Genomic DNA, 72,089 nt, shown 5'->3' with positions numbered 1-72,089 from the left:
AAAAAGCAAAATCTGAAGTATAAAATAACCACCTTTCAAAAGTTCTTCCTTCAAGGTTTCAAGACTGGAATGCTCTATGTAATCTTTTGTAAATAGAGGCAGAAAAAGCTCTATCACATAGTAAGTTGTAGTAAGCTATAACGTATAGTGTTATATAACACTATAAGCAGCGTGGCTCAGTGGGAAAAGCAGCGTGGCTCAGTGGAAAGAGCCCAGGCTTTGGAGTCAGAGGTCATGGGTTCGAATCCCGGCTCCGCCAATTGTCAGCTGTGTGACTTTGGGCAAGTCACTTCACTTCTCTGGGCCTCAGTTCCCTCATCTGTAAAATGAGGATGAAGACTGTGAGCCCCTCATGGGACAACCAGATTACCTTGTATCTACCCCAGTGCTTAGAACAGTGCTTTGCACATAGTAAGCACTTAACAAATACCAACATTATTATTATTATTATTATATAAGTTATAGTAAGCCATAGCTATAGTAAGTTTGACAAGCATTCCCCTGCTTGCTTCCTCTCATTCCTCAACTCTATTAACCTTCTACTCTACTCCACCTCACCCACTCACCAACTTGGATGTACATTCGACCTCATCATCTCTAGTCACTGTACAACCTTTACCCTCAACAACTCTGAAATCCCTCTATCCAACCACAATTTCCTCATCTGCCTTCTCCCCCACACTCCCCTTCCCCACAGATCTCTCCATGTCCCCACAGAGACTTCTGTAATTTTGACCCACACTTATTTTTTAAAGTCATCATGCCCACTACTGGGTTTCTTTACCCAAAGACCTTCCCAAAGGACCGTCTCCTTACCCCAAAGACTCACAAACTGACACCCTCAGAAACACACTCTCTACTGACCTCAACTAGCTGATTCCCCTGTCTCTTCACAGATCTCAAACCACAGCCCCGGATCCCACACCCAGTATGCTTCATTTGCTCCTGTGCACAGGCTGCAGAGCTCTCCTGGCAGAAATTTCTCACCTGTCCTGTCGTCAGTCCCTGGCCCACATCCTCCCCCTGGCCTGGAATGCCCTCCCTCCACACATCTGCCAAGCTAGCTCTCTTACTCCCTTCAAAGCCCCACTGAGAGCTCACCTCCTCCAAGAGGCCTTCTCAGACTGAGCCCCCATTTTCCTCTCCTCCTCCCTATACCTCTGCCCTACCTCCTTCCCCTCCCCACAGCACCTGTATATATGTTTGTACAGATTTATTACTCTATTTTACTTGTACATATTTACTATTCTATTTATTTTGTTAATGATGTGGATCTAGCTTTATTTCTATTTATTCTGATGACTTGACACCTGTCTACATGTTTTCTTTTGTTGTCTGTCTCCCCCTTCTAGACTCTGAGCCCATTGCTGGGTAGGGACCATCTCTATATGTTGCCAGCTTGTACTTCCCAAGCACTTAGTACAGTGCTCTGCACACAGTAAGCGCTCAATAAATACGATTGAATGAATGAATGAAAATCCAGGTATAGGCTGACCTCATCCATCTCAGATGTCATCTTCATCTGCTTCAACTCGGCCTTCTTCTCCACCCAGTGACATTATTTCTTCATCCTTACTGACTCCTATGCCCATTGCCTTCCCAATTGTTTCAAATGTTTAATTTCCTCTTCAACCCCCCTGTCCTCTCATCCCTTCCAAATCTTTCTGCTAATGGCCTGACCACATACTTATTGATAAAATTGAAACCATTAGGGGTGATCTCCCTAAAGTCTTCCCTGTTTATCTCCAGTCCCTACTTCCTCCTGCCCCTTCTTTGATTCTCCGATCTTTGTCAACCATATCTCAAGAGATCTTCTATCGCTTCTCAAAGTCACCTTTCATCTGCACCACTGACTCCTTCTCTTTGCACCTTATCAAAACCCTTGTTCCCTACCTTCTTCCCTCCCTGACTGACATCTTCAACTGTTCACTCTCCAGTGGCTTTCAAATGTGCTCATGTATTCCCTATCCTAAAAACAAACCCCTTCCTTGACCCCATGGCTTCCTCCAATTATCATTCAATCACATTTATTGAGTGCTTACTGTATGCAAAACACTGTACTAAGCACTTGGGAGAGTACGCTGTAACAATAAACAGACATTCCCTGCCCATATACAGCTTACAGTTATCATCCCATCTCCCTCCTACCATTCCTCTCCAAACTTCTACAGCCCCTACTTCCACTTCCTCTTCTCCAATTTTCTTCTTGAGCCCCCTAGCAATCTGGTTTCTGCACCATTTGCTCCACAGAAACTGCCCTTTCAAAGGTCACCAGTGGTCATCTTCTTGCCAAACTAAATGGCCTCTACTTCAGTCAATATTCCTTGACACTGTGGACCATCCATTTCTTCTGGAAACAGCTAATCTTGGCTTCACTGACATTGTCTTCTCCTGGTTCTCCTCCTATCTCTGGCCTCCTGTTCTTATCATCTCTCATCTCCCTCCCACACCATAACTGTGGGAGCCCCTCAAAGCTCAGTTCCGGGTTTTCATCTATTCTCCATTTACACCACTCCCTTGGAGAACTCATTCACTCCCATGGCTTCAACAACCATCTCCATGAAGAAAATTCCTAAATCTACATCTCTGGCCCTGATCTCTCTCCTTCTCTGTAGTCTCATATTTCCTCCTGAATTCAGGGCATCTCTACCTGAATGTCCTGCTGATATCCGCAGCTTAACATGTCCAAAACAGAAATCCTCATCTTTCCATCTATACCCTGTTTTCCCCCAACTTTCCCATCACTGTAGACAGCCCCACCATCCTTCCTGTCTCACAAGTCTAAAACTTTGGCATTATACAGCCCTTAGATCAGTGCTCGATACATTGTAAGTCCTTAACAAATACCATGATAATAATAATAATCCTTGACTCATCTCTCTCATTCAACCCACATATACCATGGTTTAGGAGAAAGACTCCGGGCTTGGGAGTCAGAGGTCGTGGGTTCTAATCCCAGCTCTGCCACTTGTCAGCTGTGTGACTTTGGGCAAGTCACTTAACTTCTCTGTGCCTCAGTTCCCTCATCTGTAAAATGGGGATTAAGATTGTGAGCCTCATGTGGGACAACCTGATAACCTTGCATCTACCCCAGTGCTTAGAACAGGGCTTGGCACATAGTAAACACTTAACAAACACCATCATTATTGTTATTAAGCTCTTAGTATAGTGATCTGAACACAGTAAGCACTCAATAAATACGATTGAATAAATGAATATACAATGTCACCAAATCTGGTTGGCTCTACCTTCACAACAGTGTTTCAATCTACCCATTACTCTCCATCCAAACCACTACCACATTAATCCAAGCAATTTCCTATCCCGCCTTGACTACTGCATCAGCCTCCTTGCTAACCTCTGTGCCTCCTGTCTGGACTAACTCCAGTCCATACTTCACCCTGCTGCAGCCTGGATCATTTTTCTACAAAATCATTCAGTCTACGTTTCCCCACTCCTCGAGATCCTCCAGTGGTTGCCCATCCACCTTGACATCAAAAGGAACCTCCTACCACAGAGAAGCAGCATAGCTTAGTGGAAAGAGCATGGGTTTGGGAGTCAGAGGATGTGGGTTCTAATCCTGGCTCAGCCACTTGTCTGCTGTGGGAACTTGAGCAAGTCACTTCACTTCTCTGGGCCTCAGTTACCTCATCTGTACAATGAGATTAAGACTGAGGCTCATGTGGGACTGTAAATTATCTTATATCTACACCAGAGCTTAGAACAGTGCTCGACACATAGTAAGCACTTAACAAATACCATAAAAAAGAAGATGACCCCAATACGCTGCTCGCACTCCTAGAAAAGGAATGGTGGAGATGCCCTAGGTGGGGTACTTCCCAAGCACTTAGTACTGTGTTCTGCACACAGTGAGTGCTCAGTAAATACAATTGAATGAATATGGATTGGGTAATTGCCCACTGTACCAAATTAAGAAAATTAAGGGAAGAATTTTGTAAATGGAGGAATGTGAGTAAGGTTAAGAAAGGAGAAGGGAAAGCTGTACTTTTGGGATTATTGGTGACCACACTGCAGGCCGTTGCCAATAAAGAGGGAGAGGTGTAGGTGAAAACAGATGCAGTAGTGAAGGCAAAGGATGAACTGGTGTTTTAAATGCACAAGGCTACAGTGGTGCCAATTTTAAGACCCACCCGGCTACCCTTCTGGAGCAAACGTTAGCACCCTGGGAAGTTAAGGAATTGGAGAAATGGAGGAAGCTCCCGATGAACGAACAGGAGATCAAACAAGTTATGTATAGTGAGTTGTGAGGGGAGAAAGACTAAGATGAGGACTCCTTTGGTCCACCTCCAGACCTGGAACCATCATCCTCCAGGCCTGATGAGCAGGTAACCCTGAGTCGTTTGGGCAAAAGATGGCCAAGCTCGTTGCAAACCTACCTTTGTATTTACCCCACCCGGACTCTATCCCAGAGCCTGAGTAATGAAAAGTCATAAAATGGGATCACGTCTGAGGTACTTCTGGGATTGAAGCATATATTTAAATTGACACTAGTCCAGTCTAAGTCAGAGGCACCAAACCAGCATCTCATGAGAGACCAGTGTTTGTTTGAGACAGACAGTTCTTCCTGTAACCTGATACTAAAGTCTCCGGAAGAAGAGGCTCCTTTAGCCTCTGCTAAATGAAGGGAAGTTCCTGAAACTGACCGGAGAACATCTGGGTTCTGTTTTAAGGTGTTGAGAAGACTGTAGGAATGTGTAGAGATCAAGGCCCAACTCGTGTTTGTGTGTAGAATGGGTTATGTTTAAATGAACTGGTCAGTGGTATGACAGTGTGAATTGTGGAGAGAAATTCCTACCATAATTTGGGTAGAGACACAAGTTGAGCTTCATCTTATTAGTTTGACATTTCTAATATGTTTCCCTTCTATCAGCAAATCTTGAAGTCCCCCAGTTAGTTGCAGGGAATCTGCAGTTGAGGAAATGGGGGTAAGTAACCTAACCAATCTTTTTCCAGGGCCTTAGGGGAGTCAGAAAACAAACAAACAAACTCTTAAGTGTTGGGATAACCTGGAGATTCAGGATCCAGCAGGTGGGAATCCAGAGGAGTGAGGCTCCTGCCCATGATGGGAAGAAAGGACCCTAAGAGACTATGATTCCAAGGGACTCGGAGAGGGAGACTGGAGCCTGGTGCAACCCAAGAGAATAGAGAAAGGACCAAAGGAATATGAATCCTGGGACACCTACAGAGAAGTAGGGAACAGATCCTATAGGGAGGTGTACCCAAATAGAGAAGCAGCCCGGCGTAGTGGATAGAGCATGGGCTTTGGAGTCAGGAGGTCATAGGTTCTAAGCTCAGCTCCTCCACTTGTCTGCTGTGTGACCTTGGGCAAGTCGCTTCACTTCTCTCTACCTCAGTTACCTCATCTGTAAAATGGGGATTAAGACTGTGAGTTCTACATGGGACAGGGACTGTGTCCAACTCAATTTGCTTGTATCTGCCCCAGAGCTTAGTACAGTGCCTGACATGTAGGGAGTGCTTAACAAATACTATTATTATGTCTTTGACCTATAAAATCCATCCTTTTCATTCCATCCCAAATGCTACCACATTAATCCAAGCACTTGTCCTATCCCGCCTCAGTTACCTGCTTCCTGTCTCTCCCCATTCCAGTCCATACTTCACTCTGCTGCCTGCATCATTTTCAACGAAATCATTCAGTCCATGTTTCCCCACTCATTAGAACCTCCACCTCCACATCAAACAGTAACTCCTTACCATCGTCTTTAAACCGGTCAATCACCTTGCCCCCTCCTACGTCACCTTGCTACTCTCCTACTACAGCCCAGATGCACGGTTTGCTCCTCTAATTCCAACCTCCTCACCGTACCTCTTCTATCTCGTCTATCTCGTCGTCTACCTCTCGCCCATGTCCCGTCTCTGGCCTGGAACATCCTCCCTTTCCATATCTGACAGACAATTACCTTCCTCAAGTTCAAAGCCTAATTGAAGGCATAGCTCCTTCAAGAGGCCTTCCCTGACTAAGCCCTCATTTCCTCTTTTTCCTCTCCCTTCTGCGTCATCCCCCCTCCACCCTCCAGCTGCACAGCAATTATGTCCATATCTGTAACATATTCATTTATATTAATGTTTGTCTTCCCCCTCTAGACTGTAAGCTCACTGTGGGGAGCGAATGTGTCTGTTATATTGTGCTGTGCTTTCCAAAGAGCCCAGGGAGAGTACACAGTACAGGGCTCTGCACAAAGTAAGTGCTCAATAAATACGATTGCTTGATTTAAAAGAATAAAGAGAAAATGTGTTTGAGGGAAGGTGCCTTCTTCAAGCAGATGGTTAAGTTGTTTTATTGTGAAGTGTGGATATTATCTTTGGGAAAGCTAGTTCTCGATGGTAAAGTGTGAGCATGCAAAGGAGGTAATTGGGAGAGGAGAATTTGCAGTGTCTCTTACAGGATAGGAATGCCTGTAGGGAGGTGATTTAATTACATATCAGAAACTCTATTGCATTGGCTGTAGGTTTTGCTAAATTGGTAAAAGAGGTATGTAAGCAAGTGGAATACAGACTGTCATCTTTATATCCTGCCAGTATAAACACGATGGTTTGAACAAGGAAACTTGCCTAGATAGGTTCCCTTTGGAGCTAACTGAATGTGTGAAAAAAAAGAAAAAAAAATAAGGAAAAGATGTGTGTTCTTTTCTTATGCAACTTTGGATAAATTGAGTAAGGAAATTTGGTGCAAAGAATTGTTCTGAGTAAGAAGTAATAGTAATATCAGAAGGGGAGAATTTGGAATGATAATTGAATCTGGATTTTTCACAAACAAAAATTAAAAAGAAAACCTAAGGAATCTGTGTTAAATATTGGGAGGTCTACCAGGTTTCACATGTTTCTTGAGAAAGGACTCAGGAGTGGGACATCTCTCTGATAGGGGATTTTAGGTCCACATAAACCCCCAGCTCTCAAACTGGCTATTAAGGGTTAACCAGACTAGGATTAGGTGGAGAAATTTTAGATGAGCCAGTAGTTTTAAGGAGTCTGGGATAAGGGGGCAGCTGCATACAAGGAAGAGATGTAATTGCTCAGTGTTACAAACTAAATGTATTAAAAACAGGGTCATCTGTTCATCTTTGCTTGTTACATTGATTTTTATGTTTAAATTGTCTCTAGGATAAAATGTCCATTATGTTAAGGGTTAAAACAAACGGAAACAAATGGAAGCCCTGCAAGCTATCTGTACTAAAGCCTGGAGAATGGGGTAGGAGCAGATAAATATTTGTCATGCTGTGTAGAATATGATCATATGTAAAAGAAAAGGTCTTTGTCTTTGCAATTGCATTTCCTTTTATGGCAAAGGGGAAAGTTTTAGGCCTCAGATCCCAGAGATTTGGAAAGTAACAGAGGATAATAATTGGGAATATGTGCTATTGCTAAATATTACTGGGAAAGAGCTGTGATTTCAAACTTTACCAATTGTGTCTGAATATATGATGCTGCTGGATACTTCTCTACCTAATTGTTCTAAGGGGAAGAGTGCATCTTCCCAGGTTTTAATCCAAGAGGGCACTCTGGCTTCCAGGCAGGTCCGTAGAAGGGATCATCACTCCACTCCCTTCCGGAGAGCGTGTTTCCATTCTGAGCTATGATATGAAGGGAAAGAGACCTGCTCCCATCAGACCAGTTGTCCAAGACCTTGGGCATCATCAGCATCATGTAGATAAAGATGGAGACTTCAAGATCATGCAGAGTAGCAGCGTGGCTCATTGGAAAGAGCACGGGTTTTGGAGTCAGAGGTCATGGGTTCAAATCCCGGCTCTGCCAATTATCAGCTGTGTGACTTTGGGCAAGTCACTTAACTTCTCTGTGCCTCAGTGACCTCATCTGTAAAATGGGGATTAAGACTGTGAGCCTCCTGTGGGACAACCTGATCACCTTGTAACCTCCCCAGTGCTTAGAACAGTGCTTTGCACATAGTGAGCACTTAATAAATGCCATTATTATTATTTTTTCTTTGATTGTTTTCTACAACCATGGGATGATCTTTATTGACCATTCATTCATTCAGTCATACTTATTGAGTGCTTAATGTGTGCAGAGCACTGTACTAAGCACTTGGGAGAGTATGTTACAGCAACTGTGACAATCCCTGCCCACAGTGAGTTTACAGTCTAGAGGGGGGAAGGTAGACATCAATACAAATAAATAAAATTACAGATATACACATAAATGCTGTGGTGTTGGGAGGCGGGGGAAGAGCTAATGGGAGCAAATCAGGGTGACCCAGAAAGGAGGGGGAGATGAGGAAAAGTGGGGCTTAACCTGGGAAGGCTCCTTGGAGGAGGTGTGCCTTCAATATGACTTTGAAGGAGGGGGAGAGCCTATTGGATAATAGAAGCAATATGTGGATCTGGTGGAACCCTACATGTCATTTCTGGGGGGATGCAGGGGCCCTGCTCGGCAGTCTAGTAATCTTGATTACCCATCCATTACTCTTCCTGGTGGTTTTTACAGTAAGTGCCTAATAAATACGATTGAATGAATGAAAGAACATGGGGGAGTGATGGGGAGGACAAGGAGATTCCAACGGTAGTGAAACAGTCAAAAACCAAGGAAGTAAAAGTGAACCGAACAAAAGAATCAAAATAGTTTAGTAAGTCCTCTGAGAAAATAACAAAAATAAGGAGGTTCAGCTAGAAAATAATAATAATAACAATGGTATTTGTTAAGCGCTCACCATGTGCCATGCACCGTTCTAAGTGCTGGGGTAGATATAAGGTAATCAGGTTGTCCCATGTGGGGTTTGCAGTCTTAATCCCCATTTTACAGATGAGGCAACTGAGGCACAGGGCACTGAAGTGACTTACCCAAGGTCACAAAGCAGACAAGTGCCAGAGCTGGGACTAGAACCCACATCATCTGACTCCCAAGCTTGAGCTGTTTCCACTAAGCCACGTTGCTTGTCATAGCAGGGCAAGAACAACCAGTGGTTGAGTCCTGTATCCCACTGCCAGTCTATTGCTAGCGCAGGGGACTGTGTTACTCGATTCCTTCTTGTTTTGTTGTTGGACACATCACAATGTACGGTTGCTAATGTGTGGTATACTCTTCTTCAACTCCCCGCCAAACCTGATTACTTAACACCCGGTCCTTCTGTAGATCTCGCATCCCCAAAGGAGACCACTTTAATAATAATAGTGATGGCATTTGTTGAATACTTACTTTGTGCCAAGCACTGTTCTAAGCACTAGGGAGGATACCCCCCTTCTAGACTGTGAGCCCACTGTTGGGTAGGAACTGTCTCTATATGTTGCCAACTTGTACTTCCCAAGCGCTTAGTACAGTGCTCTGCACACAGTAAGTGCTCAATAAATACGATTGATTGATTGACTGATACAAGGTGATTAGGTTGTCCCACGTGGGGCTCACAGTCTTCATCCCCATTTTACAGATGAGGTAACTGAGGCTCAGAGAAGTTAAGTGACTTGCCCAAGGCCACACAGCAGATATGTGGCAGAGCCAGGATTAGAAACCATGACCTCTGACTCCCAATAATAATAATAATAATGATGGTATTTGTTAAGTGCTTACTTAGCAGTAAGCCTCCCCAGTGCTTAGAACAGTGCTTTGCACATATTAAGCACTTAACAAATACCATCAATATTATTATTATTATTACTATGTGCAAAGCACTGTTCTAAGCACTGGGGAAGATTCAAGGTGATCAGGTTGTCTCACGTGGGGCTCACAGCCCATCCCCATTTTACAGATGAGCGAACTGAGGCACAGAGAAGTAAAGTGACTTGCCCAAGGCCACACAGCCGACAATTAGCAGAGCTGGGATTTGAACCCATGACCTCAGACTCCCAAGCCCGTGCCCTTTCCACTGAGCCACGCTGGAACCCATGACCTCAGACTCCCAAGCCCGTGCTCTTTCCACCGAGCCACGCTGCTTTTCACCACTTTAACCACTTATAGGCGAGGAGAGTTGGCGTTGCAACCGCCTTGGAAGCACGCTTGCATACTCTAGACTATAAGCTCATCGTAGGCAGGGAATGTGTCTGTTTAGTTTTGCATTGTACTCTCCCAAGTGCTTAGTAGGGTGTCCGACCCACAGTAAGCGCTCAATAAATCGACCGAATGAATGAATGAAAATCTAAGCTACACTTGTCAGAATGATGCGCCACCGAGCAGTAACCGAGTTGTTAGAGTCCAAAGGGTGGTCAAATACCAAGCAGTGGAAAGTGACAGACCTAAGGTCTGGACTCCGTTTTGTTTGGCCAAGATGTCATTAGCTCAAAGCTAACCTATCCCTAGGTTAGCAGACATTCATTCATTCAATCAATCGTATTTATTGAGCACTTACTGTGTGCAGAGCACTGTACTAAGCACTTGGGAAGTACAAGTTGGCAACATATAGAGACGGTCCCTACCCAACAGTGGGCTCACAGTCTAGAAGGGGGAGACAGAGAACAAAACCAAACATATTAACAAAATAAAAAAAATAGAATTAATATGTACAAATAAAATAGAGTAGTAAATAATAATAATAATAATAATAATAATAATGGCATTTGTTAAGCACTTACTATGTGCAAAGCACTGTTCTAAGCCCTGGGGGCTATAACATGATCAGGTTGTCCCACGTGGAGCTCACAGTCAATTCCCCTTTACAGATGAGGTAACTGAGGCTCAGAGAAGTTAAGTGACTTACCCAAGGTCACACAGCAGACATGTACAAAAAATGTAGTATTTTCTCCGCAACATTGCCAAGATCCGCCCTTTCCTCTCCATCCAAACTGCTACCCTGCTCATTCAAGCTCTCATCCTATCCCGTCTGGACTACTGCACCAGCCTTCTCTCTGATCTCCCATCCTCGTGTCTCTCTCCACTTCAATCCATACTTCATGCTGCTGCCCGGATTACCTTTGTCCAGAAACGCTCTGGGCATATTACTCCCCTCCTCAAAAATCTCCAGTGGCTACCAATCAATCTGCGCATCAGGCAGAAACTCCTCACCCTGGGCTTCAAGGCTGTCCATCCATCACCTCGCCCCCTCCTACCTCCCCTCCCTCCTCTCCTTCTACTGCCCAGCCCGCAACCTCCGCTCCTCCACCGCTGATCTCCTCACCGTACCTCGTTCTCGCCTGTCCCGCCGTCGACCCCTGGCCCACGTCATCCCCCGGGCCTGGAATGCCCCCAGTCCCTCTGCCCCTCCGCCAAGCTAGCTCTCTTCCTCCCTTCAAGGCCCTGCTGAGAGCTCACCTCCTCCAGGAGGCCTTCCCAGACTGAGCCCCTTCCTTCCTCTCCCCCTCGTCCCCCTCTCCATCCCCCCATCTTACCTTCTTCCCTTCCCCACAGCACCTGTATATATGTATATATGGTTGTACATATTTATTACTCTATTTATTTATTTTACGTGTACATTTCTATCCTATTTATTTTATTTTGTTGGTATGTTTGGTTCTGTTCTCTGTCTCCCCCTTTTAGACTGTGAGCCCACTGTTGGGTAGGGACTGTCTCTATGTGTTGCCAATTTGTACTTCCCAAGTGCTTAGTACAGTACTCTGCACATAGTAAGCGCTCAATAAATACGATTGATTGATTGATTGATTGATTGTACAAACATATATACATATATACAGATGCTGTGGGGAGGGGAAGGAGGTGAGGTGGGGGGGATGGGGGGCGGGAGGAGGGGGAAAAGAAGGAGGGGGCTTAGTCTGGGAAGGCCTCCTGGAGGAGGTGAGCTCTCAGTAGGGCCTTGAAAGACATTGTTCATGTCCTTGACTGCAGAGGCTGACCCTGAGGGACTGCAGACCCTGAAAGGGCCAGTTAAGGAAGTGATATTCACCCACATCCCCGAGCCAATGAGGAGAACCAGGCAGGGCCAAGCAACTACCCTCAGTGGAAGATTACCAGGTTCAGCCAGGTAGCCCTTAATATATCAGCAATGAGGAACAGTCTTTTGTAACGGGGTGAGACCTTTTTCTGCTGGCCTAACACTCACCCCTACCCAGAGGGTGAGGTGCCCACTCTACTATGGAACCGCTAAGAAAAGGGAAGCAGTGTGGCTCCGTGGAAAGAGCCCGGGCTTGGGAGTCAAAGGTCGTGGGTTCTAATCCCGGCTCCGCCACTTGTCAGCTGTGTGATTTTGGGTAAGTCACTTAACTTCTTGAGCCTCAGTTGCCTCATCTGTAAAATGGGGATTAAGACTGTGAGCCCCACATGGGACAACCTGATCACCTTGTATCCCCCCAGGTGCTTAGAACAGTGCTCGCACATAGTAAGGGCTTAACAAATGTCACCATCATCATTATTATTAAAAGGGGGCATCTGGTTGGTCATCATTTGTATAATAATAATAATAATCGTTATGGTATTTTGTTAATTGCTTACTATATGCCAGGTACTGTACTGAGCACTGGGGTAGATACAAGCAAATCGGATTGGACACAGTCCCTGTCCCCCTTGGGGCTCACAGTCTCAATCCCCATTTTGCACACTAAGTAACTGAGGCCCAGAGAAGTGAAGTGATTTGCCCAAGGTCACACAGAAGACAAGTGGCCAGGATTAGAACCCATGACCTCATGCAGCCACTACGTTATGCAGCTTCTGTATTCATTCATTCATATTTATTGAGCGCTTACTCTGTGCAGAGCACTGAACTAAGCGCTTGGGAAGTACAAATCGGCAACCTATAGAGACGGTCCCTACCCAGCAATGGGCTCCCAGTTTAGAAGGGGGAGACAGACAACAAAACAAAACAAGCAGATAGCTGGTAATACCATCAGAATAAATGGAATTATAACTATATACATATCATTAATAAAATGAATATAGTAAATATGTACAAATAAAATAGAGTAATAAATATGTACAAATATATACAAGTACTGTGGGGAGGGGAGGGGAAGGAGGTAGGGAAGAGGGCGATGGGGAGGGGAGGAGGAGGAGGAGAGGAAAAAGGGGGTCTCAGTCTGGGAAGGCCTCCTGGAGGAGGTGAGCTCTCAGTAGGGCTTTGAAGAGAGGAAGAGAGCTAGTTTGGCAGATGTGTGGAGGGAGGGCATTCCAGGCCAGGAGAAGGATGTGGGCCGGGGGTCGACAGCAGGACAGGCGAGAACGAGGCCCAGTGAGGAAGTTAGCGGTGGTAGAGGAGCGGAGGGTGCGGGCTGGGCTGGAGAAGGAGAGAAGGGAGGGGAGGTAGGAGGGGGCGAGGGGATGGACAGCCTTGAAGCTGAGAGTGAGGAGTTTTTGCCTGATGCGTAGGTTGGCAGGCAACCATTGGAGATTTTTGAGGAGGGGAGTGACATGCCCAGGGCGTTTCTATACAAAGATAATCCAGGCAGCAGAATGAAGTATAGACGGAAGCGGGGAGAGATAGGAGGATGGGAGATCAGAATGTAGATCTGCTTAGAACCGGCTGTCCATGCTCCCTGCTGCTGCTGGGTAAGGTTTTAAGTAACCTTGGCTGGGTAGACCTGATATATTTATACATGATATTTTAAGTGCTAGCAATTAGTTACACTAGGTGAGCCTGGCTGTTAGGTTAAGTAATGAATTCTTCGTATTATAATGAATTCTCCTTCGGTGGGTAAACTGGGGAAAGTTTTGATGCATCCTGCACTGTTACCATTATTTGTCCTCATCCTCATCAACAGTTGCAATGGCTTTCTATATTACCTTTTCTGCCGCTTAGGCACAGTGTCTGCATTAAGCCATGGCTGCTGCCTGGGGGGGATGTGATTGGCCCCATTCCCATCACGGGTGGAGTGTTAAGGGATTCACGGAAGAATTTTGTTATGGCCTAATAATAATAATTATGGTATTTGTTAAGCACGTACTATGTGTCAGGCACTGTATTAAGCACTGGGGTTGATACAAGCAAACTGGTGCTAATCTTCTCTGGTGCTGACCTTCTCACTGTACCTCATTCTTCATCATCAATCGTATTTATCAATCGTATTTATTGATTCTTGCCTGTCCTGCCGTCGACCCCTGGCCCACGTCCTCCCCCTGGCCTGGAATGCCCTCCCTCCTCACAGCTGCCAAACTAGCACACTTCCTCCTTTTAAAGCCCTATTGAAAGCTCACCTCCTCCAAGAGGCCTTCCCAGACTAAGCCCTCCTTTCCCTCTGCTACTCCTCCCCTCCCCATCACCCTGATTCCCTCCCTCTGCTCTACCCCCGTCCCCGCCCCACAGCACTTGTGTTTATATGTACATATTTATTATTCCATTTATTTTATTAATGATGTGTATATAGCTATAATTCTATTTATTTATATTGCTTCTTTTGGTGCCTGTTTACCTGTTTTGTTGTCTGTCTCCCCCCTTCTAGACTGTGAGCCCATTGTTGGGTAGGGATTGCCTCTATTTGTTGCCTAATTGTACTTCCCAAGCGCTTAGTACAGTGCTCTGCCCACAGTAAGCCCTCAATAAAAATGATTGAATGGATGAATGAATGAATGACAGGGACTGTGTCCAACCTGTTTAACTTGTAGCTACCTCAGTGCTTGGAGCATAGCAAGCGTTTAGCAACTGCCTTAATTATTATTATTATTGTTATTATTATTAAACAAGCCAAGCACTTACCTGTTGTCAGCTTGGTTGCCACCCTTAAAACATCTCCTCTCAGGAGCTTTCCCTCCACTCACTCCTTGTCCTTCCATCCCACCGTCAGTGAAACTTTCAGCTGACTTTCTTGGTTTCTAGGAAAATCATTTCAATTTAGCTCAGGAATACAAAATTCCCCGTTTTCAAAGAACCCACCTAAGTACTTACCTGTTGTCAGCTTGGTTGTCACCCTTAAAACATCTCCTCTCAGGAGCTTTCCCTCCACTCACTCCTTGTCCTTCCATCCCACCGTCAGTGAAACTTGCAGCTGACTCTCTTGGTTTCTAGGAAAATCATTTCAATTTAGCTCAGGAATGCAAAATTCCCCATTTTCAAAGAACCCACTTTCTGGCCTCTCTAACTGATCCTCATGGGAACAGGACACAAGAGAGGATGTTGTGAGTCTAAGGCCATGGGAGACAACCCTCATTTACAAAAACAAAGATGAGGCATTCACAGGAAACGACTGTGCAAACATTAAGCCAGCTGGATTCATTTGTGTTCTTTCCCCTCTGTATTATCCTACCCAATCCACTGGAAATTTCAACGGAGGGAACCGGGGAACAGGAGAATGCAGGCAACGCTGTTCATTCATTCATTCATTTAGATTTATGGAGTGCTTACTGTGTGCAAAGCACTGTACTAATTGCTTGGAAAGTACAATTTGGCAGCATATAGAGACAATCCCTACCCAACAATGCTGTTATCTTCCAGTGTTACATTCTGGGATAGAGAGGAGGGTGTCAACTTTATCATTGTCTTGATAAATTGCCGTCTGGAGAATGGAAATCTATGCTTAAATCATCATCATCAATCGTATTTATTGAGCGCTTACTATGTGCAGAGCACTGTACTAAGCGCTTGGGAAGTACAAATTGGCAACACATAGAGACAGTCCCTACCCAACAGTGGGCTCACAGTCTAAAAGGGGGAGACAGAGAACAAAACCAAGCATACTAACAAAATAAAATAAGTAGGATAGATAAGTACAAGTAAAATAAATAAATAAACAAATAGAGTAATAAATATGTACAAACATATATACATATATACAGGTGCTGTGGGGAAGGGAAGGAGGTAAGATGGGGGGGATGGAGAGGGGGGCGAGGGGGAGAGGAAGGAAGGGGCTCAGTCTGGGAAGGCCTCCTGGAGGAGGTGAGCTTTCAGCAGGGCCTTGAAGGGAGGAAGAGAGCTAGCTTGGCGGAGGGGCAGAGGGAGGGCATTCCAGGCCCGGGGGATGATGTGGGCCGGGGGTCGATGGCGGGACAGGCGAGAACGAGGTACGGTGAGGAGATTAGTGACAGAGGAGCGGAGGGTACGGAGTGGGCTGTAGAAGGAGAGAAGGGAGGTGAGGTAGGAGGGGGCGAGGTGATGGACAGCCTTGAAGCCCAGGTGACCGTCTATTGTATTTTCCTGTGAACTAGTAGGTGCCCCAGCAGCTGGGGGTTGGGGTGGGAGGGACAGAGGGATACCACTGCTGCTGCCCTGGAGAACTTCCAAAGTCATCAAGGCCCCCTTATATCCCTCCACTCAGGCACCATGATGCCCCAGCAGACTCCAAACTCCTTTTCTGTTTGCAATAGAGTTCCAATGTACAGTATTACTAACAGAATCAAAATGAATGATGGTACAATTAAACTGTTACTGACCTTTAGGCCTGACATCTATAAGAGAAGCAGCATGACATAATGGAAAGAGCACGGGCTTGGGAGTTAGAGGATGTGTGTTCTAATCCCAGCTCGGCCATGTCTGCTGTGTGACCTTGGACAGTCCACTAAACTTCTCTGTGCCTCAGCTACCTTATCTTCAGGCAGAAACTCCTCACCCTCAGCTTCAAGGCTGTCCATCCCCTCGCCCCCTCCTACCTCACCTCCCTTCTCTCCTTCTCCAGCCCAGCCCCCACCCTCCATTCCTCTGCCGCTCACCTCCTCACCTTGCCTTGTTCTCGCCTGTCCCACCGTCGACCCCTGGCCCAAGTCCTCCCCCTGGCCTGGAATGCCGTCCCTCTGCCCATCTGCCAAGCTAGCTCTCTTCCTCCCTTCAAGACCCTACTGAGAGCTTACCTCCTCCAGGAGGCCTTCCCGGACTGAGACCCCTCCTTCCTCTCCTCCTCCTCCCCCTCCCCATCCCCCCCACCTTACCTCCTTCCCCTCCCCACAGCACCTGTATATATGTATATATGTTTGTACGTATTTATTACTCTATTTATTTTACTTGTCCATATTTATTCTATTTATTTTATTTTGTTAATATGTTTGGTTTTGTTCTCTGTCTCCCCCTTCTAGACTGTGAGCCCACCATTGGGTAGAGACTGTCTCTATATGTTGCCAGCTTGTACTTCCCAAGCGCTTAGTACAATGCTCTGCACATAAGCGCTGTAAGCGCTCAATAAATACGATTGAATGAATGAATGAATGAATCTGTAAAAAGGGGATTAAGACTGTGAGCCCCATGTGGGACAACCTGTTTACCTTGTATCTACCCCAGCACTTGGAATAGTGCTTCGCACATAGTAAACACTTAACAAATACCATAATTATTATTCTTATTCTTATTAAGCACTCCAAACCTCAAACACCCCTCTGTTCAGAACTTGGATGAAATAGTGAATCAATCAGTCGGTATTTGAAATAAATTATTGTATTTTTAAAGTGTTTACTATGTGCAAAGCCCTGTTCTTAGTGCTGGGGTAGATGTGAGATATTCAGGTTTTGCATGGGGTTCATGGTCCAAATAGGAGGCAGGGCAGGTATTGGATTCCCCATTTTGCAGTTGAAGGAACTGAGTCACAGGGAAGTTAAGTGATGTGCCCAAGGTCACACGGCAGGTATGTGGCAAAGCCAGGATCAGGCTCTCTGCTTCCCAAGCCCATGTTCTTTCCACTAGGTCATGCTGCTTCTTTATTGAGACTTACTGTGTACAAAGCACTGAACTACGTGCTTGGGAAATACAATACAACAGAGTAGAAATATGTTCATTCATTCATTCACTCGATCGCATTTATTGAGCACCTACTGTGTGCAGAGCACTGAATTAAGCACTTGGGAAAGTGCAATACAACAATAAACAGTGACATTGTCTACCTATAACGAGCTTGAAGTCTAGAGGAGGGGAGACAGACATGGATACAAATAAATTAAATAACAGATATGTACATAAGTGCTATGGGGCTGGGAAGGGGGGAAGAGCAAGGGGAGGGAGTCAGGGTGATGCAGAAGGGTGTGGGAGATGAGGAAAAGTGGGGCTTAGTCTAGGAAGGCCTCATGGAGGAGATGTTTCCTCAGTAAGGCTTTGAAGTGGGGGAGAGTAATTATCTGTCAGATTTGAGGAGGGAGGGCATTCCAGGCCAGAGGTAGGAGGTGGACCAGGGGTCAGTGGTGAGACAGGTGAAATTGAGTCACAGTGAGAAGTATGGATTGGAGAGAGGAGAGACAGGAGGCAGAGAAGTAAGCAAAGCTACCGATGTGGAAATCAAGCTTGGGAAATGATGAATGCTTCATTCAGCTTGGTAGCAGTTTGGATGGAGAGGAAAGGGCAATTTTAGAGCCGTTGGGAGTAGAACGAAGAGAATCTCGTGACAGGGTGGGTTGAATAAGAGAGATGAATCAAAGTTAATGTCAAGTTTACAGGTTTGTGAGATCAGGAGGGTAGTGGTATTGTCTACAATGTTAGGAAAATCAGGAGGAGGATAGGGTTTGGATGGGAAGATGAGGAGTTGTGCTAAAGGCAAGAAGAAATGCAAGACTACAGAGAGGGAGAAAAATCAGGTTGGAGAGGTAGACTTGAGAATCATCCTCATAGAGGTGGTAGTTGAAGCCATGGGAGCAAATGAGTTTCCTGAGAGTGTGTAAATGTAGAATAAAAGAGGATCTAGAACTGACCCTTGAGGGAGTATTTAAGGCAGGCGAAAGGTTGAAGAGGATTAGGATGGAGTGTCTAACCAACTCTATTATATTGTACTCTCCCAAGCATCTAGTATAGTGCTCTGCCCACAATGAGCCCTCAATTGTACTTCCCAAGTGCTTAGTACAGTGCTCTGCATGCAGTAAGCACTCAATAAAAAAGATTGAATGAATGAATGAATTGACTGATGGACCACTTGATTTGACAAGGTGGACATCACTGGTGATGTAAATGGGGGAGTAAAGGGGATGAAAAGCACATTTCAGTGGGTCAAGGAGAGATTTGGAGGAGAGAGTGGAGACAGCAAATGTAGACAAGTTGCCCCCAGGCTTTAGGAGAAGAATGGTAGAAGGGAGATGGGGTGGAGGATGCAGTGGAGTCAAGGAATTGATTTTTTTTAGGGTAGGTTATACACAGACTTTCTTGAAAGCAGATGGGGAGAACCGTTCTAGAGTGAGCAGTTGAAGACAGTGGTCAGGGAGAGAGGAAGGGAGGGACAATTGCTTTGATGAGGTGAGAAGAGATGTGGTCAGAAGTACAAGGAGGAGGGACTAGAATTTGAGTGAAGGAGGGAGATCTCTTGAAGTGCTGCTGGGAAGGATGGAAGAGTAGAGGAAAAGGCAGGAGGAGGAAGGGGAGATTTTAAGGAGACCACACCTAATGGTTTCAATTTTAATGATAAAGTATGTGGCCAGGTCATTAGGGACAAGAGAAAGGGATAGAGGAGGGTGTTTCAGGAGGAAGTAAAACATCTGAAACACTGGTAGGGCAAGGGCATAGGAATCAATAAGGATGAAAAGTTATTGTTGCTGGGAGGAGGAGAGGATAGAGTCAAGGCAGGTGAGGATGAAGGAAGATGGATGAGGTCAGCCTGCTGTCTGGATTTCCATCAGCAGCATTTATTAAGTTTATTCATTCATTCAATCATATATATTAAGCACTTACTGTGTGCAAAGCCCCGTACTAAGTGCTTGGGAGAGTACAATACAAAAATAAATAGACACATTCCATGCTCACAACGAGCTTACAGACTATGGGGTGGGGGACAGACATTTATATAAATAAAAAAATTACAGATATGTACATTCATTCGATCGTATTTATTGAGTGTTTACTGTGTGCAGAACACTGTACGTAAGTTCTCTGGGGCTAGGAGGGGGGAAGAACAAAGGGAGCCAGTCAGGGTGATGCAGAAGGGAGTGGGAGAAGAGGAAAGGGGGGACCTCCTAGAGGAGATGTGCCTTCAATATAAGGCTTTGAAATGGGAGAGAGTAATTGTCTGTCGGATTTGAGGCGGGAGGGTGTTTCAGGCCAGAGGCAGGATGTGGGCAAGGAAGGGGTCAGCGGTGAGATAGGTGAAATCAAGGCACAGTGAGAAGATTAGAATTAGAGGAGCAAAGTGTGCAGGCTGGGTTGTAATAGGAGAGTAGCGAGGTGAGGTGGGAAGGAAAAGGTGATGGAGTGCTTTAAAGGCAATGGTGACGTGTTTTTCTTTGATGTGGTAGTGGATGGGTAATCACTGTTGAGGGTTGGTGGTATGAGATTGGCGTAGGGACAGGGTAGCAAGGGAATTGAGTTTAGCTGAGAAGATGTTATTTAATGTGTGGATTCTTGTGCTGAGAGGAGGCAGGTTGGTTATGGGGAAGGGGAGTACGGGGGAGAAGGCTGGTCAGGAGGTTGTGGTTGGAAAATGGGGTTTCAGAGTTGCAGAGGTTAGAGACTAGTCACTTAACTCCTCTGTGTCTCAGTTACCTCATCTGTAAAATGGGGATTAAAACTGCAAGCCCTCTGTGGGACAACCTGATTACCTTGTATCTACTCCAGCACTTGACAGTGCTTGATACATAGTAAGTGCTTAAAAAATACCAGAATTATTATTATATCAGCTGCATAGAGCACGGGCCTGGGAATCAGAAGTTCATGGGTTCTAATTCCTGCTCCTCCGCTTGTTTGTTGTGTGACCTTGGGGAAGTCACTTAACTTCTCTGTGCCTCAGTTACCTCATCTGTGAAATGGGGATTGAGACTGTATGAGCCCCACATGGGATAGGGGAAAGTGTCCAACCTGACTTGCTTGTACCCAGCCCAACGCTTAGGGTGGTAGCTGGCACACAGTAAGCGCTCAACAAACAGCATAATCATCAAACCCCAAGGCTTGCAAGGGGTGGGGGGACATGAGAGATGGTTGTCCCTTCCCCTTGACTTGGTTCCAGGCTTCCAGTGTGTGGGTAAGTGCTTAGTACAGTGCTCTGCATACAGTAAGCACTCAATAAATGCGATTGAATGAATGGGGAGATGGCTGGGGGAGTCAGAGCCCCTACTCTGAAGTCCCTTGTCCTTGATAATAATTATATTAATAATAATAATAATAATAATGACATTTATTAAGTGCTTACTATGTGCAAAACACTGTTCTAAGTGCTGGGGAGATTACAAGGAGATCAGGTTGTCCCACGGGGGGCTCACAGTCTCATCCCCATTTTACAGATAGGTAACTGAAACACAGAGAAGTGAAGTGACTTGCCCAAAGTCACACAGCCGACAATTGGTGGAGCCGGAATTTGAACCCATGACCTCTGACTCCAAAGCCCATGCTCTTTCCACTGAGCCACGCTGCTTCTTAGGCACTTACTATGTGCCAGGCACTGTCCTAAGCATTGGGAGTAGATTCGAGAGAAACGGGTTGGATACATTCCCTGTTCCGCTTGGGACTTCCAGTCTCAATCCCCATTTTACGGATGAGGGAACTGAGGCCCAAAGAAGTGAAGTGACTTGCCTAATGTCGCACAGCAGACAAGTAGCGGAGCCAGGATTGGAGCCCAGGTCCTTTGGAGTCCCAGGCCCGTGGTCTGCCCAATAAGCCACTCTTGCCAACGGTGCCAACATCGCTGTCTTTCAGAGCCCCGTCCCCACCTCCACCATCTTTGTTTCAATTGGTTTAACCATAGATGTTGCTAACTGACCTCGGTTCATATTTTGAATGGCAGAAGTGGACTTTCACTGACTGAAGAGTGGCATCTCTTTTCATGTCTATCTCTGGTAGGCTGACATCTCAGGTCATACCTGCCCATTCCGAGGATACTTGCTTTCTTGATTTTTGTAATTGTTGCATATTTGTATATAACGGATGTACTGTAGCTTTGTCTCAGCCAGCGTCTCAGAAAGCTCAAGGACAGCTGTGAATTAAACACATCATGTAGTTGGCTCAAATAAGATGAAGGGGAAAAAAACATCAAGACTCGTGTCTAATTCCAATCGAAGAAAGCCAGGCTCCAGCAATGAAATTAAATGTTTGACGGTTTAGTTTTGCCCCTGATGGGTAGTAATTTTCGTTGTCACATGGAATTGGTAGTTTTGGCTTAAGCAAGAGCTTGGTCTCTATGACCCTGGAGATTATATGACTTAACTTCAGAAACAGAATATGTTTCCAGGACCGATTGCGTTGTATTTGTGCAATATTGATAGGGAACTTAGAAACATTTCCCCATTTAGTATGAAGACAGCAGAAAATGGAGAATCCAAATTCCAAAAACAAAATTCTCTTCTTCGGGGCTTAATCTACCGAATATCTGGGATCTCAGGAAATCTACTCCCAAGTCTAGTAGGTTTCTCTGTTGCCTAAAAGGTGGTGTAACAGTTTCTCTTCAGCAGAACTCTGTCAATAAGAAGCCAGGTGTTTATTCTATTGTGGCTGTGCATTGTTCATGATGATCAAGAGATTCTCCAATGCCTCTGCCCTCTAGGTAACAACTTCTGGAGCAGCAACGTAATGCCGGTCATCTTCCACCCCAGTGGAAACGATGTCATTTTCTTGGGATTATAGACTCCCATTGATTTCCAATTTTCACCAGACATGTTCGGATCCCCTGGGCCCTGGCTCTTGTAGATTCTTATCAGTCTTGAAGTGAAGAAACAATGTGGTAATATAATTGGCAGCATGTAGTAATAAGAAGCTCCTGTTCTACTTTCAATTTAGTCCTTTATTGCAATATCTTGACAGTAGATTTCTTCTTGGTGCCAGTGGCCTAAAACGGGGGTCTCAGTGTTCAGCTTTGCAAAGAAATGTGTAAGTGGGTGTGTTTCCACGTGTATAGTCCATGGTCCCCAACTCTTAGATATTCCTGCCCGAAGTCTGTCTTTCCACTGAGTTTCCCATTACTGCAGGCTTCCTGTCTCACAAGCTCTTAATAATAATAATGGTGGTATTTGTTAAGCGCTTACTATATGCAAAGCACTGTTCTAAGCGCTGGTGGGGGGCTACAAGGTGATCAGGTTGTCCCACTTGGGGCTCACAGTCTTAATCCCCATTTTACAGATGAGGTAACTGAGGCACAGAGAAGTTAAGTGGCTTGCCCAAGGTCACACAGCTGACAAGTGGGAGACCCGGGATCCTTAATCTTAGCATTATCTTTGACCCTTCTCTCTCATTCCATCTATACATTCTATCTTCACATTATCACTAGACTCCACCCCTTCCTCTCTGTCTAAGCTGCTACCACACTGATATAAGCACTTACCCTAAGCGCTTAGTACAGTGCTCTGCACACAGTAAGCACTCAATAAATATGATTGATTGATTGATTGATCCCTCCTGCATCAGCCTCCTTGCTGATCTCCCTACCTCCTGACTCTCCTCATTCCAGTCCTACTTCACTCTGCTGCCCGGGCCATTTCCCTAAGAAAACACTCAGTCCATCTCTCCTCACTCTTCAGGAACCTCCGATGGTTACCCATCCATCTCCGCGTCAAACGGAAACGCCTCACCACTGGCACTGAGGCACTTAATCAGCTCTCCCCCTCCTACCTTACCTCGTTGATCTCCTACAACATCCCCACCTGCACACATCACTCCTCTATCACCATCCTATTCTCTGTACCTCAATTCCATGTCTTACCCTGACCCCTTTACTCCTGACCTCCCTCTAGCTGGAAACGTCCCACCACCTTCTTACCTGACACAACCCTCTCCCTGTTCAAAGCCTTACTAAAATCATGTTTCCTCCAAGGCACTTCCCTGACCAATCTTCTATTTCCCCAACTATTCACCCTCCCTTCTAAATCATTTATGCTCTTAGGTCTGCTCCCCTTAAGGAGCAGAATGTTTGCTGTTCATGTTTGCTACCCAAGGCTCCTATCTTGCAATGCCTCTAGCGCAGTCTTCTTTGGAAGAGGACTAGAGTTTCCTTAGAAATGAGGGCATGATTTCAGCCAGCTGGTGCACAAATAAGTGCTTCTTTATTTGAAGAGTGTGACATCTGCATACTCCCTAATTGCTCCCTTCATTTTCCTCAGTAGCACCTTCAAGGGACATTTCCAGAATAAAAACCCACCGATCCCCCCCCCCACTCCTCCTCCAAACCCCAAGAGCACTGAAGTGCCTCCATGTTCACTTTGTGATCTTTGGAAAAAGGAAAGAAAACCTCTGAGTGTGCTGGGAAACAAGAGAGAGATGATTGATTTGGTTCTGCATGTTCCTTTATTTTACCTTCTGATCACTCCACCGAGAGCCGGATTTCACCAGAGTCCCCAAGGTAATGGCACCTGATGACTAATCCACTGAGCCAGCAAGCCCCATCTGCTACTCGCTTTGACATTTTAATATTACCACGTTTGAACCTTTGTCCAATTCTGCTTTATGTTTTGCAGCTTTGTCTAACATCAGAGCAGAAACCATTCCTGAGAGTTAAGACAAGCAAGTACTATGCAGAGATCAGTGATAGTGAGCAGTTAACACATTTACTCACTTCCATTAGAAATAGACCTCTTCAGCTTGGTCAGTGGAGCGTCCAAATGCCTTTTAACTGCAATCCCATCGGGAATACATCTCGTGAAAGAGTAGCATTCACCACAAAGCCAGTATTCCGTTCCCAATTCCTCCATCCTGAAATTCCCTGAACCAGAAAACCCAAATGGCTTTCTTGCTATGAACAGCCATAGAGATTTTTGGATGCACTAAATTTTAGCACCTGATTTCAGCTGACATGGCTGTTGGTGGTAGCAATTTTAATGCCCAACAGAGACTTTATCTGGGTGATTTCTTTGAATAACGACAGATTAGGATAGAGTATTTGTGACCATAAATTGTACATGTTGTAGCAGATTGGTAACATAGTCATTTGTTGCCCTCCGGGATGTCGTCACATTCAACATATGTCCCAGTCAAAACCTTATTAATTATTATTGATTGATTTATAAAGCACCTTTCACTTGTACCAAAGTTCAGTGGAAGATTACAGTAGCAACTAAAATTAGAGAAGCAGTGTGCCTAGTAGAAAGAGCATGGGCCTGGGAATCAGAGGACCTGGGTTCTAATCCTAGCTCTGCCACTTGCCTGTTGTGTGTCCTTGACAAGTCACTTAACTTCTTTGTGCCTCAGTTCCCTCATCTGCAAAATGGAGATTCAATATCTCTCTCCTACTTAGACTGTGAGCCCCACGTTGGACCTGATAATTTTGTATCTATGCCAGTGCTCAGTGTAATAATAATAATAATGGTATTTGTTAAGTGCTTACTATGTGCCAAGCACTGTTCTAAGCTGTGAGGTAGACACAAGGTAATGAGATTGTCCCACATAGGACTCACAGTCTTAATCCCCATTTTACAGATGAAGGGAACTGAGGCACAGGGAAGTTAAGTGACTTGCCCAAAGTCACACAGCTAATAAGTGGCACATAGTAAAACCTTAACAGATACCACAGTTATTATTATTAGAAAACAAGGGGGTGAAGCATTCATTAGATGAATAAGAAACAGGACAATAATTAAAAAAAATACTTTAAGCGAAACTTAGCAGGATGGAAAACTGAGAGAAAATCCGGCATCCAGTCATTTATTCTTTCTGGCGCTCTCTCAAAAGGAGATCTCCCACCTGCTTTCAAACTACTTTCATGAACACCTCTGACTCCATCAATTCTGACTGTCTATAGACCCTTGTGTCCAATCTTCTTCCCTCCCTGACCTCCATTTTCAACCCCTCATTCTCTGATGTCTCCTTCCCCTCTGCCTTTCATTCATTCAATCGTATTTATTGAGTGCTTTCTGTGTGCAGAGCATTGCACTGCAGAGCCTTCCATGACCATATCTTCCCTATCCTAAAAATATTTCTCTGGATCCCACCACATCACTCAGCTATCCCCCCGACCCCCTCCTCCTATTAAATGGGTTTATTTTTATCCTCCTTGCCTTTATTTCCTCTCTTTCAGCTTCCTTCTTGAACCTTTACAATCTGGTTTCTCTCCTCTTCACTCCACTGAGACCTCTCTCTCTCTCTCTCTCTCTCTCTCTCTCTCTCTCTCTCTCCCTCCCCAAAGCTCTCTCATTTGAACTCCTTTTTGCCAAGTCTACTGGACTCTTCATTGTCCTAATCCTTCTGCAGCCTACCCCTAACTGTGGGTGTGCCTCAAAGCTGTCCTGGGTTTTTATCTGATAATAATAATAATAATAATAATAATAATGATAATAATAATAATAATAATAATATATTTGTTAATCACTATGTGCCAGGCACTGTGCTAAGCGCTGGGGTAGGTACAAGACAGTAATATTGGAGACAGTTCCTATGCCACATAGGACTCACAGTCTCAATCTCCATTTTACAGATGAAGGAATTGAGGCAAAGAGAAGTTAAATATCTTGCCTAAGGTCACTCAGTGGACAAGTGGCGAGGCTGGGATAAGAACCCAGGTCCACCTGACTCCTAAGCCCAAGCTCTATCCACTAGGCCACGCAGCTTCTCTCATCTGATCCGTCATCTGATCTCTCATCTGATCTCATCTCATCCCCGAGCTGTATCGGGACTACAACCACGAGGTCCTGAAGATCACCATCTGCAAATCTTGCCAGAAACCCGTGGACAAGTACATCGAGTACAATCCTGTCATCATCTTGATCAATGCCATATTATGCAAAGCCCTGGCCTACAGGAACATTCTTTTCAATACACAAATAAATATCCATGGGAAGCTGTGCATATTCTGTTTGCTCAGCGAAGCGTACGTCCGGTGGCTGCAACTGCAGGACTCCAGCCAGAGCCCTGACCCCGATGACTTCATCAGATATGCCAAGGAGTGGGATTTCTATAGGATGTTTGCCATAGCATCTCTAGCCCAGCCCGCATCCTCTGCTCCTCTGCCGCTCATCTCCTCACTGTGCCTCGTTCTCGCCCATCCCGTCATCGACTCCTGGCCCACATCCTCCCCCTGGTCTGGAATGCCCTCCCTCTGCATATCCATCAAGCTAGCTCTCTTCCTCCCTTCAAAACCCTACTGAGAGCTCACCACTTCCAGGAGGCTTTCCCAGACTGAGCCCCCTCCTTCCTCTCCCCTCCCTCCCCTCCCCATCCCCCCGCCTTACCTCCTTCCCCTCCCCACAGCACTTGTATATATGTATATATGTTTGTATGTATTCATTACTCTATTTATATATTTTATTCGTACATATTTATTCTATTTATTTTATTTTGTTAATATGTTTTGGTTTGTTGTCTGTCTCCCCCTTCTAGACTGTGAGCCCACTGTTGAGTAGGGACCATCTCTATATGTTGCCAACTTGTACTTCCCAAGCGCTTAGTCCAGTGCTTTGCATACAGTAAGCGCTCAATAAATATGATTGAATGAATGAAAGAATGAACTCATTCACTCTCATGGCCTCAACTTCTACCACTATGTGAATGATCCCCAAATCTACATTGCTAGCCCTGACCTCATTCCTTCTCTGCATCCTTGCATTTCCTCTTCCTGCTAGAACATCTCTGCATGAATGTCCTGTTGCCACCTCAAACTCAAAATGTTCCCAACTGAACTCCTCTTCTTCCTACCAAAATCCTCTCGTCCACCTATTTTCCTCATCTCAGTTGACAGCATGTCATCCTCCCTGCCTCTCCAGCCTGTTAGCTTTAGCATTTTTCCTTAACTCCTTCTTCCCTTTCAATCTCCAGCTACACCCTGTCACCAAATCCTGTTGGTTCTTCTTCCACGGTATTTCCATAATCTGCAGGCTTCTGGGCTATTTCTCTGCCTCCAGTTTCTACCCTCTTCAGGATAAACCTCATTTCTCCCCATTGTTTCCCCAGTCTTTGGCAATACCTATACACTTAGGTCTGTAATAATAATAATAATAATAATGATGATGGCATTTATTAAGAGTTTACTATGTGCAAAGTCAGGTTGTCCCACGGGGAATGGCTCACAGTCTTAATCCCCATTTTACAGATGAGGTCACTGAGGCCCAGAGAAGTTACGTGACTTGCCCAAAATCACACAGCTGACAATTGGCAGAGCCGGGATTTGAACCCATAACCTCTGACTCCAAAGCCCGTGCTCTTTCCACTGAGCCACGCTGCTTATTCTGTGCCCCTTAAGCACTTTGGTACTCACCCCACCCACACTTAAGATACCCCTGCTTAAAATATCATAACTAATTCAAGGTATTTATTAAAACTTTCCTAATTGGGATCCATAGGCTTTTATATTTTTCACATCCAATGTGCAAAGTCTTCGGCCCTGTTCCATCTTTTTCCCTCATTTCCACTGAATGTCACTACCTTCATCCCCCCCAAAAGCTTTTCGTCATTGTAGAAGGTAAGGATAAAAATCCCGAGACAAAATAATTTATACTAATTTAAGAATTAAATACTACTAATACTACTACTAATACTACTAATTCTTAATACTAAGAATTTATACTAATTTATACTAATTACTTTTATGCTCCCCTGTTTCCTTAATCTGTAATTTATTTAAAATCTCTCTCTCCTTCTCTAGATTGTAAGTGCTTTGTGGTCAAGGATTGTGCCTACTAACTCTATTGCATTTTCCCAAGTGTTTAGTAGGGTGCTCTGCACAGAGTAAACACTTAATAAATAAGGAAGCAGCACAGTCTAGTGGGTAGAGCAAGAGCTTGGGAGTCAGAAGGACCTGGGTTCTAATCCTAGCTCCAGCACTTTTCAGTCAGTCAATCATTTTTACTGAGTGCTTACTGTGTACAGAGCACTGTACTAAGCAACTTGGGAGAGTATAATGTAATATGATAGACATATCCCTGCCCATACAATGGGCAATCTGCTGGGCTACCTTGAGCAAGTCACTTCACTTTTCTGTGCCTCAGTTACCCACCTCATCTGTAAAATGAGATTAAGACTGTGAGCCCCATGTGGGACTTTGACTGTGTCCAACCCAATTATCTTGTGGCTATCACAGTGCTTAGTACGGTTCCTGGCACATAGTAAGCACTTAACAAATGCCATAAAAATATCATTGATTGATTGATAGCACTTTATGTACGAGCCTTTACATTCCATTACTTCTTCCATTTACAATAATTTTAGCATCTGTTTCCTCCACTAGTTTGCCAGCTCTGGGAGGGAAGAGATTACCTCTATGACTTTTATTGTGCTCTCCTAAGCACTTAGTACATTGCCCTGCATCCATTAGCTGTCCAATAAATAATGATAATAATAATAATGATGATGATGGTATTTGTTAAGCACTTACTATGTGCCGAGCACTGTTCTAAGCACTGGGGTAGATACAAGGTTAATAGGATGTCCCACGTGGGGCTCACAGTCTTAATCCCCATTTTACAGATGAGGGAACTGAGGCCCAGAGAAGTTAAGTGACTTGCCCAAAGTCACACAGCTGACAGCGGTGGAGCCGGGACTCAAACCCATGACCTCTGACTCCCAAGCCCGGGCTCTTTCCACTAAGCCACACTGCTTTTACAATAGTACTGATTGATGGAAATAAACTAAATTTTTATACTGTGAGCTCCTTGAGGTTCTGAGACTCTATCTAATTCTCACTTAAGTATCCTTTCCCAATGCTTAGCACACCCCATGTGGGACAGGGACAGTGTCCAACCTCACTTTCTTGTATCCACTCCAGTGCTTAGTACAGCACTGGGTCATGGGTTCAAATCCCAGCTCCGCCGCTTGTCAGCTGTGTGACTTTGGGCAAGTCACTTAACTTCTCTGTGCCTCAGTTACCTCATCTGTAAAATGGGGATTAAGATTGTGAACCCCACATGGGACAGCCTAATCACCTTGTATCCTCCCCAGTGCTTAGAACAGTGCTTTGCACATAGTAAGCGCTTAACAAATACCAAAATTATTATTATTATTATTACAGTGCCTGACATATAGAACATGTTTAACAAATACCCCAATTATTATTTTATTAGTGCTTTGCACACAGTAAGTGTTTAATACTTGCTATAACTAGTTAATTTCAGTCTTCTCTTGAACATCAATATATAATTTCTAACTTTTGATAGCACATGAATACTGAAATATGATGGTAAATTTCACTAAAAATATTGGTCAGTGACTTGAAATTTGACATCAGTGCACAAGCAAGAGTTAGAAATTATAATATTCAAAAAGAATATTTGTAGGTATTGGTCCTGGGAATCGGAGGATCCTGGTTCTGATCCCAGCTCCACCACTTGTGTACGGTGTGACTTGGGGTAAGTCACTTAACTTCTCCATGCCTCAATTTCCTTTTCTGTAAAATGAGGATTAAATCCTCACCTCCTCCTACCTAGGTGGTAAGCCCCATGCAGGGCAGGGATTGTTTCCAAGAAGATAAACCAGGGGAAAGACCCAGGGCTTTGGAGTCAGAGGTCATGGGTTTGAATCCCAGCCCCACCACTTGTCAGCTGTGTGACTTTGGGCAAGTCACTTAACTTCTCTGTGCCTCAGTTACCTCATCTGTAAAATGGGGATGATAACTGTGAGCCCCCCGTGGGACAATCTGATCACCTTGTAACCTTCCCAGCACTTAGAACAGTGCTTTGCACATAGTAAGCGCTTAATAAATGCCATTATTATTACCCTAGCACTTACTAAAAATTATGTTTACTATCGTTATTATTTGTCCCTAAAGTTGGATTGGGGACAATTTCTAATGAGACCAGTCCACGGTAATGCTAGAGACAGAGTCTTCCTCATCAAGCACCAAACATGAAAATGAACAATGTCATCATTTGCATGTAAAACCCTGCAATCTTGGAATTCACAGTTGATGGAAAAACATTCTATTGTCAGGATAGCTCCATTTTTCTCATCAGAGGAGGTCAGAAGGAAAGTGTTCAATTTCCCTGCTAAAAACTCATTAAAAACTTTAAGTAGTGTTGGCTTCAAACGGTCAGTTGAAAGCCAATTGAATGCTTAGACTAATCAGAATCAGAGCACTCAAATAGTTTGGCTACAAATGATACCAACACAATAGGTCAGTTTTGAGTAATGAGATGATCTAGTGAAGGCCTTTTCTCTTCCCTTTTTTCAAAAGAGAGGCCATAAAAGAATGCTTAAAGTCAGTTGGACATAGCCCAGAAATCAGTGGAGAATTAATATTATTAGCTATTGGAGCAGAAGTGAAAGCATTAGACAGCTATGAAAACAACTCAAAGGAACAAGGTCAAAGAGACAAGTAGTCAGTCTGACCTCAGTGATAAGAGAACAGACACCATCCTCAGAGACCAGCTAGAAAGAAGAAAATGAAAAAGATAGAGGAAGCAGAGATAGAGAAAGGCATAAATGTAACCCTAGAATCAACACAAGATAAATTATCTGGAGTTCCATCAGTTTAGCTCAAAAACTGATGCAAATTTTCCAGGCAAGGATGACGGTAAAACTCTCCCAACTCCAGAAAGGATGAAGTTTAAAAAGAATTTGAAAAGAACGTTGAGGAGTATGGTTAAAATCCCTGTCAATACCCTTCTCTTCAGGCACAAAAGACAGCTAGGTGCATATGTGGATGCTAGATTTTCATTTTGATTGCATGGGCAACTGGAGTGATGATGATGATGTTGACGGTATTTGCTATGCACTTTCTATGTGCAGGCGTGAGATATTATTGCCGATGTCCACTGGATAATTGAAAGGACAAGGGAATATCAAAAGGAAGTCGACAAGTGCTTTATTGATTATAGTAAGGCCTTTGACTGCATGGATCACGAGAAACTCCGAAGCGCATTAAGGAAAATGGGCATACCGGATCATTTAATTGCATTAATACGGAACCTGTGTAACAAACAGGAGACAACGATAAAAACAGAATATGGAGAAACAGATTGGTTTCCCATTTATAAGGGTGTAAGACAAGGATGCATCTTTTCGCCTTATCTGTTCATCCTTTATAGCAAATACCTAATGAGAGAAGCCGGATTGGATGAAGACGAACGGGGAGTAAAGACTGGAGGAAGGGATACAAACAACCTTCATTAGGCTGATGGTACTACCCTACTAGCAGAAAGTGAAGAAGATTTGAAGGGCTTATAATTAAAAGTTAAGAAGCAGAGCAAAAAGATGGGCCTATATTTGAATGTCAAAAAAGCAAAGATCATGAGAACTGGAAGTTTCAACAACTTTGTAATGGACAGAGAGATTCATTCATTCATTCAATCATATTTATTGAGCACTTACTGTGTGCAGAGCACTGTACTAAGCACTTGGGAAGTAAAATGGTTGATAATTTTTCTCTTCTGGGATCGATATGTTGCCAACTTGTACTTCCCAAGCACTTAGTACAGTGCTCTGCACACAGTAAGCGCTCAATAAATATGATTGATTGATTGATTGATTGATAATCAATAATAAAGGAACTAGTAGCCAAGATTAATGTTGGAAAACAACATTACGTACGAAGATTAATGTTAGGAATATTTGCTGTGAAGGTCCTGGAAAAAGTCATGAGATGTGCTGATGTAACAACTGTCACAAAAATACAAACTGTCAATTCTATGGTGTTTCCAGTGACAGCGTATGGACCCGAAAGCTGGACAGTGAAAAAACAGGATAGAAAGAACATCGATTCTTTTGAAATGTGGTGTTGGAGAAGGCTTTCGCAAATACCACGGAATGCCCGAGAAACAAACAAATAGATTTTGGAGCAAATGAAACCAAAGTGGTCTTTGGAAGGCCAAATGACTAGACTTAAAGTAGCATATTATGAACAAATAATCAGGAGGACTAAGTCTCTGGAGAAGACACTAATGCTAGGAAAAGTCCAGGGAAAATGTGAAAGAGGCAGACCAGCAGCTAGATGGATAAAGATCATAACAACGATAACGGAAGAACCATTAGAAAGGCTGCGGATTATGGCAGAGGACAGGATGTTCTGGAGAACGTGTATCCATGGAGTCGTTATGAATCAGAAACGACACAATGGCAAATAATAATAATAATAATAATAATAATAATAATAATAATGTGCCAAGCACTGTTCTAAGTGCTGGGGTAGATACAAGGTAATCAGTCCCACGTGGGGCTCACAGTCTTAATCCCCATTTTACAGATGAGATAACTGAGACACAGAGAAGTTAAGTGATTCCCTAAAGTCACACAGCTGACAAGTGGTGGAGCCTGGATTAGAACCCATGACCTCCGACTCCCAAGCCTGTGCCCTATCCAATTCTATGGTGGGATTTCTGTGGTGTAAAATTCCCACCAGATGGGAGTGAACAATGCAACACTGAGAAATCCAGCTAGTGATCCTGCCAGAGATCCCAGAAACCTGCAGTCAGGGAGCACTGCCACTGACAATGAATCGGAGACCCAGGGACTGCAGCTGGAGATGGGTAATAATAATAATAACAATGGCATTTACTAAGCACTTACTATGTGGAAAGCACTGTTCTAGGCACTGGTGAGGTTACAAAGTGATCAGGTCATCCCACGGGGGGCTCACGTCTTCATTCCCATTTTATAGATGTAGGAACTGAGGCCCCAGAGAAGTTAAGTGATTTGCCCAAAGTCACACAACTGACAATTGGTGGAGCCGGGATTTGAAACCATGACCTCTGACTCCAAAGCCCATGCTCTTTCCACTGAGCCACTGGTAAAGAGAGAAAGATACACTACTCCTCCTACTAATTATTATGGTGCTTATCAAGCTCTTATTCTGTGCCACACACAGGGCTAAATCCTGGGTATGAGATAATCAGATTAGAACAGTCCCTGCCTGAGATGGGGCTCCCAGCTCAATAGAGAGGGAGAGAGCAGTTATTTAATCCCCATTTTATGGATGAAGAAACTGAGACCCAAAGAGGTTAGGAGATGTGCTCAAGGTCAGGCAACAGGAAAATAGCAAAACTGGGAGAGGAGCAGCATGGCTTAGAGGATAGAACATAACCTTAGTCTTCATTTTTCAGATGAGGTAACTGATGCGTTGACTGTGACCCCATTGTGAGCAGGGATTGTCTCTATTTATTGCCGAATTTTACTTTCCAAGCTCTTAGTACGGTGCTCTGCATGCAGTAAGAGCTCAATGACTATGACTGAATGAATGACGAAGTGAAGTGACTTGCCCGGGGTCATATGTCAGAGAAGTGGCGGAGCCGGGATTAGAACCCATGACCTTCTGATTCTCGGGTCCATGCTCTATCTACTACACCATGCTGCCTTCCAAGCTAAGCTTTTGGGAGAGTACAATATGGCACTGTAACAGACACATTCCCTGCCATTAGACCAAAATAGAAACACACACACACACACTCTCTCTCTCTCACAGAAACAAACAACCCCCCCCCCCCAAAAAAAAGAAAACATACACACACACAAACACATTTACACAGGGAATTGGAAAACTTGAGAAGGGGGAGAGATAAAGGAAAGAATGATAGAGGAAGGAGGGAGATAATAATGATAATAACAATAATGATGACATTTGTTAAGTGCTTACTATGTGCAAAGCACTGTTCTAAGGGCTGCAGGGATACAAGGTGATCAGGTTGTCCCATGTGGGGCTCACAGTCTTAATCCCCATTTTTACAGATGAGGTAACGGAGGCTCAGAGAAGTTAAGTGACTTGCCCAAGGTCACACAGCAGACTTGTGGTAGAGCTGGGATTCGAACCCATGACCTCTGACTCCAAAGCCCGAGCTCTTTCCCCTGAGCCACGCTGCTTCTCTGATACCTGCTGCTTCTCTGAGATACCTAGGCTTTGCCCAGGTCGAGGAAGGTGGTGGTACATTCAGCTAAGTCTGTGCTTTGAGCTACTCTCTCTGTGGGGGCCAGCCCCAGTTAGGGCCAAAGGGGGTGAAATTCATGAGATTGATTTATGTATATATGTATATATGTTTGTACATATTTTTTACTCTATTTATTTATTTATTTATTTTATTTGTACATATCTATTCTATTTATTTTATTTTGTTAGTATGTTTGGTTTTGTTCTCTGTCTCCCCCTTTTAGACTGTGAGCCCACTGTTGGGTAGGGAGTGTCTCTATATGTTGCCAATTTGTACTTCCCAAGCGCTTAGTACAGTGCTCTGCACATAGTAAGCGCTCAATAAATATGATTGATGATGATGATGATGATGATGATTTCAGGCCCCATCTGCTTCTGTAGGGGCAATATCAGGTGAGGGTCCACAGGGGAGACGGGCCCCAGATCTGCAAAGGAGCTGCCATCCCAGCTCCGCCACTTGTCTGCTGTGTGGTCTTGGGAGAATCACTTAACTTCCCGGTGCCTCGGTTACCTCACCTGTAAAATGGGGATTAAGACTGTGAACCCCATGTGTGAGCCCGTTGTTGGGTAGGGACCATCTCTCTATGTTGCCGACTTGGACTTCCCCAGCGCTTAGTACAGTGCTCTGCACACAGTAAGTGCTCAGTAAATATGATTGAATGAATGAATGTGGGACAGAGACTGTGTCCAATCTGGTTTGCTTGTATCAACCCCAGCACTAATATGGTACCTGGCACATAATAAGTGCTTAACAAATGCCATAGTTATTATTATTATGGGGGGCAGGGGGAACCACAAACCCAAATCCAAGCCTGGGCAGCCCATGGTTTGTGCTGGGGAACTGGAGAAAAACAGGGTCACTGCCCCCCATCAATCTCCCAGATTTGGCACGTATGTGTGTGTGTGTGTGTGTGTGTGTGTGTGTGTGTGTGTGTGTGTGCGTGCATGCATGTTTGTCTGTGTGCGTGTATGTGTGTTTGTGTGTATGCAAGCATGGGCATGTGTGTGCACATGCTTCCATGAGGGAAATATAATAATAATAATAATAATAATAATAATAATAACATTTGTTAAGCGCTTTCTATGTGCCAAGCACTGTTCTTGGCTATGGGGGTGGGGGGATACAAGGTCATCAGGTTGTCCCACATGGGGCTCGCAGTCTTCATCCCCATCTTCCAGATGAGGTAACTGAGGCACAGAGAAGTTAAGTGCCTTGCCCAAAGTCACACAGCTGATAAGTGATGGAAGTGGGATTAGAACCCATGACCTCTGACTCCCAAACCCGTACTCTTTCCACTATGCCACGCTGCTTCTCAAATATAAGTGTGTCTAACTATATATATGTACACACACACACACATATATGTATATATGTGTGTGTATGTATATAGTTAGATATATATATCTAACTATATGAATAAATATAACATGACTTCTTGGCAGAGACCTCTACTGTAAACACTAACGCGTTGTTGAAAATCATCCAAGTCCCATGTGACCCCGAGCCTCCTCCAACAAGGCAACAAGCGGTCTGAGCCCATGAATTTCCAAGGAAAACCAATTCCCTAGTTTGGATTGTGCAAAAAGGAGCAGGGCCGAAAGGCACTGAGCATGTGAGGTTGGAAGAGCCTCAGTCCAACCGTGAAGACTTGGGGCCCCAGAACCTAAGAGAAGAACTGGCTCTGGGGCCCGGGCAGGCTTCGGGGATGCTCCCCTTGCATGTTGTTGGACTTGATAGTTATGAGGCAGCTTGGCTTAATAATAATAATAATAATAATAATAATAATAATAATAATGGCATTTGTTAAGCGCTTACTATGAGCAAAGCACTGTTCTAAGTGCTGGGGGGGATACAGTGTGATCAAGTTGTCCCATGTGGGGCTCACAGTCTTAATCCCCATTTTTACAGATGAGGTAACTGAGGCTCAGAGAAGTTAAGTGACTTGCCCGAGGTCACACAGCAGTCTTGTGGTGGAGCCAGGATTCAAACCCATGACCTCTGACTCCAAAGCCTGTGCTCTTTCCACTGAGCCACGCTGCTTAGTACAGGCCTAGGCCTAAGAGTAAGAAAGACCTAGGTTCTAATCCTGGCTCTGCCACATAATAATAATAATAATAATAATAATAATAATAGTATTTGTTAAGCATTTACTATGTGCCAAGCACTGTTCTAAGTGCTGGAGTAGATACAGAGAAGCAGCGTGGCTCAGTGGAAAGCACATGGGCTTGGGAGTTAGAACTCATGTGTTCTAATCCTGGCTCCGCCACATGTCTGCTGTGTGACCTTGGGCAAAACCACTTAACTTCTCTGAGCTTCAGTTACCTCATCTGTAAAATGGGGATTAAGACTGTGAGCCCAACTTGGGACAATCTGATCACCTTGTATCCCCCCAGCCCTTAGAACAGTGCTTCGCACATAGTAAGCGTTTAACAAATGCCATAATTATTATTATTATTATTATTATTACAAGGTAATCAGGTTGTCCCATGTGGGGCTCACATTCTTATTCCGCATTTTCCAGATGAGGTAACTGAGGCACAAAGAAGTTAAGTGACTTGTCCAAAGTGGCGGAGCTGGGATTAGAACCCACAACCTCTGACGTTCAAGCCCGTGCCCTTTCCGCTAAGCCACACATGTCTGCTCTGTGACCCTGGGCAAGTCACTTCAGTTCTCTGGGTCTCAGTTACCTCATCTGTAAAATGGGGATTAAGAGGGAGCCCCATGTGGGACAAGGATTGATTCTAACCTGATTAACTTAATTCTACCCCAGCACTTAGAATCATATTAAGCACTTAATAAGTACCATTATTACTATAATTATTAAGAGTTGTGCTCCTGCTGGGGAGCAGATGCCAAGAGCAAGTAGCCAATAGCCAGGAAGAAGGCCAGAAATCTCCAGTGGCTACCAGTTAACCTACACATCAGGCAAAAAACTTCTCACCCTGGGCTTCAAGGCTGTCCATCCCCTCGCCCCCTCCTACCTCACCTCCCTTCTCTCCTTCTACAGCCCACCCTGCACCCTCCACTCCTCTGCCACTAATCTCCTCACCGTGCCTTGTTCTCGCCTGTCCCACCATCGGACCCCCGGCCCACGTCATCCCCCTGGCCTGGAATGCCCTCCCTCTGCACATCTGCCAAGCTAGCTCTCTTCCTCCCTTCAAAGCCCTACTGAGAGCTCACCTCCTCCAGGAGGCCTTCCCACACTGAGCCCCCTCCTTCCTCTCCTCCTCCTCCCCCTCCCCATCCCCCCCATCTAACCTCCTTTCCCTCCCCACAGCACCTGTATATATGTATATATGTTTGTATGTATTTATTACTCTATTTATTTATTTTATTTGTACATATTTATTCTATTTATTTTATTTTGTTAATATGTTTTGTTGTCTGTCTCCCCCTTCTAGACTGTGAGCCCACTGTTGGGTAGGGACAAGTTGCCAACTTGTGCTTCCCAAGCGCTTAGTACAGTGCTCTGCACACAGTAAGTGCTCAATAAATACGATTGAATGAATGAATGAATGAATGAAAGGCCAGCAGAGTGCAGAGCCCATGCAAGATCTTACATAGAAAATTCAGTTTGGCCCAAGTGAATGCAGCTCAGTGCCAATGAGGGGGCCAAAGGGCTGAAGATCAGGGTAGCAGCTGAGGTCCTCTACAGCCCCACGAGAAGCAGTGTGGCCTAGTGGGTAGAACATTGGCCTGAGCATCAGAAGGACCTGGCTTCCAATGCCAGCTCCGCCTCTTGTCTGCTGTGTGACCTTGGACATGTCACTTAACTCCTCTGTGCCTTGGCTCCCTCATCTGGAAAATGGGGATTGAGACTGGTAGCCCCGCGTGAGACAGGGGTTGTGTCCAATCCAGTTATTTGGTACCTACCCCAGCACTTAGTACAGTGCCTGGCACATAGGAAGTGCTTAACAAATATCGCAATTTTTTATGGCATTTATTAAGCGCTTACTAAATACAAAGCACTGTTCTAAGCGCTGGGGAGGTTACAAGGTGATCAGGTTGTCCCACAGGGGGCTCACAATCTTAATCCCCATTTTACAGATGAGGTAACTGAGGCACAGGGAAGCTAAGTGACTTGCCCAAAGTCACACAGCTGACAATTGGCGGAGCTGGAATTTGAACCCATGACCTCTGACTCCCAAGCCTGTGCTCTTTCCACTGAGCCACGCTACTTCTGTAATTATAAACAGCATGGTATATGTTGCCAACCTGTACTTCCCAAGCGCTTAGTACAGTGCTCTGCACACAGTAAGCACTCAATAAATATGATTGATTGAATGAATGAATGAATGGAAAGAGCGTGAGTTTGAGAATCAGATGAACTTGTTCTAATCCTGATTCTGCTACATGTCTGTTGTGTGCTTTTGGGTAAGTCACTTCATTTTTCTGTGCCTCAGTTCCTTCATCTGCCAAATGGGGAGTCAGAGCCCTATTTAGATCGTGAGCCCATGCGGCATCTGCTTATCTTGTGTCTATCTCAGTGCTGGACCTACAGCAACCACAGTTATGATTGCTATTATAAGAACCCACTATCTCTAGGTTTCCTTCTAAGTCCATCTGCCAGGTGGGCTGATCAATCAATCAATCAATCAATCAATCATATTTATTGAGCGCTTACTATGTGCAGAGCACTGTACTAAGCACTTGGGAAGTACAAATTGGCAACACATAGAGACAGTCCCTACCCAACAGTGGGCTCACAGTCTAAAAGGGGGAGACAGAGAACAAAACCAAACATACCAACAAAATAAAATAAATAGGATAGAAATGTACAAGTAAAATAAATAAATAAATAAATAAATAAATAGAGTAATGAATATGTACAACCATATATACATATATACTGGTGCTGTGGGGAAGGGAAGGAGGTAAGATGGGGGGATGGAGAGGGGGACGAGGGGGAGAGGAAGGAAGGGGCTCAGTCTGGGAAGGCCTCCTGGAGGAGGTGAGCTCTCAGCAGGGCCTTGAAGGGAGGAAGAGAGCTAGCTTGGCGGAGGGGCAGAGGGAGGGCATTCCAGGCCCGGGGGATGACGTGGGCCGGGGGTCGATGGCGGGACAGGCGAGAACGAGGTACAGTGAGGAGATTAGCGGTGGAGGAGCGGAGGGTGTGGGCTGGGCAGTAGAAGGAGAGAAGGGAGGTGAGGTAGGAGGGGGCGAGGTGATGGACAGCCTTGAAGCCCAGGGTGAGGAGTTTCTGCCTGATGCGCAGATCTAAATAGTTCTATGATCAGAGGTCTTTAGCATTCCCCTTGCCGGAGACTTGGATGTTTTCCTGCAGCTGCATAAAAGCATCTGCCACCTACTGCTAATAGGTCCCGTTTCCCTTGTCCTCACCATGTTCCATGGCTGGCCATTAGAGAAGCAGCGTGGCTCAGTGGAAAGAGCCTGGGCTTGGGAGTCAGAGGTCATGGGTTCAAATTCCAGCTCTGCCGCTCGTCAGTTGTGTGACTTTGGACAAGTCACTTAACCTCTCTGGGCCTCAGTCACCCCATCTGTAAAACGGGGATTAAGACTGTGAGCCCCATGTGGGACAACCTGATCACCTTGTATCCCCCCAGTGCTTAGAACTAAGTACCTAACAAAGGCCATTATTATTATTATTGTTATTATTGTTATTATTATTCCTGTAACACCCGCCAATGCATGATGAACTCCCTGAAGTTCTGTTTCAAAGTAAAACAGGCATCTAAGGAAGGGGACAACATTGGAGGGGATTCTAGACCTGCAACTGTCAAGTGCGGCATCTCTACGAAAGCACACTATCTCAACCAAGAAGATTATAGTCTAGGCTATGTTCTCTAACACCATGTGAAAGTGCCTCAGTCCAAGGTTTGAGTCCTGGATGAACCCACAGAGAAAGAAATCTTCTTGCTGAACAAAGGCATTTGCTGACTCTGTTGGATTGTATTCTCCCAAGTGCTTAGAGCAGTGCTCTGCATGCAGTACATGCTCAATAAATAGATTGATGGATTGATGGATAACAAACTGAGAGTGAAGTAAAGCCAATAGTAAAGCCAATAAAGCCCAGACTGCAAGTGGCAGAAATTACAGAAGTCGAATTGAAGAGAATATGAGTGACATTACAGAAGTGAAAGCAAATTTAATCTTCAATTTTCAATTCCCATTTTGACTGAGGTGAAGATAGGTGCATTGTAGCAAGATCTCTGACCCTTTTTTTCTGTGATGCTATGATAGTGCTAGAAAGAATATGTGAATTATACATATATGCATATAAGCACATATATTTGTAAATACATATATATGTATATATATATATATATATATACATCCTTTCTAGCACTATATATTGATTTCAATTGACATTAATTAATATGACAAAGTTAACCTTGTATGAAACACTGGCAATGGAAACAGACAAGGTCAAGAAAATAATAGTGGTATTTGTTAAATTTGTTTAAAGGTATTTGTTACTATGTACTAAGCACTGTTGTAAGCATTGGGGTAGATACAAGTCAGTGAAGTTGGAAACAATTGTTGTCCTACCTGGGGCTCACCATTTAATTAGGAAAGAGAACAGATATGGAATCTCCATCTGGCAGATGAGGAAACGGAGATATGGAAAAGTTAAATGATTCTCCCAAGGTCACCCAGCAGGCACATGGAAAAACTAGGATTAGGTCCTGGGCCAGGTCATCCGACTCCCAGACCCGGTCATGGGTTCGAATTCTGACTCTGCCACATGTGACCTTGAGCAAGTCACTTAAGTTCTCTGAGTCTCAGTTACCTCATCTGGGGTAACTGGGGTAAAATGGGGATGAAGACTGTGAGCCCCATGTGGGACAACATCATCGCCTTGTATCACCTCCAGCGCTTAGGACAGTGCTTGGCACATAGTAAGCGCTTAACAATTGCCATTATTATCCCCCCACCACCACCACATGGGACAACTTGATCACCTTGTAACCTCCCCAGCGCTTAGAACAGTGCTTGGCACATTGTAAGCGCTTAAGAAATGCCATCATCATCATTATTATTATTACTCTTCTCAATAGTCTGGTTTAAGATAGTTGCAAATACAATTCTTTACAACTGGCTTTAATTAATAGTCATATCTTGAATTTGTATAGCACCTCTTATTTTTCCAAAATCCTTTTATATTACTAACCTCATTTTATTCTAATGACATCTCTCTGTGGTAGAGAGAGGCAAGGATTATTATTCTGACTTTACAGGGGAAATAAATTGAGGCACGAAGACATGAAGTGACACGTTTAAGGCCACTCATCACACTGTATCATATTGTAGTCGGGAATGCAATAAAAAAGAATTCTTCTTTAGTGTATTTCAGAATGCTGAGGAGACATTAGGAAGGATTTTTAAACGTTGGAATTCAGTCAACAATGACTGGCTGAGGTCCTACTGACAATTGAAAATCATTCCCTCAGGCAATCAGTCCATCGGTGGTATTTATTGAGCACCTCCTCTGAATCTCTAACCCCCCACCTCTCGCCCCCTTTTTAATTCTGTGGAGGCCCCATCACTTCTAGCCCTGGAGCTCCATGGGTCAGAGGCTCCTCTCTCACAAAGCCCTGATGGGCGATTGTCCACTTGACACCCACAATCAATCAATCAATCAATCATATTTATTGAGCGCTTACTATGTGAGAGCACTGTACTAAGTGCTTGGGAAGTACAAATTGGCAACATATAGAGACAGTCCCTACCCAACATTGGGCTCACATCCTCCCAGGAGCCTGGGGTATTCTCCCAGGCTGAGTAGGGTGGGGCAGAGGGGCAAGTGTAGACATGAGAGCTCAAAATGAAAAACTGGGACTCCTGACCTAAATTAATCGATCACTGGTAAGTATTGAGCTCTTATTGTGAACAAAAAAAACTGTACTAAGTGCTCGAGGGCATATATTAGGCCTGATCCCTGCCCACAAGGATTTTGTAATTTCAGAGAAGACAAACACTGAAATTACAGATAGGGGAAGTGGGAGAGGATAACACTATGTATGTAAGTGCTAAGGGTCTGGGCACGGGGTGAATATCAATTGCTTAAGTGGTACAGATCCATGCGCGCTGATGATGCAGAAAGGAAGGCAATTCAGGGAAACAGGGACTTATTTTGGGGAAGACCTCTTGGAGGAGATGTGATTTTGGAGGGCTTTGCAAAATCTGAACAGCCTCAGCATCACAGCATTTTCAAGTAAGGGGGTCAACGTTGTTGGGATTTCCTAGCAATTACACAAAGCAGCATTGCATGGTCCCTTCCAAATGAAGGTCAGGGGTTTATTTGAACCGAAGATGATTCTTTAAGATCCCTAATCTGTGGCATTTCACGAGACTCGGGGAATGAAACATGCACTCTTGCTCTATATTTTAAAAAAAGCCACAGTAAACGTGAAGGAACTAGCGGACGTGAAATGCGATCCATTGTTTCAGACAGCAAGTTCCATTAATCTTACTGATGAATACGGCCTTTACGCAAGGCGATCCTGCAGTCCCGGCCATTGAAAGGAAATGGTATGGAAAGTGAAGCAACAGTTTCTTGTACCACTTCTCCTTATATAGTTGGAATTAAGTGGCTTTTATAAAGGCTCTAGTAAAAAAAAAACAGCCTAGTAATATCTGCTGTGCGAAAAAAACATTGAATCTGGAGGATATTGATGTTTCTTTTGCTTCAAGCCTTTTCGGGAAGAGGAATTCGATTGAGAGCACAGCCCAAAAAGGAATAGAAATGCATTGTTAGGTAATTAGTTTAGAAAATGCCGTCCCCATAAATAGGGTCTTTTTGGCAGACACTTGCAGGTCTGTGTTTTTCATTGCAAGAGGCTTACATCAGTACTGACATCTTCCAGATGTTAGTGGCTTTGATTTTTTCTTTCCCCCTCATGTTGCAAATGAGTTGGCATGGAAACAACTCTTTTCTGGCAACATGACATATCATTCAAGGCAAAAGGCATTTAACACAGATGAATTGTTCAGGAATTTGCCTTTAACAAAAGTCATTTGAGCACTGTTTGGGATTCTTTGGTGTTTTGTGACAACTTTTTTCCACCCAGCCTTGAAAAAGCAGAGCATTTAGCATTATGGAAGGCTGAGCAAACTGCTGAAAGGTTTACAGGATCTAAAATTAGATTAAAAAACCCGAGTGTTGAACAGGACTTTAGGCTTAGGGAAGTTAATCAAAACAGCCCTTCAAACTGGAAATTAATCTGTTTGTCCAAAGCAAATGAAGTGAGCGTTTCTGTGAAGCCAAATAAGGAAGATAGCCTACTCTTTCCAATAAACAGAGCTGAACTCTTGTGAGAGAATTTCTCTCGGAATGCGTTTTACCCATAGGATAAATAAGAAGAAATGGAATCAAAAACACTCTCTTCTTTCATCCCATTCGTCTCTCTCTTGATTTACACCTCCTCCACGAGCACTCTCATTCCCATCTGCTCTGGACAATTGAAGTGAACCTCCACTCTAGAAGCAGCCTGGCCTATTGAAGGCCTGCGGTTCTAATCCCAGCTCCTCCACTTACCTGCTGTCCAATCTTGGGGAAGTCACTTAACTTCTCTGTGCCTCTGTTTTCTCATCTGCAAAGTGGGGATTAAATGTCTGTCTCCCACTTGCTTAGGGCTGTGAGGCCTATGTGGGACAGGAACCCTGTCTGTTCTGCTTATTTTGGATCTACCCCAGAGCTTTGTAATAATAATAATGATAATACTGGCATTTGTTAAGCACTTACTATGTGCAAAACACTGTTCTAAGAGCTGGGGGGGATATAAAATGATCAGGTTGTCCCACATGGAGCTCACAGTCTTACTCTACATTTTACAGATGAGGTAACTGAGGCACAGAGAAGTTAAGTGACTTGCCCAAGGTCACACAGCAGACATGTGGCGGAGCCTGGATTACTCCCAAGCCCGTGCTCTTTCCACTGAGTCACGCTGCTCCTCTCAAGTACAGTACTTGGCACTTAGTAAGCGCTTAACAAATATCACAATGATTAGCATTAGCAAGGTCCTCCAAGCATTTGTGTCGAGGAGCTGAATAGTTGGTGAGAGATTGAATATGTGGATTGTATGAGAGAGATTCCCCTCTCAGGATTGCACCTGGTGAGTTTCCAGTCCTCTACCAGTCTCAGCTACAGGAGGGAGAGTCAAGCAGAGGCCAACCCATTCCATTCCTAGCTTGGCCAGTGGCTAGCAAGTGGAAGACAATCTGCTACAAGTCAAAACTCACCCATGTTGGGCAGCAGCGGCATGGGAGAGCGTCGAGGGCAGAGACTCAAGTATACTGCGTGGAAGGAGGCAATGGTAAACCACGTCCATATTTTTACCAAGAAAACTCTATGGATGCACTACCAGAACAATTACAGATGGAGAGTGGGGTGTTCTGGGAGAGATGTGTCCCTGTTTTCACTATGGATTGGAAATGACTCAATGGTATAAGACAAGACAATGAGAGAGATAAGTCGAGGAAAATGCCAAGTTTATGGGCTTATGAGCCCGGGAGGATGGTAGTGCTAACTACAGTGATGAGACCGACAAGGGGAGGACAGGGTTTGGGTGGGGAAATGAGGAGTTCTTTTTGGACATGTCTGATTTGAGTTGTCAGCAGGACATTCAAGTAGAAATGTCCTGGAGGCAGGAAGAGACTGCAGAGGGGGAGAAAGATTAGGGCTGAAGATGTAGATTTGGGAATCATCCACGGAGGGACAGTACTAGAAGTCATAGGAGTGAATGAGTTCTCTAAAGTAGATGGAGAATAGAAGGTGACCCAGAACCATGACTTGAGGAACTGCCAAAGTTAAGGGTTGAGAGGAAGATGAGGAGCCTGCAGAAGACACTGAGAATGAGTGACCAGAGAGACAGGAGGAGAATCAAGATAGGAAAGTGTCATTCATTCATTCAATCATATTTATTGAGCACTTACTGTGTGCACAGCACTGCAATAATAATAATGGCATTTATTAAGCACTTACTATGTTCTAAGTGCTGGGGAGGTTACAAGGTGATCAGGTCCCATGGGGGCTCACAGTCTTAATCCCCATTTTACAGATGAGGTCACTGAGGCCCAGAGAAGTTAAGTGACTTGCCCAAAGTCACACAGCTGACAATTGGTGGATCCGGGATTTGAACCCATGACCTCTGACTCCAAAGCCCGGGCCCTTTCCACTGAGCCACGCTGCTTCTCTTCACTGTACTAAGTGCTTGGAAAGTACAATTCAGCAACAGAGACAATCTCTGCCCACAACAGGCTCATAGTCTAGAAGGGGGGAAACAGACATCAAAACAAGTAAACAGGTATCAGTAGCATCATTATAAATAAATAGAATTATATATATACACACACACACACACACACACACACACACACATATATATATACACACATATATATATATATATATATATATACATCAGAACAATTCAAACAGGCATTAATATAAATAAATAGAATTATAAATATGTACTTATATACACAAGTGCTGTGGGGCAGGGCTGGAGGTAAAGGAAGGGAGTCGGGGCAAGGTGGAGGGGAGGAGGAGCTGAGGAAAAGGGGGTCTTAGTCTGGGAAGGCCTCCTGGAGGAGGTGAGCCTTCAGTAGGGCTTTGAAGGGGGGAAATGTAATTGTTTGGCTGATTTGAGCAGGGAGGGCATTCCAGGCCCGAGGTAGGATGTGGGCCAGGGTCATTAAAGCCAAGGTTGGATAATATTTCCAGAAGAGTTGGTCCATAGTATTGAAGACAACTGTGAGGTCAAAGAAGATTAGGATAGAAAAGAGGTAATTGGATTTGGCAAGCAGAAGATCACCGGTGACCTCTGAAAGGGAGGTTTTGGTGAGATGAAGGGAAGCCAGAATGGAGGGGGGGGGGAGGGATGGAATTGGAGGAAAGGGAATTGAGGTAATGGGTATAGACAACTTTCTTTGGAGAGGAATGGCGGGAGGGAGATGGGGCAAGAGCTGGAGGGAGTTAGGTGTCAAGGGGACAAGGGTCAAGTGACTTGCCTTAAATCACACAGGAGGCCAGAGGCAGAGCTGTGATTCATTCAATCATTCATTCAATCAATCATATTTATTTAGCGTTTACTGTGTGCAGAGCACTTTACTAAGCGCTTGGGAAGTACAAATCTGCAACAGGGTGAGACAGTCCCTACCCAACAACGGGCTGGATTAGAATCTGGGTCTCCTGATTCTTAGTCAAATGCTCTTTCCACTAAAGCAGTCTCCAGCTAAAATGTTTCCCTTTGCTGGTTTTAATCCTGGTAGAGGGGAAAAAGCAAAGAAGAAAAAGTGGAACTCAGGGAGGCTCAATTCTATTCTTAATTTGGACCCACTTCCTTGGGAAGCTCAACTGAGAGCTTCAACTCTCACCTATACACAAATGACTCCCAAACCCACCTCGTTAACTCGAATCTCTCCTTTTCTGCAATTTTGCATCTCTTCTTGTCTCCATGTCAGGCTGTCATAGATGTCCCAGCAGTACTTCAGGCTCATCAAGGCCAAAATTGAGCACATCTTCCCTCTCAAATGCTCTACTCCTACTAACTTTCCACACACACTTGACAGGGCCACACCATCCACTTTGTCTCTCAAGCCCATGACCTTGGCATTGTCCTTAACTCCACACTTTCTTTTAACTCCCATTTTCATCATCTCCAAATCCTGCTGTTTCTTTCTTCAAAATATCTCTAGAATCCTTCCTTTCTGCTCCATCCAAACTGCCACCATCCTGGTCCAAGTACTTGTCATATCAGACTCATTGCTAATCTTTCTGTCTCACCCTTCTCCAGTCCATACTTCACTTTATTGACCAGATCATTTTTCTAAAACGTCATTTGAAGGAAGAAATGTGCCTTAGTGGAAAGTGCACGGGCTTGGAAGTCAGAGGACGTGCGTTCTAATCCCAGCTCCACCACTTTTGGGCAAGTCACAACTTCTCTGGGCCTCAGTTATCTCATCTGTAAAATGAGGATTAAAACTGTGAGTCCCACATGGGACAACCTGATTGCCTTGTATCTACCCCAGCGCTTGGAACAGTGCTTGGCACATTGTAAGTGCTTAACAAATACCATAATTATTATTAGAAGAAGCGTGGCTCAATGGATAGAGTACGGATCTGGGGGTCAGAAGGTTTTGGGTTCTAATCCCGACTCCACAATTTGTCTGCTGTGTGACTTTAGGCAAGTCACTTCACTTCTCCATTCCTCCGTTCCCTCATCTGTAAAATGGGGATTGAGACTATGAGCCCCATGTAGGACAGGGACTGTGCCCAACCCAATTGGCTTTATCCACCTTAGTGTTTAGTACAGTGTCTGGCACACAGTAAGTGCTTAAGAAATACCACAATTATTATTATTATTATTTGGTGCGCATCTACCACTCCTCAAAATCTGCAATGGTTTCTCATTTCTTTCCTCTTTAAACAGAAATTCCTAACCATTACCTGCAAGGCGTTTAATCAGCTCTCTCCTCCCTGTTAATTTTCACTCCTCTCCCATTACACCCCACTTCACACTTTTCACTCCTCTGAAGATAATAATTATAATAATAATTGTGGTGTTTTTTGAGCACTTACGATGGGCTAGGCACTGAACTAAGTGTTGGGGTGGTTACAAGGTAATTGGGTCCCTGTCCCACATAGGACTCGTAGTCTTAATCCCCTTTTTCCTCTAGGCCATGCTGCTTTGTCTCTTAAGTGCTGGCATCAAGATGGGGTCAAGGATTTTTGGACTATAGTGTGGGGATGGGAGATCTATGGTCTTCGTCCCTCACGTCTCACCTCCCCCTTCACAGTTCAATCATGTGTGTTCTTTAGCGGACCTAAGACAACTCTCTTCTTCCCTTTTACAGAGGATGGCATCACACCCAGTGACTGGAAGGTACTTTGCAGATATAAAAGTACCTACAAATACAGATGTTTGTGATTAGTCGTTGCCATGCTATTAGCAACGATAAATGAACCCCAGCAAACAAATACTGCCTTTTAAATGGGGGTTAGAAATAACTGGCCCAGAAAGATATTACCAGTTGAAATGTTCCATATTTGTCAGATTTACCATCTTAATGCAGTTCAAACAGCTCTGCACAATTAACCTAAATGCCTCAAATGTTCCAATCGTGCACTGAAGCATCTTTTATATACTCGGTTTTGTAGTTTAGAACATTCCGATTGCAGAAATATAAAATCTGTAGAGACTCCATTTATTTTACTGATATTTGAATGTGATTTTTTTTTCCCTAATGAATGCATCTGTTTTGGATGATAAATTGTCCATTAGACTACACTCAAGTGTTTTTTATGCTCTCTGTTTTGATTATGCCGTTGTTAATGCGGTGCTGTAGCATCTCTGGATTTTATCTGTGATTTAGACATCAGCCAAATAGCAGAGACCAAAAGAAATGCTAGATGAGACTTTCAACACACAAGGATTTTCATTTATTAAAGACGTGACCTAATAGCTTGCATCCAGGACTATTTTTCATCTTTGGGATGATCCGATTGAGTGTTAATCAGTTTGTGGGTTCTAATTAGATATCCTGTTCAAACATGAGATAATGACACCATCACACAGCCCACGTGATGTCAAAGACAATGACCCTGTTCCTTGAACTGTGCCCTGAAAAAAAACTTACACAATGCCGAATTCTTGCTAGTTTGCCAGTAATGTGACTAGCCTACTCCATTCAGACTCACGAGGGAACATAGAACATAATGTTTGGAGAAGCAGACACCCAGAAAATGGGGAATTTGATACCCTGTAGCTGTTTCTGTCATATTTTAATGGGAATTACACATCTAAATATCCCTTTAATGGGAATTACACATCTAAATATCCCTGTGGCACTAGTTCTAGGGGTTTAAGGGATATGCAAATGTGCAAAAAAATTCTGATAATTTTAATATTAAATTATTATTTAATAATAATAATTCTAATAATAATAGCATTCGAATAATAAGTAGCACAGTGATTTCTGATTGACAAAATACCAAACTACCTTTACCTCAGCTAAACACTGTATATATTCAGCTGTGCTGTCAGAATCAGTATATAATATTTCATCGCGACGTTGACTCTGCTTTCAGTGCTATAGCAGCATGTCTCAATGGAAAGAGCACAGGCTTTGGAGTTAGAGGTCATGGGTTCAAATCCCAGCTCTGCCAATTGTCAACTGTGTGACTTTGGGCAAGTCACTTAACTTCTCTGTGCCTCAGTTCTCTCATCTGTAAAATGGGGATTAAGATTGTGAGCCCGGTGTGGGACAACCTGATCACCTTGTATCCCCCCAGCGCTTAGAACCGTGCTTTGCACATAATAAGCGCTTAACAAATACCATCATTATTATTATTATCATTATTATAGAAACATTATTAGACAGTGATGTCAAACTTCAATGGATCCTCTGGCAGGAAACTAAGTAATGATATTAGGCTATTTTGACATGTAGCCTAGCATTTCCATAATTTTTATTCCACCTATCACTTAGCAACATGACCTGTTAAAGAAGTAATTTGCATGATACTTGGATAATAAACACTGCTCCCTATGTCCAAAACTAGAAGGACTTTTAAAATTCAATATTCTTTTAAAAGAGTAACAGCAAATCTGATCTACTTTATATATCACAAATCAATAAATAACACTGGAACAAACATTCCATTTAGAGAATGGTTAAGAATTAGCACTAGTATTGGATCTTCAGAAAGAGCAATCGTAATTATGATAATGATTACATACCTATACTACTACTAATGATAATTGTGGTATTTGTTAAGCACTTACTATGTGCCAGTTACTGTACTAAGCGACGCAGTGGATACAAGGCAATCAGGTTGGACACAGCCCCTGGCCCACGTAGGGCTCACAGTCTCAATTCCCATTTTACAGATGAAGTAACTGAGGCACGGAGAAGTGAAGTGACTTGCCTAGGGTCACACAACAGACCAATGGCAGAGCCAGGATTTTATATATATACTTAAAAATATATATGCAATATCCTATACAGAATTTTATTATAAACATATCAATATTAATTAATATAAAACAAATTTATCATATTATTATAACACCCAATTATATTATAATCATTATAAAATATTGTATATTATATGAACACACACATCTGTCCTTAATATTCAGAGATGATGATAGTATGGGGAGATTATATCTAGGTGACTGGTCAATAAAGCCCCTTCCATGTTTATTATTGTTATTATCATTGTTGTTGCTGTTGTTGTTAATATATTTGTTAAGTGCTCACTAGATGTCAAGCACTATTCTAAGCACTGGGATAGATAGAAATCAATCAGTCCCGTCCCACATGGGACTTACAGTCTAAATAGGAGGGAGTAAGTTTTAATCCACATTTTACATTTGAGGAAACTGAGGCATAGGGAATAGTGCCTTGCACAAGATCAATCAATTACTCAAATTTATTGAGCACTTACTGTGTTCAACCTGTTCTTCAATCAATCAGTCATATTTACTGAGCATTTACTGTGTGCAGGACACAGTACTATGTGCTTGGGAAAGCACTCCTTCCTTCATTCTATCATATTTATTGAGCACTTATAGTAAGCAGAGCACTGTACTAAGCACTTGGGAGAGTACAGTGAATACCAGAGAGAAGCATATCCTAGAGAAGCAGCCTGGCTTAGTGGAAAGAGAACGGGCTTGGGAATCAGAGGACTTGAGTTCTAATCCTGGCTCTGCCATTCGTCTGCTGTGTGATCTTGGGCAAGCCACTTAACTTCTCTGTGCCTCAGTTCCTTCATCTATAGAATGGGGATAGAAGACTTTGAGCCCCACGTGGGACAACCTGATTACCTTGTATTTAAACCCAGTACTTAGAAGAGTGCCTGGCACATAGTAAGCACTTAACAAATACCACCATCATTCATTCAATCATATTTACTGAGCATTTACTGTGTGTAAAGCACCGTACTAAGCACTTGGAAAGTATAAATTGGCAACATATAGAGACAGTCCCTACCCAACATTACAATATAACAATAAACAGACACATTCCCTGCCCACAACTAGCTTATAGTCTTGAGGGGGAGGTACAATTTAGAGAAGCAGTGTGGCTCAATGGAAAGAGCATGGGCTTTGGAGTCAGAAGTCATGGGTTCAAATCCCAGCTCTGCCAATAGTCAGCTGTGTGACTTTGGGCAAGTCACTTAACTTCTCAGTGACCTCATTTGTAAAATGAAGATTAAGACTGTGAGCCCTCCGTGGAACAACCTGATCACCTTGTAACCTCCCCAGTGCTTAGAACAGTGCTTTTCACAGAGTAAGTGCTTAATAAATGCCATTATTATTATTATTATTATTATTATAGGAGAATTGGTAGACATGTCCTTTGCCCACAAAGAGCTTGAGGTCTACAGAGGGAGACAGAAATGAATATAAACAAATAAATCGTGGATATGTGCATAAGTGCTGTGGGGCTCAGGGTAGAGTGAATAAATGGTTCAAATCCAAGTGTAAGGGTGTGCAGAAGAGATAGGGAGTAGAGAAAATCAGAGCTTATTCGGGTAAGATCTCTTGGAGGAGATAATAATTATAATGGCATTTATTAAGCACTTACTATGTGCAAAGCACTGTTCTAAGCGCTGGGGAGGTTACAAGGTGATCAGGTTGTCCCACGGGGGGCTCACAGGCTTAATCCCCATTTTACAGATGAGATAACTGAGGCACAGAGAATTTAAGTGACTTGTCCAAAGTCACACAGCTGACAATTGGCAGATCCGGGATTTAAACCCATGACCTCTGACTCCAAAGCCCGTGCTCTTTCCACTGAACCACGCTGCTTCTCTAACCCGCGATGTGTTATTAATAAGTCTTTGAAAGTGAGGAGAGTGATAGTCTGTTGGATATCCAGGGGGAGGGCATTCCAGACCAGGGACAGGTCATGGGAGAAGGGTTGGCAGTGAGATAGATGAATTCACTGGTAAATTCTAGAATGAGCAGGTTGGTATTACAGGAGTGATGTGAGCAGGCTGGGTGGTGGTAGGATATCAATTATGTAAAGATAGGAGGGGGAAAAGTGATTGAGTGCTTTAAAGCAAAAGTTAAGGAAACCAAAAGGAAGGATTATCTTTACCTATCCCACCCCTTAAGCATTTTTCTACAAAAATATTCAGGACATGTTTCCCCACTCCTCAAGAAACCTCAGTGTTTGCCCATCCATGTTCTCATAAAACAAAAACTCCTCATCATTGGCTTTAAAGCACTCTGCCCCCTCCTACATCGCCTCGCTACTCTCCTACTTACAACTCAGTCCACACACTTCGCTCCTCTAATTCTAAGCTTCTCCTTCTGCCTCGATCTTGTCTATCTCACTACCAACCCCTTGCCCACATCCTCCCTCAGTTCTGGAATGTCCTTCCTCCTCAAATCCGGCAAGCAATTCCCTCTCCCACTTCAAAGCCTTATTGAAGGCACATCTCCTCTACAAGGACTTCCCTGACTAAGCCCCCACTTTATTCTGCTCCCCCATCCTTCTGCATCACCCTGACTTATTCCTTTTGTTCATTCCTCCTCCCAGCCACACAGCACTTATGTACATATCTGTATTTTATTTATTTATATTAACATCTGTCTTCCACTTCTAGACTGTAAGCTCATGTGAGCAGGGAATGTATCTGTTTATTTTTATTCTGTACTCTCCCAAGCACTTAGTACAGTGCTCTGCCCACAGTAAGTGCTCAATAAATGAATAAATGAATTAATGAACTTCATTAATATTATTATCATATTATTAATAATAATAATAACCAATCCATCAACCAATGGTATTTGTTGAGTGCTCACTGTGTGCAAGGTACTGTACTAAGTGCTTGGGAGAGTACACCACAACAATATAACAGACACATTCCCGGGACACAATGAGCTTTTATTATTGTTATTGTTATTATTATTGTGAGCAGCCAAAGAGATAGAGGAAAGCCAGGAGATGAGACTGTCTCTATCAGTTGCCGAACTGTACTTTCCAAGAGCTTAGTACAGTGCTCTGCACAAAGTAATCGCTCAAAAAATAGAATTGAATGAATGAATCAATAGTTTTGGTACAGCCGAGATTATATAATGTTTAGTAGGAGAAGAGGATGGCCTACAGTGTCAAAGGCAGTAGCATGGCGGAGGAGGATTAGGATGGAGCTGAGACCATTGGAATTGGTAACCTTAGAGAAGACCGTAGAGTAAGGGGACAGAAGCTAGATTGCAGGGGTTCAGGGAATGAGCAGAGGGAGAGGAAGTGAAGACAATCTCTCAAATGTTTGGAGAGGAGTGACAGGAAGGAGATAGTGTAGAAGCTGAAAAGTGTTGTGGAGTTAAGGGAGTGTTTTTTTTAGGATAGGGATTACATGGGTATGCTTGAAAGCAATGGGAAAAGAACCACTGGAAAGTGAGCAGTAGAAGAAGGTTGAAGATTGCTGTCAGGGAGGGAAGAAGAGAGGGACAATTGATTAGATAAGGTGAGATGGAATGATTGTTAATGTGGGAGTCCATCAGTGGTATTTATTGAGTAATTACTATGTGAAGAGCACTATACTAAGCTCTTGGGAGAGTACAGTACAGCAGTATTAGCAGTCACAGCCCCTGCCAACAATGGGTTTACACATCAAGAATGTAACTCCTGCATTGTAGAACTGAGGTTCACACTTGCTAATGTGCTATAAGGCCTTCAGGGGACATGTCCTTCTAGACTGTGAGCCCACTGTTGGGTAGGGACTGTCTCTATATGTTGCCAACTTGTACTTCCCAAGCGCTTAGTACAGTGCTCTGCACACAGTAAATGCTCAATAAATACGATTGATTGATGTCTACCATCTCTATTTTATTGTCCTCTTCCAAGAACTTCAGTGCTCTACACATAGTAAGCACTCATTAAATGCCACTGATTGATGCTGCCCCTCTTTGGAAAAAAAGAGATCAATGTTGGGCTTCGTTTTGGAATAGTAGTCATTTTAGGATGGGGTTGAGGGAGTGATAGAGGAGTGATAATCGACCATTAATAGGTCTTATTTTCCAAGAGTGGTTAGGGATTGCACTTAGTCAACCACACTCCTTCATCTGGTTTCCCTGTAGACAATGGCAGGCAATGTCAAACAATTGGCAGAGGTAGAAGAGGTCTGTGCTTGTAGAGCAGAAAATATCTAGGTGATATTTTAACCTATTTGAACTCACAATGGCCATACAAAGTGTTGAAATCTTAGCATCTCACTAAGAGCAGTGGAAGTGGGTATTTAAAGAAACCAGCTCACTGTGTCATACCAGGGATATATGCGCTTTCTTGAGATGTGATGAAAAAAAATTACTTAGATAATTTGAAGGCAGAGAGCAGGAACTGAATAACAATAATAATAATGATAATAACAATAATTGTGGTGTTCATTTATTCATTCCCAAGCACTTAGTACAGTGCTTGGTACAGGGAGTTTTTCCCTGATGCATAGGTTGACTGGTAGCCACTGGAGATTTTTGAGGAGGGGAGTAACATGCCCAGAGCATTTCTGCACAAAGATAATCTGGGCAGCAGCGTGAAGTATGGATTGAAGTGGGGAGAGACAGGAGGATGGGAGATCAGAGAGGAGGCTGATGCAGTAATCCAGTCGGGATAGGTGTTCGTTAAGTGCTTGCTATGTGTCAAGCACTGTACTTACAATTGGGGTATAGAAAGAAAATTAGGTCAGACACAGTCCCTCTCCTATATGTCTTACAGTCTAATGGGGAGGGAGAAGAGGTGTTAGATCTCAATTTTACAGATGAGGAAATTCAGGTGCAGAGAAATGAAGTGACTTACCCAAGGTAACCCAATGGGCAAGTCAGTATTAGAACCCAGATCCTCTGACTTTAATTTATTGAAGTCTTTTTTTCTTAGCGACTCCACTTGCTTCTCATCGAATTTATTCTCCGGTAAGAGATGACCAAGAGAAAACCTAGTGGATAGAACTCAGGACTGGGAGTCAGAAGGACCTGGGTTCTAATCCTGGCTCCGTCAATTGTCTGTTGTGTGACCTTGGGCAAGTCACTTAATTTCTCTTTGCCTCAGTTACCGCTTCTGTGAAATGGGGATTATGACTGTGAGCCCCATGTGGGACAGGTATTATCTTTTATCTACCCCTGTGTTTAAAACAGTGCAAGCTTACACCTAGTAAGCACTTAACAAATACCACAATTATTATTATTATTATTATTATTATTATTATCAAACATACCATGTAGGTTTAGAAACTCACATTTAGTGATGCAGGTTGAATGACCCAAAGTTTAATTATTCACAAACCTAGAGAGTGGAAACCAGTTCTCTCTGAGGGGTCAGAGTGCTTTATAAAAAACGGGCGTCTCCACTCATTGTTAGAATCATTATTCCTCATTTTTAGTTGCTGCTCCAGGTGATATCTCCCACAAACACATTGAGATTTATGGTTTTGTGTGGGTTTAATGATGAAGTGTGCTCAAGCTACAGTGATAGGATTTACTGGGGTCAGTTGAGAAGTAAGACCTGCTCTGTTTTATATCCCCGGGGAGCCACTAAGAGCAGCTGAAAAAAATTCCACTTGAAGAAATCGATCTTGCCACACTTCCCGAAGTGCCTTGGAGATCTGTCAGATGAGAGTCGAACAGACTCGAACAAAATGGATTCCGATAAGGTATCTCTACCTAGCTTTGCATGGGCTGGATCCGATGTTTAGTCTATGTGGATCTGGGACATCCCCCTGTTTGGTTTCTTCATCATCAATCGTATTTATTGAGCGCTTACTATGTGCAGAGCACTGTACTAAGCACTTGGGAAGTACAAATTGGCAACATATAGAGACAGTCCCTGCCCAACAGTGGGCTCACAGTCTAAACACCTTCCCATTTCTAGACTTTCAGGCTGGAGAGTGGGAGGGGAAGGGCTGCAGCATACATAATAATAATAATAACAATACTGCTTGTATTTGTTAAGCACTTACTAGGTGTCAGGTAATGGGGTGGATACAAGCAATGTGGATTGGACACAGTCCCTTTCCCATGTAAGGCTCACAGTCTCAATCCCCATTTTACAAATGAGGTAACGGAGGCCCAGAGAAGTGATGTGACTTGCCCAAGGTCACACAGCAGACAAGTGGCTTAGCTGGGATTAGAACCCATGACCTTCTGACTCCCAGGCTTGTGCTCTAACCACTAAGCCATGCTGCTTCTCCATCTGGGCTGCTTCTGCGTAAGGGCAGTTACATGCACAATTGACATCCGGACTCTTGGGACGAACTTGGGGTGATCATATTTGAGGCGTTACCAATAATACCTCAAAGGTGATCCTGGTTTCATGTATCAATCAGTCAATGGAAATCACTGAGTGCTTCTTGTGGGCAGGGCACTGTACTAAGTGCTTGAGAAAGTACAATACATCAGAGTTGGTATATGCATCCCTCCCCACAAGAAGCTTATAGTCTAGAGGGAGAAAGGTACATTGGAATTAAATACAGAGAGGAGAAGTATGGCTCAGTGGAAAGAGCAGGGGCTTTGGAGTTGAAGGTCAGGGGTTCAAATCCCAGCTCTGCCAACTTTCAGCTGTGTGACTTTGGGCAAGTCACTTCACTTCTCTGTGCCTCAGTTACCTCATCTGTAAAATGGGGATTAAGACGGTGAGCCCCCCGTGGGACAACCTGATCACCTTGTATCCCCCCCAGCACTTAGAACAGTGCTTCGTGCATAGTAAGCGCTTAACAAATACCATCGTTATTATTATTATTACAGATAGGAAAAATGGGAGGAAGTAAGGACATGTTCTTGAGCTCTGTGGGGATGAGGGTGGGATGAATATCAAATGTTTAGTACAGAACTCTACACATACTAAGTGCTCAATAAATATGATTGAATTAAGGTTACACATATAAGTACATAGCTGACACAGAAGGGAGAGTGAGTAGGGGAAACACGGGTTTAGTTGGTGCAGGTCTCTTGGAAGAAATATAACTTTAGAATGGATTTGAAGGTAGGAAGAGTAGTGGTGTGTCAGATATGAGAAGGTAGAGAGTTTCAGGCCAGAAGGAGGACAGGGGGAAGAAGCTGTCGGCGAGACAGAAAAGATTAAGGTAGAGTAAATAGGCTGGCATTTGAGGAGTGAAGTGTGTGGGCTGGGTTGTAGTAGATTAGTGAGATGAGGTAGGGGGGATGAGATGATTGTATGACAAAATCAACTGTAAGGCGTTTTCTGTTTGGTACGGAGGTGGATGGGCTACCACTGGAGGTTTTGAGGAGGGGGGAGACATTAACTGAACTTTCTTAGGAAAGTGGTCTGGACAGCAGAGTTAAGTACAGACTGGAGTGGGGAAAGACAGGAGGCAGAGATATCTGTAAGGAGGCTGAGGTAGGAAAGATGTGGTAAGTGCTTGATTCACCATGGTAGCAGTTTGGATGGAGAGGAAGAAGTGGAATCTAGTGATGTGGTGAAGGTAGGACAGACGGGATTTGGGGACAGACTGAATATGTGGGTTGAATGAGAGAGATGAGCAAAGATAATGCCAAATCTACATGATGTCGGGTGAAGACGGGGTTTGGGTGGGAAGATGATGAGTTCTGTTTTGGACATGGTCAGATTGAGGTGTCAGTGGAACTTCCAAGTAGAGATGTTCTGAAGGCAGGATGAAATGCAAAACTGCAGAGAAGGATGGAGATCAGGGCTGAATAGGTAAATTTGTTTTTTGAAGCCAAATATAGTTGTGAATTGCAGTGCATCGAAGTCCTGTTAAATATTCTCTAAATGGATAAAAAAAGGAAAAAAGAATGTTGAAGCTCCTACATCCATCTGGTCCTAGGAAAATTGTCAAGTGAAAATCAGGCTTCCTAGAAAGTGAGGCAGCTTTTGCTTTTTTGTGTGTCCCATTGGACAGATGTTATATGCAGCTGCTATTGTCCTGTCTCTTGGCTGTCACTGGAATTTGAGGGGTAAGGACAGCAGTCTTCAAATACTTCAACAGAAATTCTTTGCTCCCACTGATGGTTAATTGTGGAGATAAAAATATGTGTATCAAGTCTGGCTGGGAAGTCATTTCCATATCAGCCTTTTCAGTCACATGGACACACATGGGTAAACTTTACTATCGATGACATCGACTTCAAATATGATGGGTAATCATTTGTACAAGTAGACAGAAAGGCATTTCTATCTATCTGCACACGTATAAGGAACATAAGATTAATTCTTTCTGTAAACATGCAGTGCTCATTAAATACTGTTGATTGACCGAGAAACACATACCATACCTAGATGCAAATCAACCAGTCTATCAATCAATGATATTTACTGAATCCTTACTGTAAGCAGCGGGCTATAGCAAGTGTTTGGGAGAGTACAATACAATTAGGTTGAGACACAGCATTGCCTAGTGGATAGAGCACCGGCTTGGGAATCAGAAGGACCTGGGTTCTAATCCTGGCTCTGCCACTTGTCTGCTGTGTGACCTTGGGTAAGTCACTTCACTTCTCTGTGCCTCAGTTTCCTCATTTTTAAAATTGGGGATTAAGACATGTGCCTAGCATATAGGAAGCACTAAAAATACCACAAATATTATTATTAGTAATAGTAGCATTATAAATTAATTCAATCATATTTACTGAGTGCTTACTGTGTGCAGAGCACTGTACTAAGTGCTTGGAAAGTACAAGTTGGCAACATATAGAGATGATCCCTACCCAACAGTGGGCTAAACATAATCCTTGCCCTTGCAATCTAGTTGGGGAGACAGACATTAAAAGAAATCAAATAGCAGAGTATAAGGGGATCATCATCAATCGTATTTATTGAGTGCTTACTATGTGCAGAGCACTGTACTAAGCGCTTGGGAAGTACAAATTAGCAACATATAGAGACAGTCCCTACCCAACAGTGGGCTCACAGTCTAAAAGATGTACATAAGTGCTGTGGTGTTGGGGATGGGGTATCAAAGTGCTCAAGGGGTACAACAAGTGCATAGGCACAGCTGCGGAGTAACACTTATGGAAGTGAAAAGGGCTCATTTCCCAGATTAACAAATCAATCAATCGTATTTATTGAGCACTTACTGTGTGCAGAGCACTGTACTAAGCGCTTGGGAAGTACAAGTTGGCAACATATAGAGACAGTCCCTACTCAACAGTGGGCTCACAGTCTAAAAGGGGGAGACAGAGAACAAAACCAAACATACTAACAAAATAAAATAAATAGAAGAGATATGTACAAGTAAAATAAATAAATAAATAGAGTAATAAATATGTACAAACATATATACATATATACAGGTGCTGTGGGGAAGGGAAGGAGGTAAGATGGGGGATGGAGAGGGGGGCGAGGGGGAGAGGAAGGAAGGGGCTCAGTCTGGGAAGGCCTCCTGGAGGAGGTGAGCACTCAGTAGGGCCTTGAAGGGAGGAAGAGAGCTAGCTTCTCTAGAAGATAGCAAAATCAAGAGAACAAAATCAGCTGGCAGCAGTTTCTGACTGTGCACAAGAATAATCGTCATCATCATAATAATAATAGTATTTGTTAAGCGCTTACTATGTGCCAAGCACTGTTCTAAGGGCTGGGGTAGATACAAGGAAATCAGGCTGTTCCACGTGGGGCTCACAGTCTTCATTCCCATTTTACAGTTGAGGGAACTGAGGCACAGAGAAATGAAGTGACTCGCCCAAGGTCACACAGCTCACAAGTGACAGAGCCGGGATTAGAACCCACGACCTCTGATTCCAAAGCCCGGGCTCTTTCCACTAAGCCACGCTGCTTCTCAGAAAGTGCTTAAGGACTGACTCCCTTCTGTAACAACCCCCTTGTCATTTTGCCTCAGGTATGCCTCCTGTTCTAGCCCCATGCAGATATTCTCACATTGACCTCTCCTGCCCCAAACCACTGTCTCTACATTTCCTCCTCTTGGAAATCCTCTATCAAATCCTATCTTCCGTCAAAACTCTGTTCGGGATTCACCACCTCCAAAAAATCTTTCCAGACTGAACCCAACTGGCTCCTGTCCCTGTATCTGTATCATACTTATCCCCTGAATATCAATCATCAATCAATCATATTCATTGAGTGTTTATTATTATTACCATAGCACTTGCATTTATAAGTGTTTCTTTTGATTCCATTAAATTGTAAGTCTCTGCCAGGCAGAAGATCTTACCTTGTTCTTTGTACCTGCTTTAGAGAAGCCAGTTCCCACCCAGCACAGAGTAGGTATTCTCTCTCTCTCTCTCTTGCTCTCTCTAGATCTATCTATACCTAGATAATAATAATAATGATGGTGTTTATTAAGCACTTACTATGTGCAAAGCACTGTTCTAAGCACTGGGGGGTTACAAGGTGATCAGGTTGTCCCACAAGGGGCTCACAGTCTTCATCCCCATTTTACAGATGAGGGAACTGAGGCCCAGAGAAGTGAAGTGACTTGCCCAAAGTCACACAGCTGATAATTGCCAGAGCCAGGATTTGAACCCATAACCTCTGACTCCAAAGCCCGTGCTCTTTTCCACTGAGCCATGCTACTTCTCTGTTCTCTGCTTCTCCTTATGTGCAAACATCTTTTCCACTGATTAAAGAACATATCCCCAAACTCCTGATTCCCTTACCAGATGTTCCCCAATAAACCACAAGACTGTATCCCTGATTTCCCAAGTGCTTAGTACAGTGCTCTGCACACAGTAAGCACTCAATAAATATGATTGAATGAATGAATAAAGGTAGTGTTAAAGCCGAAGCACAAGCCTGACTGCTGTTAATCAGTCAATCAATTGTGTTTATTAAGCACTTAATGTGTGCTGAGCAATGTATTCACCACTTGGGAGAAAACAATATAATAGAGTTGGTAGACATGCTCCCTGTTTTCGGGGAGCTTACAGTCTAGGGGGGAGGCAAACATTAAAATAAATTATATATATATATATATATATATAATATATATATATACACTGAAGCGCTGTAGGGCTGAGGGTGGGCTGAATAAAGAGCAAAAATCCAAATGTGAGGGTGATGCAGAAGGGAGAGGGAAAGGAGAAATAAGGGCTTAGTTGGGGAAGGTCTTTTCATTCACTCATTCAATCACATTTATTGAGCACTTACTGTGTGCACTAAGCACTTGAAAAGTACAATTCAGCAACAGAGACAATCCCTGCCCAACAATGGGCTCACAGTCTAAAGATAATAATAATAATAATAATAATGATGGCATCTGTTAAGCGCTTACTATATGTAGAGCACTGATCTAAGCACTGGGGGGGATACAAGGTGATCAAGTTGTCCCACGTGGGGCTCACAGTCTTAATCCCCATTTTACAGATAAGGTAACTGAGGCTCAGAGAAGTTAAGTGACTTGCCCAAGGTCACAAAGCAGACATGTGGTGGAGTCAGAATTCGAACCCATGACCTCTGCCTCCAAAGTCCATGCTCTTTCCACTGAGCCACGCTGCTTCTCTAAAGATATGATTATAATAAGGCTTTGAATGGGGGAGAGTGATGGAGTTCCAGGCCAGAGGCAAAATGCAGGCAGAAGGCAGATAGTGAGGTAGATGATATCGAGGTACAGTGAATAGGTTTGTGTTAGAAGAGTTAACAGAAAGTGCAGGTTTCTAGTAGGAAATCAGCTAGGTGAGAGAAGTGGGGCAAGATGATTGAGTGATTTAAAGCTTATGGTTAGGAGTTCCTGTTTGATGCGGAGGTGGATGGGCAACTACTGGAGGTTCTTGAGGCCAGGGAAACACAGACTAAATGTTTCTTATTTTTTTAGAAAAATGTTGTGGGCAGCGGAGTGAAACATGGAATGGAGTGGGGAGAGACAGGAGGCAGAAAGGTCTGCAAAGAAGCAGATGTTGTAAAAGAGGTGAGATAAGGTGAGTACTTGGATCAATATGGTAGCAGTTTGGATGAAAATGAAAGGGCTGATTTCAATAATATTGCTGAAGGTAGAACCTCCAGGATTTAGTGAAAGATTGAATATAATAATTAATAATTTGGTATTTGCTAAGCGCTTACAATGTACCAGACACTGTAATAGGCACTGGGGTGTTTACAAGCAAATTGGGTCGCAAACAATCGCTGTCCCACGTGGGGCTCACAGTCTCAATCCCCATTTTACAGGTGAGGTAACTGAAGCACAGAGTAGTGAAGTAACTTGCCCAAGGTCACACAGCTCACAAGTGGCAGAGCCGGGATTAGAACCCATGACTTCTAACTCCCAGGGCCGCGCTTTACCCACTACAGCAGGCCGCTTCTCACATGTGGATTGAATGAAAGAGATAAGTTGAGGATAATGCCAAGGTTGTGTATGGGCTTGTGAAACAGGGAGGATGGTAGTGCTGTCTACAGTGATGGGAACATTAGAGAAGCAGCGTGGCTCAATGGAAAAAGCACGGTCTTTGGAGTCAGAGGTCATGGGTTCAAATCCTGGCTCCACCGATTGTCAGCTGTGTGACTTTGGGCAAGTTACTTAACTTCTCTGTGCCTCAGTTACCTCATCTGTAAAATGGGGATTAAGACTGCGAGCCCCCTGTGGGGCAACCTGATCACCTTGTAACCTCCCCAGCACTTAGAACAGTGCTTTGCACATAGTAAATGCTTAATAAATGCCATCATCAGAGGGAGGTCAGGATTTGGAAGATGAGGAGTTCTCTTTCGGCATGTTAAGTTTGAGATGTTAGGATTTCAGTTAATGGTAACTGAAATCCAACAGTGAAGTCAGTGATATTTACTGAACACCTATCCAGGGTGCACAGCACTATACGAAGATTATGGAGAGAATACCCCAGTTGGAAAATATATTGCTTCTGTCCTCAGAGGGCTTACAGTCTAATGGAGGAGACAGACAGTGGTAATGTCTAAGAGAAAAACAGAGTGGGTGCTCAAGAAATATTGCAGTTCCTGGGAGAGTAAACATTTGGGCTAGGAAAAGAAGTGGGATGGCAAAGTTATTTTTAGTACCTGTCTCCTAGCAGCAAAGATCTGGTCAGTCAGCCACCTCTGGCCTTTGTGGTTGTCTAAATTATGAGCAATTCTACCTGAGTCTCCAGGACTCACTGCTGGGTTTGGACCTTGAGGTCGATATTGAGGCAGTGCATTTTGGAAGAAAAAAAGCACTGACTCAAAGTATTAAGGGTCATTTGAACTCTTGAGTAGTTAATACACTTTTGCATTCACTGGCTACTTCGTCAGAAGTGTCAATAACTCTAATTTGGGATCGAGGTAAGGAAACCCAGCACTCTCTGATGTCAATGTGGAGCTGTGGGATTCACATTCAAGGGACTCCTCTCTACTTTGTTGTCAGAGCCTCTCATTTCCAGCTGACATTACACATCGCTCATCACTCTCAGTGTCAGAAGTTATATCAGCATCTGAAACCGTGGCTGTATCTACTGGATACAGTTTTCCAGTTTCCCAGTTCTCCTACAAGAACATCAATCACTCTTTATTCTCAGCATTCGAACTTGCTCATCAGGAAGTGACAACATTTCCCCACAGCCTTGAAAATTATCTCTGGATTAACACAGGGCTGAGGTCGCTGAAGTAATTGACGGCTCATACTGTAACTCAGAAACTGGAGTGGTTGCAGACGTTTCCCAATCATTAATATTTTGACCTCACACTGTATTTACCACCAGAAATGAAAGTGCTGGGATTATATTAGTGAACACTTTCAAGCCACTTTCAAGTGGCTTTCTTTCTGTAACATTTACATTAAAGTACATTAAGGGACATACTCATGCTACTCCCCAGTTAGACAATGCTGCATGTTTCCTCCTTCTCTGTCAATTTTCTTTTTTCTGCTTTCTGTAAATCTCCTAATGGGTAGATCCCCAGCTTTCTGTAGAATCTCTTTGCCGTATCATCCAAGTTTGAAGAGGGCTGAGATCATTTATCAGCCTGCATTTAGAAATCTTGTCACACATCTGAATATTTTAATTGGTGACTATGCTGAATGCAGGCCCGGAATTCTGCTACCTAAGCAGTGCATTATTCAATTACACATGGAGAAATGAGACACCTCCATCTGGATGTCTGCCCGCCACCTAAAACTCAATATGTCCAAGACTGAACTCGTCTTCCCTCCCAAACCCTGCCCTCTCCCTGACTTTCCCATCACTGTTGATGGCACTACCATCCTTCCCATCTCACAAGCCCGCAAACTTGGTGTAATCCTCGACTCCGCTCTCTCATTCACCCCTCACATCCAAGCCGTCACCAAAACCTGCCGGTCTCAGCTCCGCACCATTGCCAAGATCCACCCTTTCCTCTCCATCCAAACCGCTACCCTGCTCGTTCAAGCTCTCATCCTATCCCATCTGGACTACTGCATCAGCCTTCTCTCTGATCTCCCATCCTTGTGTCTCTCCCCACTTCAATCCATACTTCATGCTACTGCCCGGATTGTCTTTGTCCAGAAACACTCTGGGCATGTTACTCCCCTCCTCAAAAATCTCCAGTGGCTACCAATCAATCTGCCCATCAGGCAGAAATTCCTCACCCTCGGCTTCAAGGCTGTCCATCACCTCGCCCCCTCCTACCTCACCTCCCTTCTCTCCTTCTCCAGCCCAGCCCGCACCCTCCGCTCCTCTGCTGCTAATCTCCTCACCGTGCCTCGTTCTCGCCTGTCCTGCCGTCGACCCCCGGCCCACGTCATCCCCCTGGCCTGGAATGCCCTCCCTCTGCCCATCCGCCAATCTAGCTCTCTTCCTCCCTTCAAGGCCCTACTGAGAGCTCACTTCCTCCAGGAGGCCTTCCCAGACTGAGCCCCCTCCTTCCTCTCCCCCTCCACCCCCTCTCCATCCCCCCGTCTTACCTCCTTCCCTTCCCCACAGCACTTGTATATATGTATATATGTTTATACATATTTATTACTCTATTTATTTATTTATTTTACTTGTACATATCTATTCTATTTATTTTATTTGGTTAATATGTTTGGTTTTGCTCTCTGTCTCCCTCTTCTAGATTGTGAGCCCACTGTTGGGTAGGGACTGTCTCTATATGTTGCCAACTTGTACTTCCCAAGCACTTAGTACAGTGCTCTGCACACAGTAAGCATTCAATAAATATGATTGATTGATTGATTGATTGATTGATTGAGAAGTCCATGGCTAAATCATGATTAAATCAAATAAGACAGCTCATCCTTTGGGAGACTTGCAGAATACGCAGCCAGTGTTTCATCAGGTTCTACTCCACATGAGTGTTTCTCAAGCAGTTTAGTGTCCAATTGCCCCATAATATTCACGACCTGGCACTTCACCAATGTCACATTCTAATGTTGACTTCTTACGTAGTGTCAAGAAAATTTCACGGACTCCCCATTGTGTTTAAGTGGGTATGTCAGAGACAAATTTATTTCTACTAGCTCTAGTGGGGAGCCGTGGTTGACAGGCAGAGTTTCTTCTACAAGGTAAGGCCAACTCAGCTCCAACCAATACAGAGTTGGTATTGTATCCTAGCTTCATACGCGATTGGAGAGCACATAATATAAACTTTGACAGTAGGAGTAAATTCCAACTTGGAGTAATTGCTCTGTTCTGCCTGGTTCTCCCCATTATAGAGATCAGCGGGCAAATACTTCGTTTTTAGGCTGATGAGCCAACCAGGGGTCCTGACCTTGCTAAGGGAAGAATTGTTCCGTCTTGTCTCAAGACTTTGAAATATCGACCTCCCCGATAAGGCAGACCCCTGGACAGGACAAACAAAGGAGGAGAAGATACGTGATGTGCCCACTTTGAGTAAATGCCACTCTGTGAGCTTGTTGAGGGCAGGAATGTGTCCATTTGTTGTCTTACTGTACTCTCCCAAATGCTTAGTGCAGTGCTTTGCACATAGTAAGTGCTCAATAAATATGATTGAATGAATGAATGAACTGGTGGTTTGGTCAGATGAAACGGAGTCTAGACCTGGAAGCCCATCACCTTTCATCTCTGAGAAACAGCGTGGCTCAGTGGAAAGAGCCCGGGCTTTGGAGTCAGAGGTTGTGGGTTCAAATCCCGGCTCCACCACTTGTCAGCTGTGTGACTTTGGGCAAGTCACTTCACTTCTCTGGGCCTCAGTTCCCTCATTTGTAAAATGGGGATTCAGACTGTGAGCCCCCCGTGAGACAACTTCATCACCTTGTAACCTTCCCAGCGCTTAGAACAGTGCTTTGCACATAGTAAGTGCTTAATAAATGCTATCATTATTATTATTATTCTATCACTCCTAGGGACTCCAGTCACGGGATTTATTCTTGTTCACTTAAAACAAGATAGGAGAAAATCAAGCGGGGCTAGAGGCCAAACAGTTTGGAAGGGCTGGTCTGAAGAGAAGGGGGAAAATGCAAGGCCCACATCACTTTGCTTTCATAATAGTCTCATGAGTGTTTCCTTCTAGACTGTGAGCCCACTGTTGGGTAGGGACTGTCTCTATATGTTGCCAACTTGTACTTCCCAAGCGCTTAGTACGGTGCTCTGCACACAGTAAGTGCTCAATAAATACGATCAATTGATTGATTGATTTTGGACTTTAAACAAGGAATTCCTGAAACACAGTTGGCTCACCAGGATGGGCACAATGGTCCTGACACCTCAGCTTTCCTAAGAGAGATGTTTTTGGACAGTGGGAGATGTCAATTACATGTTCAGTGACAGTGAGGCGAAGGCAGAAACATACTACAAAGAACTTTTTGAAGGATTCAGTATGAAAGATTCAAGCAGGAAGACCCAGTGGAAAGAGCATGGAGCTGGGAATCAGAGGGCCTGTGTTCTAATCCTGTCTATGCCAATGATGATGATGATGATGATGATGATGGTATTTGTTAAGCGCTTACTATGTGCCCATATGTACTATGTTCTAAGTGCCGGGGTAGATAAAAGGAAATGAGGTTGTTCCACTTGGGGCTCACAGTTTTAATCCCCATTTTACAGATGAGGTAACTGAGGCACAGAGAAGTTAAGTGACTTGCCCAAAGTAACACAACTGATAAGTGGCGAAGCCAGGATTAGTACCCACAACCTCTGACTCCCAAACCCGGGTTCTTTCAACTGTCTTCCCTGTGATCTCAGGCAAGTTACTTTACTTCTCTGTGCTTCAGTTTTCTCATTGGGCTTAAATCCTACTCCCGCTTACCTAGACTGTGTGCCTCATGCTGGACATAGGGACCGTATCCAATCTGATTATCTTAGCTCGACTCCAGCGGTTAGTACAATGTTTGCCACATAATAATCACTTAACATGTATCACAATAAGAATAATCTCAGGGAATGTGGATTTCCCGAGAGTGGCTGGGAGACCTCAGGAGGATGCTGTAGTCACAAATAGAGTGAAGGAGGTGGAGAAAGAGAGGGAGGGTGTCTTTGAGAGGAGAGGTCCCAGGAAGACCATGATGGAAAGAGATCGAGTCAAAGGAGTGTCAGCAAGCAGTCCTTAGAACATTTGCATCAGGGGAGCCAGGCACCTCCATTTATGTGGACTTGGGTAGGAAGAAGGCTTGGGTCAAACATTCATTTCCTTTAGCCACACCTACAACGCAGACAAAATGCCACAGTCATCTGACAGAATAAAGGGCAGATACATCTATCACTAGCTACATTCAGAACATATAGTTCCCCTTAGCATTAATGAGAGTATCAGCTTAACCTACGAATTGAAGGTCAGGGGCAAACTTCCTTCCTTAGAGAGTCAGATAAAGATAGACAGGGACAATGTTTAGAGGCTCATTATCTAGAAGAATGCATCTCTACCAATAGATGATTGTGACAGTGATGATGACTGTATTCTCCATGAGAACTATTCTGGCTTGCATCGTCCACCATTAGCTATCACATGCCGAACTGTACTTTCCAAGTGCTTAGTATAATGCTCTGCACACAGTAAGCACTCAATAAATGTGATTGAATGAATGAATTCTACCTGCTCATCAAGATTTGAGACTTCTTACCCTCTGATGCCCGGAGGTATCAGCTCTAAAGGAAGATCTATGCTATTGTCATTATTATATTTGTTATTGTTTTGTTAAGTGCTTACTGTGGTGGAGTAGATACAAGCTAATCAAGTTGGACACAGTCCGTCTCATGTGGGGCTCAAAGTGTAGGTAGAAGGAGGGACAGGTAATCTGTCTATGTTTTCCTAACCACGCTCCCTCTGGGCTGGAACAAGTTTACCAACTAGGTTGTATTGTCTTCTCCCAAGCACATAGTACAATGCACTTTCATTCTTTATGGTTTTTGTAAAGGGCTTACTATGTTATCAAACACTGTTTTAAGTGCTGGGCATAGTTGTAGTGAGCCCACAATAACCTGTCTTATTAGTGACTGTTTGTGATACCATGAACAACAATAAGGAAGAGGCTTTGTGAAGACACTGACGGGCTCCACCTGAGCCAGGTAATTGCTGGCCTGTGGGGGTGAAGCATGGAGGGAGGTGGACCTTTGTTTCCCTGTTCTACCCTATAACAAGCCTGGAGCAATCAATGACTGTCAAGTAGAGCCCCCAGCTTCGACACCTAAGGCAGATAAAAGATGCTCGTGTTGAATAACCCAGGAACAGAAGCATGCAGAGAAGCAGGAAGAAAGCACATGGAGAACAGCACTTGGAAGCAGAAAGAAGAAGCATGGGCAGAACAGGCTTTGACCACAGACTGTTACTGGACACTTGGGTGGTGGAGCGAGTGAGTGTGTGTATGTGTCACTCCCTTGTACGATGGTAAAAGTAAGTAAAAAAAACTTTCCACATTAACCTTGGTGTTCAGAGGTGTGGTTTGACTTCTACTACGTGTCACTGAGGCTTCACCAGTCCAGGAAAGTCTTGGTTGGTACAAACCAGGGGGGCTCACGACTATAGTAAGTACTCCATAAATACTACTGATGATGATGGTGATGATTGCATTCTCCCAAGTGCTTAGTACAGTGCTCTGAACAAAGTAAGGCTCAATAATGCCATTTTTGATGACAATGCCATAAACAGCAAACCTCCCACCCAAACCTGAATTTTAAGTCACAGCGCCTGGCCGAAACAGGTGAGGGATGATCGATCTATCTCCTCCAACTACATGAAAGAAGGGCAATGCACACATTAGACAAGAAGATCAAAAGTCTACTGAAACAGCGAAAGCTGTTAACCAACAAGAAGTCTGTGGTGAAACATATCGTGGCTCCCTTGTCAGTAAACATTTCTGAAGGACAAAACACATGATTGCAGTAGAAAGGGGAATTGGAACATTAGAAACAGCCTCTATCGACCCACACAGGCAATGGAACCCTTGGTGGTAGCCCCACATGACTGACCCGGGTTAGAGGTCAGATGAGCGAAAAGGCAAGACGATATTCTTGGAAAAAGAGAGGATGTCCACAGACTCTCTCTGCATGGAAGCCTCTTCTGGATTCTAGAAACTTAAACCACCCCCCAAGCCCTCCTGAAATTCTTCCTAAAGATCACTAGTGAAGGTCGAGTTATACATCACCCAGGAGCACCCAATATCATCTTCACCAGGAACTTCTTTGTTAGGGGGTTCTCATGAAAATCAGTGTCAAAGAGAACCAAGAGCCTCTGAATGTCAACCATGAGACAGCACCACTGGGTGATTTAATAATAATAATAATAATAATAATAATAATGGTATTTGTTAAGCGCTTACTACATGCCAAGCACTGTGATTTAATGTGATTTTCCCCCATCTAGACTGTGAGCCCATTGTTGGGTAGGGACCGTCTCTATATGTTGCCAACTTGTACTTTCCAAGTGCTTAGTACAGTGCTCCGCACACAGTAAGCGCTCAATAAATACGATTGAATGAATGAATAAGTAGATTCAGCAGGCAGTAGTTCAGAGAATCAATCAATCATGTTTCTTAAGTGTTTACAGTGTGCAGAGCACTGTTCTAAGCATTTGGGAGAGTACAACACAACAATTAGCAGAGACGTGCCCTGCCCATAATGAGCCAGAGTGGGGAGACAGGCATTAATATAAATGAATTGGTAATTTATAATATAAAATTTTAAAGATATGTTCATAAGTGTTGTGGGGTTGGAGGTGGAGCAAATATCAAATGTCCAAAAGTCAAAGTTCCAAGTGCACAGATGACACAGAAAGGAGAGCGAGCTGGGGAAAGGAGGGATTGATCGGGGAAGGTTTCTTGGAGAGGCTGTGACCTTAATAAATGCTTTGAAGGTGGAGAAGGTGGTGGTCTGGCATATATGGAGGGAGAGGGAGTTCCAAGCTAGAGGGAGAATGTGGGAAAGGGGGCTGCGGCAAGATAGATGAGATTGGGGCACAGTGAGTAAACTGGTGCTAGAGGAGCAGAGTGTGTGGGCTGGGCTGTAGTAAGAGAATAATAATAATAATTATGGTATTTGCTAAGTGCTTACTATGAGTTAGGCACTGTGATAAGCGCTGGGAAGCGGCTTGGGTGAACCAACAACCTACCTTGCTCAATCATGTGGCCTCCCACAAAGTTTCTAAGTTTATAACAGTCATAAGAGATCAATCAATGGTATTTATTGAGCACTTACTGTGTAAAAAGCACTATACTAAGCACTTGACAGAGTACAACAGAGCTGGTAGACACGTTCCCTGCCCACAACAAACGTACAGTCTAGAGGATAAGCTTACACACACACACACACACACACACACACACACACACACACACACACACACACACACTCTCTCTCTTTAATGAATTTTAAGGAAGGTTTGATAAGTACTTTTTAGTCTGAAAATGTTTCTGCTGAAATTGAAGTTAAAGTAACTTGCTGAAGGTCACACAGCACACAGATGGTGAAGCTGGGGTTAGAATCCATATCCTCTGACTCCCAATCCCGTGTTCTTTCCACTAAGCCATAGTGCTTAGTACAAGTGTTAATTGTATCGCATCAAAGGGGAAATAAGATCTATTACTTAGGCTCTCCTATCCTTGCAATCGTGTTCAAAACCAATGTCCGCCCTCCTTGTCACCAGAACAAAAAAAAAGCAAATCCCAAAACACACAAACCCTAATTTAGGAGTCCGAAGTTGGGATTCCGCACTCTGAAAACCTTATAATAATAATAATAATAATAACAATGGTATTTGTTAAGCGCTTACTATGTGCAAAGCACTGTTCTAAGCGCTGGGGAGGTTACAAGGTGATCAGGTTGTCCCACGGGGGGGCTCACAGCTTTAATCCCCATTTTACAGATGAGGTAACTGAGGCCCAGAGAAGTGAAGTGACTTGCCCAAAGTAACACAGCTGACAACTGGTAGAGTGGGGATTTGAACCCATGACCTCTGAATCCAAAGCCCAGGCTCTTTCCCCTGAGTCACGCTGCTTCTCCATCAAAACTCTGCTGGAAATTGGAGTTGGAATCAGAACCTGCCCTTGTGGGTAATATGTGGTCGTACTGAGAACTGGGATGGAGAAGCAACGTGACCTAGAAGTTAGAGAACAGGCTTGGGGATCAGAAGGACCTGGGTTCTAATCTTGGCTCCATCAGTTGTCTGCTGTGTGACTTTGGACAAGTCACTTATCTTCTCCGTGCCCCTGTTACCTCATTTGTAAAATGAGGATTAGAGAAGCAGCGAGGCTCAGTGGAAAGTGCACGGGCTTTGGAGTCAGAGGTCATGGGTTCGAATCCCAACTCTGCCACATCTTCTGTGTGACGTTGGGCAAGTCACTTAACTTCTCTGAGCCTCAGTTACCTCATCTGTAAAATGGTGACTAAGACTGCGAGCCC

The 72,089-nt window shown here is 43.9% G+C and overlaps 1 non-coding gene across 1 annotated transcript; it reads left to right on the top strand.

Annotated features, from left to right (window-relative positions):
- Positions 1-44,507: 44,507 nt before the first annotated feature.
- Positions 44,508-44,645, top strand: LOC119927653. Its single transcript, XR_005450635.1, has one exon. It is a non-coding gene; the product is annotated as a small nucleolar RNA SNORA7 (small nucleolar RNA).
- The last annotated feature ends 27,444 nt before the right edge of the window (positions 44,646-72,089 follow it).

Source organism: Tachyglossus aculeatus, chromosome 4, assembly GCF_015852505.1.
Source record: "Tachyglossus aculeatus isolate mTacAcu1 chromosome 4, mTacAcu1.pri, whole genome shotgun sequence".
NCBI lineage: Eukaryota > Metazoa > Chordata > Mammalia > Monotremata > Tachyglossidae > Tachyglossus > Tachyglossus aculeatus.
This window is presented reverse-complemented; position numbering and strand designations above follow the sequence as displayed.